This window comes from Choloepus didactylus, chromosome 21 (genome assembly GCF_015220235.1).
Source record: "Choloepus didactylus isolate mChoDid1 chromosome 21, mChoDid1.pri, whole genome shotgun sequence".
Taxonomy (NCBI): Eukaryota; Metazoa; Chordata; class Mammalia; order Pilosa; family Megalonychidae; genus Choloepus; species Choloepus didactylus.
Window position 1 is genome coordinate 51,287,691 of NC_051327.1, and position 72,089 is coordinate 51,359,779.

The following is a 72,089-nucleotide window of genomic DNA, read 5'->3' on the forward strand; positions in this document are numbered from 1 at the left end:
TAAACTTACAACAGTCACATCTGTTCCTGAGTTTTAATGGTTAGCTCTAAATTCTGAGATGCTGAGCTCTTTGGGTATAACCTGATATGTCCCTAGAACTTTGAGTATATGTGTGACAACTGCCACTCAGACCTAGAGTTTGGCAGCTATGAATGTCAGTATTATCCCATAGAGTTAAGAAAGTTGAAAAAGAGTTCAGAATTCAATTAGAGATACAAATGAAGTAGATCTGGTTAGGACTAAAATAAGTCAGACTAAAAGGTAAAGGACTATATTGACTGTGTTTTGAAACTTCAAATTTTGTGAGGCCAAAGGAACATATGTTTATTTGGTGCAAAATCTGTATTTTCTATATCACACCAGATAATTTAACTAGTACAGTCAATTTATTCAAACACCGTAAGTACAGGGAATTTTGAATAGGTTGGTTTCTACAGGCTGTGTGTAACCCCCATACATTCCAAAGTAATTTGGGAAGAAAATTAAACAATGTGCTTTCAAAGACTCTCTGAGTGACTAGTGGAAAATATGGAAATATTAAACTTCCCCACCCGGGGAATTACTGATATTCTCACAAGCATTGGGGACTATAAATTTAGAAGGTTGAGCCCTTGATCTTGGGGCTTGCCTTATGAAGCTTGTTACTGCAAATGAGAGTCTAAGCCTACTTATAATTGTGCCTAAGAGTCAACCCCAGAGAACTTATTTTGTTGCTCAGATGTGGCCTCTCTCTTTAAACCAACTCAGCAGGTAAACTCAGTTCCTGCCCTCCTACATGGGAGGACTATGAACATGGACCTGGCATCATGGGATTGAGAAAGAATTCTTGACCAAAAGTGGGGAAAAGAAATGAAACAAAATAAAGTTTCAGTGGATGAGAGATTTCAAATAGAGTTGTGAGGTCATTCTGGAGGTTATTCTTATGCTATATATATATATATATCCCTTTTTAGTTTTTAGTGTATCATTATAGCCAGAACGAAATACCTGAAACTGTTGAACTGCGACACAGTAGCCTTGATTTGCAAAGCCAATTGTATAACTATGTAGCTTACATGGTGCAAATGTGTGATTGTGAAAACCTTGCAGCTCACTCTCCCTTTATCCAGTGTATGGACACATGATTAGAAAAATGGGAACAAAAAATAAATGAATAATAGTGGGGATGTGGGATGGGATGTTTTGAGTGTTCTTTACTTGTATTTTTATTCATTTTTATTTTTATTTTTTATTTTTTGGAGTATATAAGATGTTCAAAATTGATTTTGTGATGAATGCCCAATTATAGGATGCTACTGTGAACAACTTATTATACATTGTGGATGACTGTAGCATATGTGAATATATCTCAATAAAAATGAATTTTTTTAAAAGGACATTAGTGGAACATGTGAAAATTGGAATATAGACTGTAAGCTTTTATTAATGTTTAATTTCTTGAACTTGATAACTGCAGTTAATGTGGTTGCCTAATTGAATATCCTAGTTCTCAAAAAATATACATGTAAGTAGTAAGAATTAAAGGAGACTGATATATGCAAACTACTCTTAAATTTTAGAATATGATAGATAGATAGATAGATAGATAGATAGATAGATAGATAGATAGATGATAGAAAGAATGATATAATAAATGTGGCACAATGTTAAAAGTTAGTAAGCCTTTGTATTTGGGTTGTGGGTATACTGAAGTTCTCCATATTGTTTATGTATTATTTTGCACCTTTCCTGTAAGTTTGAAAATAGATCAAAATAAAGTTTAAAAAATGAGGGGGAGAAAATATTTTTGGACAGTCAGAAACACTGAGAGAGTTTATGAATAAGAGACATGCTCTAAAAGATATACTAAAGGGAATGCTACAACCTGATAGGAAAAGATTGGAAAGAGAGGTTTGGATAAGAGTGTAGAAATGAAGACTATCAGGAAGGGTAAAAGGAGAGAGAACAACATAAGTTATGACATAAAATCCTGAAGACAGAGGTGATGTCATCAACATAGAAATGTAAACAGCTGTTGAAAACTCCTCCCCAGATATTCAGCAAAAAAGGGGCATAACCCTCACTTGTTTGGAACAATGGAGGTGGGTATGGATGAGAGAAATACCTTACAGATGCCACATTGAAGAAGATGAGGGATATAAGTTAGAGCTGGTGGATTCTCTGCCCTCATCCTCACATGGAAGGAACACAGAAATAGCAGTTAGGATTCCTCTCACCTCCCACCAGGGACACAGATTAAAATTTCCCTCATAGCAGTAAGAGAGATCCCCATAATTTGGAGATCAGGGAGACAGGAGACCAGATTTCAAGGCCCAGATCAGTGAGGGATGAAGTGTCTGAGAAAACATGGGCAGAGATTGTTCTAGCTCTGGGTCTGAAAACCCTTCCCCAACCCTTGAGGAACATAGTAGTCAGTGGCCCAATACTTGCCTGGGAGACAGGTGAAAACTGTGGCAGCTGGGGGAGTCCTCAACTATAGAGAGAGCAGGGGACACAGACCTACGTTGAGTCAGACTTCACCCAGCAAAGTGAGGGTGCAGGAAACCCACAGCATCAGCCCTACCCAGTCAGATGGGGGCACTGGGAGGAAATTAAGCCCCACCCAATCAGACTCAGCCAGACTTCAAGGGATAATTGAGCCCCACCCTGTCAGACTCAACTGGGCTGTAAGAAATATTTCAGCCCCACCCAACCAGAGTCAGCTGGGCTACAACAGATAATTCAACCCTGCCCAGCCAGACTGAGCTGAGCTCCAAGAGGTAATTCACCCCACCAAGCCAGTCTCAGCTGTGCTCCAAAGGGGAATTATTTAGCCTTGCCTGGTCAGACACAGCCTCAGATTCAGAAGGTAAACACTTTCTGAGGACAATTAAGTGCCATCTGGGCAGACTGGAAGGTGTAACGGAATTTTAGAACTTCTCAGAACTTCTCCAGAACTTATCCCAGGCCCAGTGGAGCTGGTATACACCCCATGTATGGGAAACTGGCCCTGTTTAACTTGAGAAATATGGATGACATAATAATTAAAGCAGTGCTCTAAAGTAAACCCAGGGCTTGCTGTTCAGAGAAAAATAAAACACCACTGGTGTCAGCAGACTTATTGCACCCACACATGGAGAATTTGCTGTGGTACCCCAGTGCCTACCCCCCAGAGACATGCTGCAGTGAGTGCCTGGTTATATAGGAATATGAGCTAATTTGACAACTGAGTTGAGAGAGATGCATAGGCAGTGCAAGGACCAGAATAACATGAGCTGAAGAATTCTGATCAGTTAAACAGAAGTTGTTAGAGGTCTAGAAAAAGTTGAACTGAATGCCAAAGTACAGATAGAGAACAATGAAAACTATTTGGAAAACCCAAAGTAAAAGAGTGAAAACAACCTCTAGCATAAACTAATCAAGGAAACCAGATGCCTATACACCAACAAAAAATTATGAGTCACAGCAGGAAAACTGACAATTTGGCCCAGTCAAATTTACAAACTAATGTGTCAATGAGATACAGGAGTTTAAACAACTAATTAAAGATATTCAAATAAACATGGTAAACCAATTCAAAAATCATATCAACAAGTTCAGGGAAGATATGGCAAAAAAGATGAAGGATATATAGAAGGCATTGGGTGAACATAAGGAAGAATTCAAAAGTTTGAAAAAACAAATGGCAGAAATAATGGGAATGAAAGGCACAATAGAAGAGACGAAAAACAGAACGGAGACTTACAACAACAGATTTGAAGGTGCAGAAGGAAGGATTAGTGAACTACAGGACTGACCATCTGAAATGCTACACACAAAGGAACACATAGGTGAATGAATGGAAAAAAAATATGAGCAGGGACTCAGGGAATTGAATGATGATATGAAGCACATGAATATATATGTCATGTGTGTCCCAGAAGGAGAAGAGAAGGGAAAAGGGGCAGAAAAAATGATGGATGAAATAATCAGTGAAAATTTCCCATCTCCTATGAAAGACTTAAAATTACAGATCCAAGAAGCACAGAAAACCACAAACAGAATGGACTTGAATAGACCTTCTCCAAGATACTAATCAGATTGTCAAGCATCAAAGATAAAGAGAGAATTCTGAAAGCAGCAAGGGAAAAGCAATCCATCATATATGAGGCAAGCTCAATAAGACTATGTGCACATTTCTCAGCAGAAACCAAGGAGGCAAGACAGCAATGGTATGATATATTTAAGATACTGAAAGAGAAAATCTGCCAACCAAAAATTCTATACCCAGCAAAACTGTCCTTCAAAAATTAGTGAAAGTTTAAAATATTTTCAGACAACATACACTGAAAAAGTTTGTGAAAAAGAGATGCTCTAGGAGAAATAATAAAGTGAGTGCTACAGGTTGATAGGAAAAGTCAAGAGAAATGTTTGAAGAAGAGTGTAGATTGTCAAGATTGTCAAGAATGGCTAAAGGAAAGAGAGAAAAAAATTGTATATGACATGTTCTAGTTTGCTAAATATGCCATTATGCAAAATACCAGAAATGGATTGGCTTTTATAAAGATGATCTATTAGTTTACAAATTTACAGTTCAGTGGCCATAAAAGTGTTTAAACTAAGGCATCAACAAGAGGATACCTTCACTGAAGGAAGACCAATGGTGTCCAGAACACCTGTGTCAACTGGGAAGTCCCATGGCTGGCAGCTGCTCATCCTTTGACCCCAGGTTGCATTTCAAAATGGCTTTCTCCAAAATGTCTCTGTCTCTCTGTCTCTCTTAGAGTCTCTAAGCTCTCTGCGTGGTTCTCCTGGGGCATTTCTTTCTAAGCATCTGGGAGTCCTCTCTTAGCTTCTCTGGGGCAAATTCTGGGCTTCCTTTCTTAGCTTAGCATTTCCAAACATCCTTCTCTCTGTCTCTCCCAGTATCTCCAAGCAACTTGGTATGTGTTGACTTTTAATTTCTCTCCAAAATGTCACTCTCAGCACTCTCTGAACTCCTTCTGTCCATGATCTTTCTTAAAGGACTCTGGTGATCTACTTAACATCCACCCTGAATGGGTGGGGTAATACCTCCATGGAAATGTCCTAATCAAAGGTCTTGCCCATGGTTGGTTGAGCCACATCTCCATGGAAACACTCAAACAAAACATTTTACCCAAAAGATTGGATTAAAAGATCATGGCTTTTCTTGAGTCTATAACAGCTTCAATCCGGCACATTCTGCCCACCGGACCCCAAAAAGACATGTTCCTTACAAATATAAAAATACTTTAATTCTACAATATATATAAGTACAAAATCTTATCAAAATCAGTTACAAGCATGGTTTGAACCAAGGCAAAATTCCCCTCTGTGAACCTGTGATGCTCAGAACAAGTTATCTGCTTCCAATATACAAAGGAGGGACAGTCATAGGATAAATATTCCCATTGCTATAGGGAGAAATTGAAAGTTAAACAGGGGTCATGGGACTGAAACAGTTCTGAAAACCCACAGGGAAAGCTTCATTAGATTTCAGTGTTTGAGAGTCATTTATAGAATGGAGCTTGAGAGAGCAGCAGTCCCTCCATTTCCAAAGGCTTATTCAGAAGCATTTTTCTCTCCAAATGCCGGGGTGATTGTTGGAACATATCAGTGTACTGGGGAGACCACCTTTCTCTCAGCCCACCCTACTCAAACTTCAGGTCAGCACCTGGACTCTTCCATCTCTGGGGCACTCACTCAACCATTTATGAGCAATGGAGTGGTGACCAGGCTCTGTCTAATATCCAGGGAATGTTCTCCATCCTATCTTAATTCTGGGGTGGCAGCACTCTCACTGAGCTTCAAGGCAGAAGGTCTGCCCTCTGACTGAAGGCTAAACTCACCCTTTCCATGTGAATGGGTAGGTCTGCTCTCCTAGCTCAAGATTTCTTGGCTCCAGACATTAGTTTCCATGGTTCTGCCTTTGAAGTCATCTTTCTTTCAATATGTCCCTTTTCTGTCCCTTTTAGTACAGACTGGCAGTGGTTCTTTTATACAGATCTCACAAAAAAATTGTTGGCTGGGTATGAAGCACACAGGGATGAAAATGGTCAGACAATAGGACTTTCCACAAATCCTTCCTGAGTAATTCCATTTCCATTCCTGGCTTGTACTGAAATGGCCGGCTTTTTCCAGGTTTGGTTGAATCCTCATGTGGCACACTGTTCCAACTTGCTAATGCTGCCATCATGCAAAATACCAGAAATGGATTGGCTGTTATAAAGAGGATCTATTTGGTTAAAAATTACAGTCTGAAGGCCATAAAAATATCCAAATTTAGGTATCACCAAAGAAAAGCCAATAGTATCTTTAAAACCTCTGTTAGCTTGGAATTCACATGGCTGGCATCTGCTGATCCTGGGTTGTATTCTAGCTCCTTTATCAGCTCCTGTTCTTTCTTCAAAATGTTGCCCTTGGGGAATTTTGTCCTTTCTTAGCTTCTCTGGACCAAAGACTGTGCTAGCATCCCCAAAGTGTCAGCAAACGGCCGCTTTCAAAGTCATCTTCAAAATGTCTTTCTAAGCTGCAGCACCTCCTTCTTTTATAGGATGCCAGCAATTCAATTAAAACCTACCCTGAATGGGTGGGGTACCACCTCCGTGGAAATTCTCTAATCAAAGTTCTCACCCACAGCTGACTGAGTCACATCTCCATGGAAACACTCAAACAAATGATTCCAACCTAATCAACACTAATACCTCTGACCCCACAAGACTGCATCAAAGAACATGGTATTTTGGGGGGCAAAATACATCCAAACTCGCACACACACTATCCTCTGGGGTCTCACATTCCTGAATTCCAGCATTTTCCAGATCATTAATTTCTGGTTTCTTTTTACCCAAGAGTTCAGTTCTCAGCTGATCTCTTTCCTCTTGCATTTCACTAGAAACTGCAAGGAGAAGCCAGGATGCATTTTCCACATTTATTTTCAAAATATCTTAAGCTAAGTATCCTAGCATGTTGCTTTCAAGTTCTGCCTTCCATCTGACACTAGAACTCAATTTGCCAAATTCTCCACCACTTTAAAGCAAGAATCACTTTTCTTCCAGTTGGCAATGATACATGCAACATTTCTGTCTGAGGCCTCTTCAGAATATCTTTAGAGTCTATATTTCTACCAACATTCTCTTCAAAGCAGTCCATGCCTTTTCTATAAATCTCACAGTTCTTCCAGAATCTTCTCCTTATCCATTTAAAAAGCTATTCCAACATGTTTGGTATTTGCAAATGCAACAGCACCCTAATTCTCTGGTACCAAAATCTGTTCTGGTATGCTAATGCTGCCATTATGCAAAATACCAGAAATGGATTGGCTTTTATAAAGGGGATTTATTGGGTTACAAGTTTACAGATCTAAAAGTGTCTAAACTAAGGCATCAACAAGAGGATATGTTCACTGAAGGAAGGCCAGTTGCTTTCAGAGCACCTCTGTCAGCTGGGAAGTCATGTGGCTGGTGTCTGCTGATCCTTTGCTCCTGGGTTGCATTTCAAAATGACTTTCTCCTAAATGTCTCTGTCTTTTTGCCTCTCTTAGCTTCTCCCAAGTGTCTGTTTTGTTCTCCTGGGGTTTTCAATAAGCATCTTGGAGTCCTTTCTTAATTTCTCTGGAGCAAACTCTGGGTTTCCTGTCTTAGCTTAGCATCTCCACACATCCTTCTGTCTGCATCTCCAACCATCTGGGTCTTAGCTTCTCTCTAAAATGTCTCTCTCAGCACTCCCTTAGCTCCTTATGTCCATGAGCTCTCTTAAAGAACTCCAGTGATCTAATTAAGAGCCACTCTGAGTGGGCAGGGTAACACCTCCATGGAAATGATCTAATCAAAATGTTTCACCCACAGTTGGTTGAGTCATATCACCATGGAAAAACTGAATTAAAAGTTTCCACCCCAAAAGATCATAAAGATCATGGCTTTTCTGGGGTCTAAAACTGTTTCAAACTGGCACATAACATATAAAATCCAAAAGACAAAATGTAGGGAAAGTACTGCCCTTACAGCAATAATACTAATTGTTAATCAATTGACAATAAACGGACATAGACTGGCAGAATGGATTAAAAAACAGGACTTATCTATCTTCTGCATACAAGAGCCTCACTTGAGACACAAGGACAAAATTAGGTTTAAAGTGAAATTTGAAAAAAAGATTTCATGCAAATAACAACCAGAAAAGAGCATGGGTAGCTATACTAATATAATACAAGTTAGACTTCATGGTAAAATAATTAAAAGGTACAAACAAAGACATTATATTAATAAAAGGGACAATTCATCAAGAAGATATGACAATCATAAATATTTATACACTGAGCCAGAATGCCCCAAAATATATGAGGCAAACACTGACAACATTGAAGGGAAATGTAGACAACTTTAAAATAATTGTTGGAGACTTCAATAAACCACTCTCATCAGTAGATAGAACACCTGGACAGAGGATGAATAAAGAAACAAACACTGAATACTATGATAAATGCACTACCTAACATACATTTATAGAACACTACACCCCACAACAGCAGGATGCACATTTTTCTCAAGTGCACATGGATCATTCTCCATGATATTCCATGTCTTGGGTCACAAAGCAAGTCTCAATAAATTGAAATTATTGATATTATACAAAACACTTTCTCAGATCATAACAGAATGAAGCTGGAAATCAATAACAAGCAGAATGCCATAAAATTCACAAATATATAGAGGCAAAACAGCACTCTTAAACAACCAGTGGGTCAAGGAAGAAATTACAAGATAAATTATCTTGAGGCAAATGACAATGAAAACACTACATATTAAAACATGGAATGCACTGGAGGCAGGCCTGAGAGGTGGAATTCATTGCTCTAAATGCCTATATTTAACAAGAAGAAAGAGCTAAAATAGAAGTCATAATGGCACACCTAGAAGAACTAGAAAAAGAACCACAAAATAACCCCCAAGCAAATAGAAGGAAAGAAATAACAAAAATTAGAGCAGAAATATATGAAACTGAAGACATGAAAACAATTGAAAGAATCAAGAAAACCAGAAAATGGTTGTTTGAGAAAATCAATAAAATCAATGGACCCTTAGCTAGGCTAACAAAAAAGAGAGTGAAAGAGAGAGAGAGAGAGGATTCAAATAAATAAAATCAGAAATGGGAAAGAGGACATAATCACTGGTCCCACAGAAATAAGAGTTAATGAGGATACTATGAGCAACATATGTTAGTAAAATAGACAACTTAACAGAAATGGACAACTTCATAGAAAAGTATGAACAATCAACATTGAACAGAGAAGAAATAGATGACCTCAACAAACCAATCACAAGTAAAGGGATTTAATCAGTCATTAAAAACTCCCAATAAAGAAAAGCCCAGGAACAGATGGCTTCACATGTGAATTCTACCAAGCATTCAAGAAAGAATTAATACCAATCCAGATAGAACTCTTCAAAGAAATTGAAGAGAAGGGAAAACTACCTAACTCATTCTATGGAGCCAACCTCACCCTAATACCAAAGCCATAGAAAGATACTACAAGAAAAGTAAATTATAGACCAATCACTTTAATGAATATAGATGCAAAAATCCTCAACAAAATACTGCAAGTTGAATCCAGCAACACATTAAAAGAATGACACACCATGACCAAATGGGATTTATTCCAAGTATGCAAGTCTGGTTCAAAACAAGTAAATCAATTAACGTAATATACAACATCAACAAATCAAAACAGGAAGAACCTATGATCATCTCAATCAATGTAGTAAAGGCATTTGACAAAATTCAATATCATTTCTTGATAAAATCACTAAAAAAATAGGAATAGATGGGAACTTCCTCAATATGATAAAGCAATATATGAAAACTCACAGCTAACATCCTACTCAATGAGGAAAGACTTAAAGCTCTCCCTCTAAGATCAGGAACAAGACAAGGATGCCCAATGTCACCATTGTTATTCAACATTGTGCTAGAAGTTACAGGTAGAGAAAATATGCAAGAAAAAGAAATAAAAATCATCCAATTTGAAGAGGAAGTAATAAATTTTTCACTGTTTGCATACAACACGGTACTATATGTAGAAAATCCTGAAAAATCTACAGCAAAGCTGCTAGAATAAAAATTAATACAGCAAAGTGGCAGGGTACAAGATCAACAGGCAGAAATCAGTAGAGTTTCTATATAATAAAAAGGAGCAATTTGTGGAGGAAATCAAGAACAAAATTCCATTTACATTAGCAACCAAAAGAATCAACTTTTTAAGGAATAAATTTAACAGAGGCAAAAAAAAGACCTATACATAGAAAAAGACATGAAATTGCTAAAAGAAATCACAGACAACCTAAATAAATGGAAGACCATACCATTTCATGGCTTGGAAGACTAAACATAGTTAAGTTGTCAATTCTACATAAATTGATTTATAGATGCAACACAACACCAATTGAACCCCAACAACTCAATATGCAGAAATAGAAAAATCAATAACCAAATTCATTTGGAAGGTCAGTGTGCCCCAAATAGCCAAATATGTATTGAGAAAGAGGAATGAAGTGGGAGATCTCACAGTACCTGACTTTTAAGTATGATAGAAATCTACAGTGGTCAAAACAGCATGCTACTTTCATAAAGATATATATACTGACCAATAGAATCAAATTGAGCATTGATAAATAGACTCATATCTACATACAATTGATCTTTGATAAGGCAGTCAAGCCAATGCAAAAAGAAAAGAGCAGTCTCTTCAATAAATGGTGTTTGGAGAACTGGATAGCCATATCCAAAGAATGAAAGAGGGCTCCTATCTCACACCTTTTACAAAAATTAATCCAAAATGGATCAAAGACCTAAACACTAGAGCTAAGACCATAAAACTTTTAGAAGAAAATGTAGGGAAATATCTTAAAGACCTTGTGAGAGGAGATGGTTTCTTAAACTATACACCAAAAGCATGAGCAGTGAAAGAAGAAATAGATAAATGGGATCTCTTCAAAATTAAACACTTTTGTGTATCAAAGGACTTTGTGAGAAAATTAAAAACTCAGCCTATGCAATGGGAGAAAATATTTGGAAACCAAATATCAGACAAGGGCTTAATATCCAGAATATAGAAGGACATCCTACAAGTCAACAACAAAAAGACAGACAATGCAATTTTAAAATGGGCATAAGGCATGGAAAGAACTTTGCTGAAGAGGAAATACAAATGGCTCAAAAACATATGAAAAGATGCTTAACTTCACTGGCTATTAGGGAAATGCAAATCAAAACCACAATGAAATATCATCTCACTGCTAGTAGAATGACCATTATAAAAAAAAAAAAAAAACAATTACAAGTGCTGTAGAGGATTTGGAAAAAGAGGTACATTAATTCACTGTTGGTGGGAATGTAGGATAGTGCAACCATTCTGGAAGGGCATGTGGTTGTTCCTGTGGAAGTTAATTACAGAATTACCTTATGATCCAGCAATTCCATTGCTAGGTACATATTTGTAGGAACTGAAGAAGGGATATGAATGGACATTTGCACACCTGTATTTATAGCAGCATTCTTCATGAATGCCAAGAGATGGAAACAGCCCAAATGTCCATCAATGGAAGAGTGGATAAAAAAATCTGTGGTATATACATACGATGGAATACTATGCAGCTATAAGACAGAATAAAGTCACAAAGCATATAACAACATGGTGAACCTTGAGGATATTATGTTGAGTGAAATTAGAGAAAAAGGGACAAATACTCTATGGCCTCACTAATATGAAGTAACATTAATGAGCAAACTTTGAGAGTTACAGTTGAGAATACAGGTTTTCAGGTGGTAGAGGGTAGATATCAGGGACTTCATGCTGAAGGATTTAGAATATTCAACAGCATAGATTGTGTAGATCCAGAAATATATAGCATGATATTGTGTGATGGTAGGAGCAAATGATAAATACACTGAACAAAGATGAGTTTGAGTGTGGTTGAAAGTGGAAGACTAGGGTCAAGTAGGACAACTGAAGGAAAGATAGAAGATAAAGACTTGGACTGTATAACTCAGTCAAATCTAGGGTGGTAAATCATGGTGATTGTGCATGTATAAGAATATTTTCACATGAGGGAGAACAAATGAAGGTCAAATTGGTAAGGTGCTGAAAACGAGATAGTATTGGGGAAAAATATAATCAATGAAAACAAGAGTCTATAGTTAACAGTAACATTGTAATATGCTTCATTAATTGCAATAGACAATATATGAAATCTAAATTTCTGTAAGTGGGAGATATAAAGGAGGAGGATGGGATTGTTGGTGGTGCTGTCTGAAATTTTTAATGTATTTTATTTTTATTTTTTTATTTGACATTTTTTTCTTTGTCTTTTTTCTCCTCTTCCTCAATTTTTGTGGAAGAAATGGAAATGTCCACATATAGATGGTAGTTGTGAATGCATACTATGTGCTTATACTGGAAAACACTGATTATTTACTTTGGATTGAATATTTAGAAAATAAACAGAGGGATACAAGTTCTGGAGAAAATGTAGAGAGAGGGATGTATCTAATCACTTCTGGTGGGGAGAATGGTGCATCCCATCTGGAAGGCAGTGTGGTGGTTCTTCAAGAAGCTAAGTTTGGAGTTGTCATATGGTCCTGCAAACCCCTTATTGGGTATATATTTGGAAAACCTGAGAGTAGGGACAGGAATGAAAATTTGCACACTGGTGATTATGGTGGAAGTATTCATGATTCACAATGAATGGAGGTGGCTTAAGGGTACATTGACTGATGAACAGAATGATGAACTGTGGTGTGTAAATACAATGAAATATTTATCAGCTGCAAGAATAAATGAAGTTGTGAGGTATGCAACAATATAAATGGACCTTGAGGACAGTATGTTGCATGAAATAAGCCAGAAATACAAAAACAGACATCATAAGGCCTCACTAATATGGACCAACTATAATATGCATCTGAGAGCAGATGTTATCAGGAGAAGGCTTATTTTAAGGGTTCCTAGATTGTTAGTTCTTACAGAAGTTACCTCTCTTCCTGAGTTGTAATGGTTACTTCTAGATTCTGAGATGCTGAGCTCTTGTGTATAACCTGGTTGGTCCCTGGAACTTCAGGTATCTGTGTGACACCTGAGACTCAGGTGTTTGATAGCTATGACTGTCAATATTACACCATACAGAAATGTTTAAAGAGCTGAAAAAGAGATCAGTCTTCAATTATACATATAAATGAAATAGCCTTGTTTGGGACTAAGGTAAATCAGACTAAAGGGTAGAGGATGATATTTACTGCATTTTAAAACACGAACTTCTGCATGAGACCAAATACTAAGATGTCTGTTTGGTGGAAAACCTTTATTTTCTGTAGCACACAATATAATTTAACTTGTATGGTTTTTTTTATTCAAACACCATAACTACATGAAACCTTGAATAAGGAGTGCAATCTGGTGTTTATACATGTTACTGTGAAGCCTGATATATCCCAGTGCAATTTGGGCACATTATAAAAAAGTATTTGAAAAGCTCCCTTGAGGAACTGGGGAAATATGTGGAAATATTAAATTTACCCACATGGGGAGTTCCTTATATCATCACAAACATTGGGGACTACAATTTAGTAAGCTGAGCCCTCTATTTTGTGGCTTGCTCTTATGAAGCCTGTTACTACAAAGGACAGGCTAAGCCCATTGGCCACCCCCAGAGAACAAATCCTATTGCTCAGATGTGGTCTCTCTCCCTACGCCAACCAGGCAGATGGACTCCTGCCCTCCCCCTATGTGGGACATGACTCACAGGGGTGTAAATCTCCCTGGCAATGTGGGACATGACTCCCAGGGATGAATCTGGCCCTGACAATGTGAGATTGAGAAAGCCTTCTTGGCTGAAAGGGGGAAGAGAAATGAAGCAAAGTAAAGTTTCAGGGGCTGAGAGATTTAAAGTGGAGTCAAGAGGTCATTCTGGATGTTATTCTTATGCATTATATAGATATCCTTTTTTAGTTTTTAGTGTATTGAAATAGTAGAAGGAAATACCTAAAACTGTTGAAATGCAAAACAGTAGCCTTGATTGTTGAAGATGAGTGTATAACTTACAGTTTTTATGGTTGTGACCATGTGATTGTAGAAAATACCTTGTAGAAATACCACTCCTTTGATCAAGTCAATTGACAGATGAGTAGAAAAATGGGGACCAAAAGTAAATGAATAACAGAAGGGTATGGGGGGATGTGTTGATTTGGGTGTTCTTTTTTAACTTTTATTTTTATTCTTATTTTTATTTTTATTATTTTTTGCATGTGGGGAGTAATGAAAATTTCCAAAATTGACTCTGGTGATGAATGCACAACTATAGGATAATAGCGGGAACAATTGATTGTATACATTGGGTGATTGTATAGTATATGATTATATCTCAATAAAATCTCAAGAAAAAATCCAAAAGAAAAAATGTTAGAAGAAAGTACTTTCCATACAGTAATAACACTAAATGTTAATGGATTAAACTTCTCCAAAAAAAAAAAAATGACATAAACTGGAAGAAAGGAATTAAGAAAGGGGTCTTATCTATACGCTGTCTACAAGAAACTCACTTTAGATAAAGGACAAAAAAAAGTTGAAAGTGAAAGGTTGCAAAAAGATATTTCATACAAACAGCAACCAGAAAAGAGCAGGGGCAGGTATATGAATATCAGACAAATTAGATTTCCAATGCAAAGCAATTAAAGAGACTTATGACACTACATATTAATTAAAGAGAAAATTCATCAAGAAGACATAACAATCATAAATATTTATGCACCAAGTCAGACTGCCCCAATACACATGAGGCCAATACTGAGAACACAGAAAGAAGTAGATACCTCTACAAAAAGAGTTGGAGACTTCAATACACTGCTGTCATCAATGGATAGAACATCTAGACAGAGGATCAATAAGGAAAAAGAGATGTGGAATTGTACAATAAATGAACTAGACTTAACAGACATTTATAGAACCCTATACCCCACAACAGAATGATAAATATTTTTCTCAAGTTCTCATGGATCATTCTCTAGGATAGATCACATGTTGGATCACAAAGCAAGTCTCAACACATTTAAATATATTGACATTATACAAAACACTTTCTCAGATCATAATGGAATCAAGCTGGAAATAAATAACAGCTCAGAAAATTCATAAATATATGGAGGCTAAACAACACACTCTTTTTTCATTTTATTTATTTATTTTTTAAAATTCATTTTATTGAGATATATTCACATACCATGCAGTCATACAAAGCATACATTCAATTGTTCACAGTACCATCATATAGTTGTGCATTCATTACAAAATTAATTTTTGAACATTTTCATTACCACACACACAAAAATAATAAGAATAAAAATTAAAGTGAAAAAGAACAATTAAAGTAAAAAGGAACACTGGGTCCCTTTTTTTTGCCCCCATTTTTCTACTCTTCCAGCTATACACTGGACAAAGGGGAGTTTGGTCCATATGGCTTTCCCAAACACATTTTCACCCTCATAAGCTACATTTTTCACAATTCTCTTCAAGATTCATGGGTTCTGGGTTGTAATTTGATAGTTCAGGTATTTACTGTTAGATATTCCAATTCATTAGAACATAAAAAGTGTTAAACAACACACTCTTAAACAACCAGTCAGTAAAGGAAGGAATTACATGAGAGAATAATAAATATCTTGAGGAAAATGAAAATGAAAACATGACATATCAAAACTTATGGGATGGAGCAAAGGTGGTGCTGAGAGGGATATTTATTACCCTAAACACCTATATTAGAAGAAAGAGCAAAAATTGAGGAATTACCTATTTACCTGGAGAAACTAAAGAAAGAAAAGCAAACTGAACCCAAAGCAAACAGAGGGAAAGAAATAACACAGATTACAGCACAAATAAATGAAATTGAGAATATGAAACAACAGAATGAATCAACAAAACTGAAGATGGTTCTTTGAGAAAATCAATATTGGCTAACATATGAAAAGAGAACAGATGCAAACAAATAAAATAAAAAATGGGAAAGGGGCTATAACTACTGAACCTGCAGAAATAAAGGAGATAATGAGAGGATACAATTAGCATCCATATGTTAATAAATGAGACAACTTAGATGAAATGGACAATTTCTTAGAAAATTATGAACAACCAACATTGAGTCAAGAACAAATAGATGATCTCAACAAACCGATCACAAATAAAGAAATTGAATCAGTCATTAAAAAGCTCCCAAAAAAGAAAAGTCCAGGACCAGATGGCTGTATACATGAATTCTACCAAGCATTCAAGAAAGAATTAGTAGCAATCCTGTTCAAACTCTTCAAAAAATTGAAAAGGAGGGAAAGTCACCTAACTCAATCTATGAAGCCAACATCATCCTAATACCAAAGTCAGACAAAGATACTACAAATCAGAAAATTATAGACCATCACTTTAAAGAACATAGATGCAAAAATCCTCAACACAGTGCTCTCAAATTGAATTCTACAGAACATTAAAATAATTATACACTGTGACCAAGTGGGATTTATTCCAGTTATGTAAGGTTGGTTCAATGCAAGAGAATCAATTAATGTAACATACCACTTCAATCAATCAAAGTGGGAAAAACTCATGATCATCTTGATCAGTGCAGAAAAGGCATTCGACAAAATTCAATATCCTTTCTTGATAAAAAACACTCAAAAGGATAGGAATAAAAGGGAACTTTTTTTTTTTTTTACAGTTTCATTGTTTTTATTAAAAGCAGATTTTGCTGTTTGGTTTGTGATTCAAAGGTAAAGCTGTATGCATAATTCTGAAGTCTAACAATGGTCAATTTTAATTTTTAAAAATTATATGCAAACCTTTAAAGTAAATTTTTAGTAAATTTAAAGTAAATTTTAATTTTTTAAAGTAAGATTTTAGTAAAATAAAATTTGTAATTTTTTAAAATTTATAACAATTACAAATTTGATTCACAACAAAAATTCTTCTTCCTTCATATCAACTTTCTCAGACATTTAAAAAAAATCTGAGTGCTGTTCATATGAACTAACATTATAAATGAATAAGAGTTATGATAAGGTATTGGTTTTAACTTGACTTTGAGCTCAGTATAGAAATGCAATGCAGTGGCCCAGGTGGAGATTAAGATGTGGCTGTATTCTGTCAAATTAACTCTCTCCACTGAAATGTCATTACAGTATGTGTGAATGACCTTTTTAAGCTTGAAGGGAAAATACAAGAGTGAACAGATGTAGAAAGGAAATAAAAACTTGTAATATAACAAGAAATCTGAGTAAGCTAAACACCTCCAGTTATGGAATATTTATAGGAGTTTGCCATTTTGTGTTTATACCTCAATATCTAACATTTTCCACTCATAATATCAAAGCTGTGTACTAAGCAACAGAGATAAATTTGAATAGCCTTTATTTTTTAAATTATCAAATATTGAAAATAAGAGTTTGTGAAAGGCAAGTTACTTAGAATTTGCAGTGGTAATTTATAATGGGCCTGTATGCTTATACTATATACTGCTTTTTTAATATAATATTTCTGCTTTTATTGGTAACATAAGATTGAAATGTAAGTAGGTGAGGTTGGTTTTTCCCCCATCCATGCCCCTCTTACCATTCTTGGTAATTTCTTTTTCCCCCTGTACCTTCTTTTCATTCGGCCAATACCTAGTCTTTGGCCTCCTATCTGAACGGGTCTTTCTGAGTTAGTTAAAAGGGAACTTTCTTAATATGATGAAGGCAATATGTGAAAAACCCACAGCTAAAAATCACAGTCAATGGAGAAAGACTGAAAGCTTTCCCTTTAAGATCATGAACAGGGCAAGTACGCCCATCCTCACCATTGTTATTCATCATTGTACTGGAAGTTCTTGCAAGAGCAATTAGTCAAGAAAAAGACATAAAAGGCATCCAAATTGGAGAGGAAGGAGTAAAACTTTCACTGTTTGCAGATGATGTGATCCTATATGTAGAAAATCCTGAGAAATCTACAGCAAAGCTACTAGAGCTAATAAATGCTAATAAATAATACAGAAATGTGGCAGGGTGCCAGATCAACACACAAAGATGATTAGTATTCATATAGACCAGTAATGAGCCACATGAGGAGGAAATCAATAAAAAATTCGTTTACAATGGCAATCAAAAGAATCAAGTATTTAGGAATAAACTTAACCAAGGGCACTTTGAACTATAAACAGAGAACCAGGAGAAATTGCTAAAATAAATCAAAGAGGACCTAAAAAATGGAAGAATGTATCATGTTCATGGATTGGAAGACTAAATGTAATTTAGAGGTCAATTCTACCTAAATTTGTTTACACATTCAATGCAATATCAATTAAAATCCCAATAACAACAACAAGAATAAAAGAGGACTCCTATCTCATGACTTATACAAAAATTAATTTGAAATGGATCAAAGGCCTAAACATTAGAGCGAAGACCATAAAACTTTTAGAAGAAAATGTTGGGAAATACCATAAAATTCTTTTGATGGAGGTAGTTTCCTAGGCCTTAACTGAAATGTGAGCAATGAAAGAATAGATAAATGGTATCTCCCCAAATTAAACTCTTATACATCAAAGAGTTTTGCCAGAAAAGTAAAAAGGCAGTCTATGCAATAGGAGACAATATTTGGAAACCACATATCAGATAAGTGTTCCATATCCAGAAAATATAGAGATCCTACAACACAACAACAACAACGAAAAAAAGAGAAACAATTCAATTTTAAAAATGGACAAAAGCAGGGATGAATCTGGACCTGGCATCTTTGTATTGAGAACATTTTCTTTTCCAAAAGGGGGATGCAAAATGAAATAAAATAAAGTTTCAGTGGCTGAGAGATTTCAAATGGAGTTGAGAGGTCACTCTGGTGGACATACCTATGTGCTATATAGCTATCCCTTTTTAGGTTTTAGTGCATTGGAATAGCTAGAAGCAAACACCTGAAACTATCAAACACTAACTCAGTAGCCTTGACTCTTGAAGATGATTGCATAACTATGTAGCTTACAAGGGTGACAGTATGATAGTGAAAACCTTGTGGATCACACTCCCTTTATCCAGTGTATGAATGGATGAGTAGAAAAACAGGGAAAAAAATGAAATGAAAAATAGGGTGGGATAGGGGATGATTTGGGTGTTCTTTTTTACTTTTATTTTTTATTCTTATTTTTATTCTTTCTGGTGTAAGGAAAATGCTAAAAAATGGATTGGGGTGATGAATGCAATATGATGGTACTCTGAACAGTTGATTGTACCATGATGATTGTATGATATGTCAGTATATCTCAATAAAATTGAATTTTTAAAAGTGGGCAAAAGGCATGGATGCTTTTCTGAAGTGGAAGTACAAATGGCTCAGAAACACATGAAAAGATGCTGAACATCACTGGCTTTTAGGGGAATGCAAATCAAAACTACAAGATATCACATCACACCTACTAGAATGGACATTATCAAGAAAAGAAATGACCATTATCAAGAAAACAAAAAACCACAAGTGCTGTAAAGGATATTATGAGAAAGGGGCACACTTATTCACTGCTGGCAGGAATGTAGAATGGTGCCACCACTCTGGAAGGCAGTGTGGTGGTTCGTAGGGAGCTAAGTACAGAATGTCCATATGATATAGCAATTCCATTATTAGGTATATACTCAGAACAGAAAGCTAAGACATGAATGGACATTTGTATGTCAATGTTTATAGCAGCATTATTAATGATTGCCAAGAGATGGAAATAACCCAAATGTCCATCCATGGAAGAGTGAATAAACAAACTGTGGCATATACATACAATGAAATATTATGAAGCTGTAAAACAGAATAAAGTCACAGAGCATATAACAATGTGGATGAAATTTGAGGACATTATGTTGAGTGAAATTAGCATGAAACAAAAGGACAATTACTGTATGGCCTCACTAATATAAAGTAACATTAATGAGCAAACTTTGAGAGTTAAATCTGAGAACACTGGTTAACAGGAGATAGAAAGAGAGTAGAGCTCAGGCATTTGATGCTGAGGGATTCTACAATGTTCAACAGGATTGATTGTATAGATCCAGAAATGGAAAGCTCAAGACTTTGGTGGTAACACTACTGTAAGTACACTGAACAAAGATGACTGTGAGTAAAATAGTATAAGGAAGGTTAGGGACATGTATGACACCAGTAGGAAAGATAGAAGATAAATACTGGAACTGTATAACTTAGTGAAGCCTAGAGTTGTCAATGATGGTGTTTAAATGTACAAATATAAAATTGTTTTTACATAAACAAATGAAAGTCAACTTTGTGAGGTGTTGAAAATGGGATTGTTTGGGGGAAAATATAATTAATGAAATCAGAGTCTATAGATAACAGTAACATTGTAATAGGCTTCCATTAATTGTAACAAAGGCAATATAACAGATAATGTCTATAAGAGCAGGATGTAAGGGAGGAGTATCAGATTCTTGGTGGTAGTATTGTCTGACCTTTTTATTTTATTTTTTCTTTTATCTGTTTTATTATTCTTTAAAAAATTTGTTTGAAGTAATAAATGTGTTCAAGGGCTGATTGTCATGATGAATGCAGAACTATATTATGATACTGTGAAAAATTGATTGTTCACTGTGGATGATTATATGGTATGTGAATATATCTATAAAATTGCAGGGGCAAAAATAAACAGAGTGTTACATGTGCTGAAGAAAACCTGGAGAGAGTGATATACCTATTCACTGCCTGTGGGAAAATAAGATTGTGCAGCCCATCTGGTGGACAGTTTGGTGGTTCCACAAGAAGATAAGAATGGAATTGCCATAATATCCTGCAACCTTACTATTGCACATGTACTTGGAAAACTGAAAGCAGGGATATGGGTGGACAATTGCACACCAGTGTTTATGGAAACAGTGTTAATATTTTGCAATGGATGAAGGTGGCCTAAGGATACATCAACTGATGAACAGAATGGTGAACTATGGTGTATGCATACAATAGAATATTGAGTGACTGCAGGCAGTAATGAATTGCAAGGCATGCAACTAGGTGAATGGATCCTGTGGACAGCATTTTTAATGAAATAAGCCAGAAATGAAAAGACAAACATTATAATGCCTCACTAATATGGACTAACTATAATGTGCAAACTCTGAGAATTGAACCTTAGAGCACATGTTATCAGGGGAAGGCTTATTGTAAAGTTCCCTAGATTGTAAGTTCTTACAGCAGTCACATCTATTCCCAAGTTGTAATGGTTATCTCTTAACTCTGAGATGCTGAGCCCTTTGTGTATTACCTGGTCAGTACTTGGAACTTTGAGTTTCGGTGTGACAATGGAGACTTAGAAATAGAGCTTGGCAGCTATGAATGTCAGTATTACCCCATACAGCAACTGTTAAATATCTGAAAAAGAGTTCAGACTTCAATTAGAGGTGTGAATGAAGCTGATCTGGTTAAGACTAAGGCAAATCAGATAAAGGGTAAAGGATGATATTGACAGTGTTTTAAAATTTCAACTTCTGTGTGAGACCAAGGGAAGAGCTGTTTATTTGGTGGAAATTCTATATTTTCTATAGCACATTAAACAATTTAACTTGTATGATCAGTTTATTCAAATCCCACAATTACATGGAACTTTGAAAACGGAGTGAGATCTGGTTGTTTTGTATAGGTTTAGCGTGAAACTCTGATACATCCCAAAATAATTTGGGCAGAGAATAAAAATTTATTTGCAATGCCTTCCTGATTGACTGGAGAAAATATGGAAACATTAAACTTCCCCACCTCAGGAATTTCTGATATTCTCAAAAGCTTTGGGTACTACCAATTTAGAAGGCTGGGCCCTTGATCTTGGGGCTTGCCATTATGAAGCTCGTTAAAAAGTAGGCTTAGGTGAGGCTAAGCCAAATTTTTAAACACTTTTTTATTGTGAAATATAACATATATACAGGAAAGTGATAAATTTCAAAATACATTTTAGCAGGTAGTTTAGAGCAAATTTCAAAGTATAGTATGGGTTACAGTTCCACAATTTCAGGTATTTCCTTTTTGGTTGGTCTAATACACTAGAAACTAAAAAGAAATAGCTATATAATGATTCAGTAGTCATAATCATTTCTTAAATCCTAACTTCTCTGTTACAACTCCTCCCTCTCATTTGATCATTATCTGTCTTCAGGGATATTTGGACAATGACCATTCTAACTTCTTCATCTTGAAAAGGGGTATTGATATTATGGGGATGGTGAATGCAACTGGTTAATGTTCTGGGAGAGACTGGTTCCTCTAAGTTGCAGGGCTTATCTGGCATAGGAACGATCTGGAGGTTTTAAGTTTATGGAAAATAAACAAGTAAACCTGTTATAGAGCCTTAGATAGAGCCCTGGGTTTCATTTAGGGTTTTCAGGAATACTGTTGGTTGGGGCTTGAAATACCATCTCCACCTAATGTTTTTCTTTTTTGTTTGCCTTTTTTCTATTTTTCAACTTTATTTATCAAAAAATTAAAAAATTCAAAGAAAACAAAACAAAGGAATAAAAAAAAGAACCTAAATATTTACATTGCTTCCAACATGTTCCTACCATATGCCAAGAAAATTAACAAGCCACAACAAAACAAAGCAATAAGAAAAACAAATAAACTAAAATAACTGCATTGCTTCCAACATGTTCCTCCCATACCCAAGAAAATTTATAAACCATAATCATTCCTGAGTATTCCCATAACATTAAGATTACCCTCAATAGCTTATCTGTTCTTATTAGATTATCATTCCCCCTTCACTAGTTGCTGTCTATCTCAAGGTCCCCTACATTTTACAATATAAAACATTTAATTTACATTTTCATTGAGTTCACATTAGTGGTAACATACAATATCTCTCTTTCGTGTCTGGCTTATTTCACTCAGCATTATGTCTTCAAGTTTCATCCATGTTGTCGTAAGTTTCATGACCTTGTTCCTTCATGTAGCATTCCATCATGTGTATATACCCCATTTTGTTTATCCACTCATCTGTTGAAGGACATTTTGGTTGTTTCCATCTCTTGGCAATTGTGAATAATGCTGCTATGAATGTCAGTGTGCAAATAATGTCATGGATTTCAAATCTTCTGGTTATATACAGAGAAGTGGAATTGCTGGATTGTGGGGTAACTCAGTATCTTAGTTTTATAAGGAACCACCAGATGGTCCTCCAGAGTGGCTGACCATTATGCAGTCCCACCAGCAATCAATAAGAGTTCCAATTTCTTCACATCCTCTCCAGCATTTGTAGTTTCCTGTTTGTTTAATGGCAGTCATTCAAATTGGTGTGGGATGATATCTCATTGAGGTCTTGATTTGCATCTCCCTAATAGTTAGTGAAGATGAACATTTTCATGTGTTTTTTAGCCACTTGTATTTCCCCTTCAGAGAAATGTCTTTTCCTTTATTTTCCCCTTTTATAATTGGGTTGTTTGTACTACTGCCTTTGAGTTGCAGGATTTCTTTATATATGCAACATATCAGTCTTTTGTCAGATACATAGTTTCCAAGTATTTTTCCATTTGAGTTTGCTGCCTCTTCACCTTTTTGACAAATTCCTTTGAGGTACAGAAGCTTTTAATGTTGATGAGTTCCCATTTATCTATTTTTTCTTTCATTGCTTATGCTTTGGGTGTAAGTTCTAAGAAGTGACCTCGTAATACAAGGTCTTGAAGATGTTTTCCTACGTTATCTTCTAGCAGTTTTATGGTACTGTCTTTTATATTGAGGTCTTTGATGCACTTTGAGTTAATTTTTGTACAGGGTGTGAAGTAGGGGCCCTCCTTCATTCTTTTGGATATGGATATCCAACTCTCCAAGCCCCATTTGTTGAAAAGACTTTTATATCCCAGTTCAGTGGGTTTGGGCATCTTATCAAAAATCAGTCAACCAAAGACCTGGGGATCTATTTCCAAATTTTCAATTTGATTCCATTGATCAACATGGCTATCTTCGTGCTAATACCATGCTGTTTTGAATACTGTGGCTTTAAAGTAAGCTTCAAAGTCAGGAATTATAAGTCCTCTCACTTCATTTTTCTCTTTTAGAATATTTTTAGCAATTTGAAGCATCTTCCTCTAACAAATAAATTTGATCGGTAACTTTTCCAAGTCTGAAGAGTAGGTTGTTGGAATTTTGATTGGAATTGCATTGAATCTGTAGACGAGTTTGGTTAGAGTTGACATCTTAACGATATTTACCCTTCCAATCCATGAACACAGAATATTTTTTCTATCATTTTGGATCCCTTTCTATTTCTTTTAGTAAAGCTATGTAACTTTCTATCTATAGATCTTTTACATCTTGGTTAAATTTATTTGTAGGTATAGTTGATTATTTTATTTGCTAGTGAGAATGGAATCTTTCTCTTGAGTGTCTCTTCAGTCTGGTGTATTGGAACATTATTGACTTATTTTTATTAATCTTGTATTCCAATACTTTGCTAAATTTGTTTATTACCTCAAGTAGCTGTCTAGTTGATTTCTCAGGGTTTTCCAAATATAAGATCATATCATCTGCCAATAATGATAGTTTTACTTCTTCTTTTCCAATTTGGATGCTTTTTATGTCTTTGTCTTGCCAGATTGCTCTGGCTAGCACTTCTAGCACAATGTTGAATAAGAGTCATGACAGTGGGCATCCCTGTCTCATGCCTGATCTTAGAGGGAAAGTTTTCAGTCTCTCACCAATGAGCACTATGCTGGCTGTGGGTTTTTCATATATTCCCTTTATCATATTGAGGAAGTTTCTTTCAATTCCTACCTTTTGAACTGTTTTCATCAAAAAAGGATACTGCATCTTGTTGAATGATTTTTCAGCATCTATTGAGATGATTATTTGATTTTTCCCTTTTGATTTGTTAATCTGTTGTATTACATTGATAGATTTTCTTCCATTGAACCATCCTTGCATGCCTGGAATGAACCCCACTTGGTCATGGTGCATGATTTTTTAATGTGTTTTTGGATTTGATTTGCAAGTATTTTCTTGAGAATTTTTGTGTCTATATTCATGAGGGAGATTGGCTTGTAGTTTTCCTTTCTTGTAGCATCTTTACCTAGTTTTTGTATTAGAGAGAGGTTAGCTTCATAAAATGAGTTAGGTTGTGTTCCATTTTCTTTAATATTTTGAAAGAGTTTAAGTAAGATTGGAGTCACTTCTTTTGGGAAAGTTTTGTAGAATCCCCCTGTGAAGCCATCTGGCCCTGGACTTTTATTTGTGGGAAGGTTTTTGATGACTGATTGGATCTCTTTTTTGTAACTGGTTTGCTGAGGTAATCTGTTTATTCTCTGGTCAGTCTAGGTTGTTCATATGTTTCCAGAAAATTGTGCATTTCCTCTAAATTATCTAGTTTGTTGGCATACAGTTGTTCATAGTATCCTCTTCTGGTGTTTTAAATTTCTTCAGGATCCACAGCAATGCCCCCTCCCTTGTTTATTATTTTGTTTTTTTTGGGGGGTGGGGGCTTCTCTCTTTTCTCTTTTGTCAGTCTAGCTAAGGGCTTGTCAATCTTGTTGATCTTCTCAAAGAAACAACTTTTGGTTTTATTTATGCTGTCTTTTTTTTGTTCTCTATACCATTTATTTCTGCTTTAATCCTTGTTACTTCTTTTCTTCTACTTGTTTTAGCATTAGTTTGGTGTTCATTTTCTAGCTTCTTCAGTTGTTCTATAAATTTTCCCCTCAATACTGCCTTCACTGCATCCCATAAGTTTTGATATTTTGTAATCTTATTTTCACTTATCTATAGATATTTAGCAATTTCTCTTGCAATTTCTTCTTTAACCCACTGATTGTTTAAGAGTGTGCTGTTTAACTTCCAGATATTTGTGAATGTTCTAGATTGGTGATGGTTATTGATTCTGGTTGTATTCCACTGTGATCAGAGAATGTGCTTTGAATAATTTCCATCTTTTTAATTTTTTTGAGGCTTGTTTTATGCCCCAACATATGATCTATCCTGGAGAATGTTCACTGGGCACTAGAGAGGAATGTGTATCCTGGTGATGTGGGATATAATGCTCTATATATGTATGTTAAGTCAAACTCATTTATCACATTGTTTACTTTTTCAATTTCCTTATTGGTCCTCTGGTTGATAGATTTATAGGAGAGAGTGATGCATTGAAGTCTCCCACAATTATTGTGGAAACATCTATTGCTTCCTTCAGTTTTGCCAATGTTTGTCTCATGCACTTTGGGGCAACTTGATTGGGTGCATAGAAATTTATGATTGTAATTTCTTCTTTTTGAATTGTCCCTTTTTTAGTATATAGGGTCCTTCTTTGTCTCTTATGACATCTTTGCATTTCAAGTCTATTTTAACCGAGATTAATATTGCTACCTCTGCTTTCTCTTGGCTGTAACTTGCATAGAATATTTTTTCCAGACTTTCATTTTCAATTTCTTTGTGTCTCTAGGTGTAAGATGAGTCTCTGGTAAGCAATGTATTGATGGTTCATATTTTTTAATCCACTCTGCCAACCTATATCTTTTGATTTTGGATTTTAATCCATTCACAATCAATGTTATTACTGTGAAGGCAGTTCTTGAATCAGCCATCATATCCTTTGGTTTTCAGTTGTCAGATGTATTTTTTCTTTCTCTATTTCCTTTAATATGCCCTTACTAAAACTCTTTAGTTCTGTGCCCTTTTCCTAACTCCCTCTCCTTTCTTTTTTTCACAGCTCCTAGGGCTCCCTTTAGTATTTCTTGTAGAGCTGGTCTCTTGTTAGCAAATTCTCTCAGCACATTTTCATCTGTGAAAATTTTAAGCTTTCACTCAAATTTGAAGGAGAGCTTTTCTGGATAAAGAACTCTTGGTTGGCAATTTTTCTCCTTCAGAATTTTAAATATGTCATACCACTGCCTTCTCACCTCCATGGTGATTGCTGAGTAGTTCCTACTTAGTCTTATGCTGTTTCCCTTGTGTGTGGTTAATCACTTCTCTCTTGCTGCCTTCAGAATTCTCTCTTTCTCTTCATTATTTGACAGTCTGATCAGAAAATGTCTCAGAGTGGGTTTAGTTGGATTTATTCTATTTAGAGTTTGCTGGGCATTTATGATTTGTGTATTTATGCCATTTAGAAGGGATGGGAAGATTTTGCCCACAATGTCTTTGAATACTCTTCTTAGTTCTTTTTTCTCTTCCCCTTCTGGAACACTAATGCTTCTTATGTTTTTGTGCTTCATGTTGTCCATCATTTCCCTGAGATTCATTTCAAATTTTTCAATTTGTTTCACCATTCTTTTATACTTTCACTTTCCAGCACATTATCTTTGAGTTCACTTATTCTTTCCTCTGTTTCTTCAAACCTGGTATTATGTGACTCGAGAATCTTTTTAATTTGATCAACAGATTCTTTTATTTCCATAAGATCTCTTATTTTTTAATTTACTGTTGCAAATTCTTTGTGTTCTTCTAGGGTCTTCTTGATATCCTTTATATCCTGAGCCACGATACTGGTGTTTGTTATTACTTCTTTGATTATTTGCTTCAAGTTCTGTGTCTCCTTTGGGTTTTTAATTTGGGTATTTGAGTTATCCATATTTTCTGGTTTCTTCATATTTTTTATAATTTTCTGTTGTTTTTGACCTCTTGGCATTTGCTTCTCTTGATAGGGTTCTTTCAGGATAGGATATGCAGGCTTATTTAAGCAATTATCTATAATTTGCCAGAGCTACAGCTTGGTGGAGTGCGCTTCCCCTGACCTACCAGCAGATGGTGCTCCTGAGCCACCTCTTACCGTCAAGCCAATTCTCCCCAACTTCGTCTATGCAGTGAGTGGGGGCCCAAACCATGTGCACCAATGTTCTCTGTGCAGTGGGGACTGCCAGCCCTGCTGTGGAGAATGTGCCTTGTGCAGTTTGGCAGGGAAGACAGCTCTAAAATCCACTACTCCTAACCATTCCCGGTGCTGTGGCTGGAATACCCTGGGGCTGCAATATGTGTCTAACACTTCAGTTCAAATTCCCCACAATCCCTCTATTGTGTTGGCCCACAAGTCCCTGGGATTGGTGTAGGGCTCCTGGCATTTCTGTGTGGCACTCCTGCATGGCACTCCTGCCTCTAGGCTCTGTACACCATGGGCGTCTGTGAAGGAGGAGTGTGTGGAGTCCACAGAATCCTTGCAGGAGAAGCTTCACAAGCCAGCCAAATCCCTGAATTCCCTTAAGGAACTTCTGGGCTGCAGCATTGCAAAGCAGCATCTCCCAGCCCACTGCAAAGATGGTGCATGGGGTATGGAAACTACCCACTTCCATGATCATCCACCTACTGCAGTGGCCTGTATCTGGCTTCAGGGCTCTTAGGTGTGGTTGTGCAAAAGACTATCACCTATTCCAAACCCCAGATTCTGAGATGGGTGCCCAGGGCCTGGAAGGCACTCCCCACCATGTTCAGCTGTTGCTGCCACTGCCAACTCCCCAGGTAGATACCAACCCACCTCTGAACATAGTCTCACAGTTTCTCCCTTCTGCTCAACCACAACTCTGGCTGCATTTCCTGGCATCTCTCTGGACAGAGCACTCACATGATTCCAAACAGTCTCTTGATTTCTCCAAGTCTCTACGGATGTAGAAGTCCCTGTCAAGCTGGTGGAACCCTGGAACCACTATTCTGGAGCACTTTCTGTCTTTTGTCTGGTGTTTTTCATGGAAGAGAATTTTGTTCTGCCTCTCCTAATCCACCATCTTTAATCCTAAGCCTACTTTTAATTGTGCCTAAGAGTCACCCCCAGAGAACCTCTTTTGTTGCTCAGATGTGGCATCTCTCTCTAAACCAACTCCACAGGCAAACACACTGCCCTCCCCCCAAAATGGGATATGACTCCCATGGGTGTAAATCTCCCTTGGCAGAGTTGTACATGAATCCCAGGGATGAGACTGGACTTGCTATTGTGGGATTGACAGAGTCTTCTTTCTTAAAAGGGAAGAGAAATGAAACAAAATAAAGTTTAAATGGTTGAAAGATTTCAAATGGAGTTAAGAGGTCATTCTGGAGGTTATTCTTATGCATCATATAGATATCCCTTTTTAGCTTTCAGTGTATTAGAATAGCTAGAGGGAAATACCTGAAACTGTTGAGCTGCAACCCAGCAGCTTTGATTCTTGAAAATGATTGTATTACTATATAGCTTGCATGGTGTGATTGTGTGATTGTGGAAAACTTGTGGCTTCCACCCCCTCTATCCAGTGTATGGGCAGACAAGCAGAAAAATAAGAAAAATTAGATGAATTATGGGGGGATGGGATGTTTGGGTGTTTTTACTTCTATTTTTATTCTAATTTTTGTTTTTATTTTGTGGGTAATGAAAATTCTGAAAGCAGCAAGAGAAAAGAAATTTGTCACACACAAGGGAACTGCATTAAGACTAAATACTGATTTCTCATCAGAAACCATGGAGGTGAGAAGGCAGTGGTATGATATATTTAGGATACTGAAAAAGAAAATCTGCCAGACAAGAATTCTTTGGAGAAACTGACCTTCAAAATGAGGATGTGTTTAAAATATTCACAGATAAACTGAACCTCAGAGAGTTCATTAACAAGAGAGCTAGCCAGAGTTCCCCAAAAATATTTGAGGCAAACACTGACAACACTAAAAGGAGAAGTAGACACCTCTACAAACAAAATTGGACACTTCAATACACAAGTCTCATCAATGCATAGAACATATAAACAGAGGATCAATAAGGAAACAGAGATGCTGAATGAATTAGATTCAACAGGCATTTACAAAACATTGCACCCCACAGCAGCAGGGAATACTTTCTTATCTAGTGATCATGGATCATTCTCCAGGACAGACCACATGTTGGATCACAAAGCATGTCTCAATAAATTTAAAAAGATTGAAATTATACAAAGCACTTTCTCAGATAGTAATGGAAACTGGAAATCAGTAAGAGACAGAGGACTGGAAAATTAACAAATTTATGGAGTATAAACAGCACACTCTTTTTTTAAAATACAGTTTTTTGAGATATATTCACATACCCTTATATCATCCACAGTGTGCAATCAATTATTCACAGTAGCATAATATAGTTGTGAATTCATCACCAGAATCAATTTTTGAACATTTTTCGTACCCCCAAAACTAAATAAAAGTAAAAAAGAACACCTAAAACATTCCATTCCTGCATCCTACCCTAATTTTTCATTTAATTTTTGTCCCTATTTTTCTACTCATCTGTCTATATACTGGATAAAGGGAGTGTGAGCCACAAGGTTTTCACAATCACAGTCATGCCATGTAAGCTACATAGTTATGCAACTGTCTTCAAGAATCAAGGCTACTGGGCTGCTGTTTGGCAGTTTCAGGTATTTCCTTCTATCTATTCCAATACACTAAAAAATAAAAAGGGATACCATTGTAGTGCATAAGAATGTCCTCCAGAGTGACCTCTTGACTTCATTTGAAATCTCTCAGCCACTGAAAGTTTAATTTGTTTCATTTCACTTCCCCTTTTTGGTCAGGAAGGTTTTCTCAGTCCTATGATGTCAGGTCCATACTCATCCCTGGGAGTCATATCCCACATTGCCAGGGAGATTACACCCCTGGAAGTTATGTCTCACTTGGGGAAGGGGAGTGAATTCACATGCCACATGGACTTAGAAAGAGGGTGGCATAACTGAGCATCAGAGAGGTTCTTTGGGGGAGATTTTAAGGCACAATTAAAAGCAGGTTTAGCCTCTTCTTTGCAGTAATAAGCTTCATAATGGCAAGCCCCAAGATTGAGGGCTCATCCTGCTAAATTTTTAGTCTCCAAAGTTTGTGAGAATATCAGTAATAGCCCCGATGGAGAAGTCCAACAATCCTTCTTTTTCCCCCAGTTCTTCAGGGGGCCCTGAAAGTATATTTTTATTCTCTGCCCAAATTACTCTGTGATATATTGGGATTTCTCATTAACATATACAAACCTACTAGATCTCACTTCCTATTCAAAGTTCCATATAATTATGGTGTTTGAATAAACTGACTATACAAGTTAAATTTTTTAGTGCTGTAGAAAATATAGATCCTGCCCCAAATAAACATCCCTTCCCTTGGTCTCACACAGAAGTTGAAGTTTTAAGACACAGTTAATATTGTCCTTCACCCTTTGGCCTGATTTGCTTTGGTCCTAACCAGATCTGCTTCATTCATATCTCTAATTGAAGTCTGAACTCTTTTTCAGCTTTTCTAACAGTTGCTGTATGAGGTAATGCTGCCATTCATAGCTGTCAAGTTCTAGCTCTGAGTTTCAGGTGTCACACATATACTCAAAGTTCCAGAGACTGACCAGGTTATACACAAAGAGATCAGCATCTCAGAATTTAGAGATAACCATTACAACTCAGGAATAGATCTTACAGTCTAGGGACCATTACAGTAAGTGTTCCCCTGATAAGCTGTGCTAAACACCACAAACTTAAACAACTATTGATTCAAAGAAGAAATTATAAGAGAAATCAGAAAATATCTCAAGACAAATGAAAATGAGAACACAACATATCAAAACTTATGGGATGCACTGAAAGCAGCTCTGAGAGGGAAACTTATTGCCCTAAATAACTATATTTAAAGAGAAGAAAGAGCTAAAATTGAAGACCTAATGGCACACCTGGGGGAACCAGATAAAGAACAGCAAACTAACCCCAAATCAAGCAAAAGGAAATAAATAACTAAGATTAGAGCAGAATAAATAAAGTTGAGAACAAAAAACAATAAAGAGAATCAACAAAACCAGCAGATGGTTCTTTGAGAAAATCAGTATAACTGACAGTACCTTAGCTAGACTGACAGAGAATAAAAGAGAGAGGATGCAAATAAATAAAGTCATAAATTGGATGGGGGCATTACACCTGACCCCACACAAATAAAAGAGATCATAAGAGGATACTATGATCAACTTCATGCCAATGAACTTGATAACTTACATGAAATTAAAACTTCCTTAGAAATACATGCAAAACATATAATGACTCTGGAAGAAACAGAAGTCTTCAACAAACAAATCACAAGTGAAGAGATTGAATCAGTCGTCAAAGACCTCCCAATAAAGTTCAGGAACAGATGGCTTCAAGGGTGAATTCTACCAAGCATCCCAAGAAGACTTAATACCAGTCCTATTCAGTGTCTTCCAAAGAATTGAAGAGGAGGGAATGCAACCAAACATTCCATGATTCCAAAATCAACTAATATGAAAGCCAAAGATAGTTCAAGAAAATATTACAGACCAATCTCTCTAACAAATATAGATGCAAAAATCCTCAAAAATAGTTTCAAATTGTATCCAGCAACACATTAAAAGAATTATACACCACATCCAAGTGGGTTTATCCCAGGCCTGCAAGCATAGTTCAACACATTATAATCAATTAATGTGATATGCCACTTTAACAAATCAAAGGGGAAAAAATGACATGATATCTCCATTGATGCAGAAAAGGTATTTGATGAAATCCAAAATCCTTTCTTGATTAAAAACACTTCAAAAATTGAGATAGAAGAAAACTTCCTTAATGTGATAAAGGGCATGTTCTAGTTTGCTAATGCTGCCAGAATGCAGAACACCAGAAATGGATTGGCTTTTATAAAGGGGGTTAATTTGGTTAAACAGTTACAGTCTTAAGGCCATAAAGCGTCCAAGATAATGCATCAACAATTGAGTATCTTCACTGGAGGATGGCCAGTGGCATCCAGAAAACCTCTGTTAGCTATCAAGGCACATGGCTGGCATCTGCTCCAAAGTTCTGGTTTCAAAATGGATTTCTCCCAGGATGTTCCTCTCTAGGCTTCAGTTCCTCAAAAAATGGTACTGTTACTTGCACTTGGGGTATTTGTCCTCTCTTATCTCCTCCAGAGCAAAAGTCTACTTTCAATGGCTGACTTCAAACTATCTCTCATCTGCAGCTACTCTCTCAGCTTCTGTGCATTCTTCAAAGTGTCCCTCCTGGCTGTAGCTCTTCTTCAAAATGTCAATCTCATTTGCTTTTCAAAGTGTCACTCACAGCTTTGCTGAGTTCCTTCTGTTTGTCAGCTCATTTATATGGCTCCAGTGATTTAATTTAGTTCACCATGAATGGGTAGGTTAACACCCCCATGGAAATTATCCAATCAGAGTCATCACCCACAGTTGTGTGGGGTGCATCTCCACAGAAACATTCAAAGAGTTACTATCTAATCAACACTGATATGTCTGCCCACACAAGATTACATAAAAAATAATGGTGTTTTGGGGACATAATACATTCAAACCAGCACATTCCACACCCGGGACCCCAAAATGACATGATCTTTCCATATACAAAATACATTCTCCCATCACAATAGCACAAAAACTTAAATTGTTTCAGTAACAATAGTTAAGTACAAGATCCCATTAAATCAGTTACAGGTGTGGTCTGTCCAAAAGCAAAATTCCCCTCTGGCTGTGGACCTTGAAACTTAGAACAAGTTATATGCTTCCAATATGCAAAGGAGGGACATTCATAGGATAAACATTCCCATTGCCATAAGGAGAAACTGAAAGGAAAACAAGGTTAACAGGACCAAAACAATTCCTAAAACCTGCGGGACAAACTCCATTAGATTTCAAAGTCTGAGAGTCATGTACAGAACAACGTTGCATCCTTGGGGCTTGAGAAAGCAGGAGTCTAACACTGCCTAAGGGCATTTTCAGCAGCCCTTTCCTCTCCAAATTCTGGGGTGAGTTCTCCAACATATCCACACATTGGGGAGACCAACTTCTCATCCCCACCCTCCTCAGGCATTGGGGCAGCACCTGGATTCCCTTCCATCTCCAGGGCACACACTCAACCCCTTTAGAACAGTGTGGTGGCAGCCAGGCTCTCCCCAATTTCCTCGGAATGTGCTCCACCCTGTTTGGGGTCTGGCGTGGCAAAACTCTTCTGGAGCATCAAGACAGAAGTCCCATCCTTTACCTCCAGGGCAAACTCACCCTTTCCAAGCTTGTGAGCCACTCTGCTTTCCCAGCCCAAGGCCTCTTGACTCCAGACTTCAACCTCTATGGCTCTATCTTTGAAAAAAATTTTCCTTCAATTTGTTCCTTGTCTGTCCCCGCCAGTCCAGACCAGCATCAGCTCTGTCTATAAAGATCTCACAAAAATTCTGTTGGCTTTGCATGGAGCACACATGCGTCAAAGCCATCAGACAATAGGACTTTCCACAAATCCTTTCTGCTTGACTCCTTCTCCAATCTTGGCTTGTACTGAAATGGTGGCTGGGTTCCATACTTGGTTGCATCCTCACATTGGGCTGTAGCGTCTGGGATTTCAACCCCTGGTAGCCCAGAGTTTTTCAGGCTATCAATTTCTGGTTTCTTTGAAACCAAGGGTTCATTTCTCAGCTTCTTTCTGTCCTCTCACATTTCACTATAAGCTGCAAGTAAAAGCCCAGCTACTTCTTCTATATTTTGCTTGGAGATCTCATCAGCTAAATATTCCAGGTCATTGCCTTCAAATTCTGCCTTCCATCCAACAGCAGAACTCAATTTTGCCAAATTCCCTGCCACTTTGAAAGAAGGATCACCTTCCTTCCAGTTTGCAACAACACAGTCATCATTTCTGCTCAAGTCCTCATCAGAAGTATCTTTAAAGTACATATTTCCACAGATTCTCTTCAAAGCAGATTAGGCCTTTTCTGTCAAGCTCCTCACAATTCTTCCAGAATCTTCCACTTATCCATTTAAAAAGCTGTTCCAACATATTTGGTATTTGCAAATGCAGCAGCACCAGCACACAACTCTCAGTACCAAAATCTGTTCTAGTTTGCTAATGCTTCCATGATGCAAAACACCAGAAATGAATTGTCTTTCATTAAGGGGGTTATTTGGTTATACAGTTACAGTCTTAAAGCCGTAAAGCGTCCAGGGTAATGCATTGACAATCGAGTACCTTCACTGGAGGATGACTGATGGCATCTGGAAAACCTCTTTTAGCTGGGAAGGCACATGGCTGGCATCTGCTCCAAAATTCTGGTTTCAAAATGGCTTTCTCCCAGGATGTTCCTCTCTAGGCTTCAGTTCCTCAAAAAATGGTACTGTTACTTGCACTTGGGGTATTTGTCTTCTCTTAGTTTCTCTGGAGCAAGAGTCTGCTTTCAATGTCCAACTTCAAACTGTCTCTCATCTGCAGCTACTCTCTCAGCTTCTGTGCATTCTTTAAAGTGTCCCTTTTGGCTGTAGCTCCTCTTCAAAGTGTCACTCTCATTTGCTTTTCAAAATATCACTCACAGCTGCACTGAGTTCCTTCTGTTTGTCAGCTCATTTATATGGCTCCAGTGATTTAATTAAGACCCACCATGAATGGGTGGGTTAACACCCCCATGGAAATTATCCAAACAGAGTCATCACCCACAGTTGTGTGGGGTGCATCTCCACAGAAACACTGAAAGCATTACTACCTAATCAACACTGATATGTCTGCTCACACAAGATTACATCAAAAATAATGGTGTTTGGGGGGACATAATATATTCAAACCAGCACAGGGCATATATGAAAAGCCCACAGCTAATATATTCAATGGGAAATAACTAAAATCCTTTCCTCTAAGATCTGGAACAAGAGAAATATGCCCTCTATCACCATTGTTATTCAACATTGTGCTGGAAGTTCTAGCTAGAGCAATTAGGCAAGAAAAAATAAAAGGCATCTAAATTGGAAAGGAATAATTAAAACTTTCACTATTTGCAGATGACATGATCCTATATATAGAAGTCCTAAAAAATCTACAACAAAACTATTGTAATTAATAAACAATTTCAGTGAATCTCTGCGATACAAGATCAACCTACAAAAATCAGTAGGTTTTCTACATAGCAGTAAAGAGCAACCTTAGGAAGAAATCAAGGAAATAAAATTCATTTACAATGGCAACTAAGAGTCAATATCTAGGTATAAACTTAACCAAGGATATAAAAGATCTATGCACAGAAAACTACAAAACATTGACAAAAGAAATCAAGGAGAACCTAATTAGATGAAAAGACATACCATGTTTATGGATTAAAGGCTAAATATAGTTCAGTTGTCAGTTATATCCAAATTATTTACAGATACAATGGACTACCAATCAAAATAGCAACAGCTTACTTTACAGAAATAGAAATACCACAATAAAATTTATTTAGTAGGACACCACTGTTTGAATAGCTAAAAACATCTTGAGAATGGAAAACAAAGTTGGAAGTCTCTACTTCCTGATTTTAAAGCATATTACAAAGCTACAGAGCTCAAATCATCATAGTATTGGTATAAAGATACACATACCCACTAATGGAATAAAATTGTTCAGAAATAGACCATCACATCTACAAAAATTTGCTTTTTGACAAGAAGGTGAAGACCACTCAATTGGCACGGAACAGCATCTTCAATAAACGGTGATGGGAGAACTGAATAGCCATATCCAAAAGAATGAAAGAGAAACCCTATCTCATACCTTATACAAAAAATCATATCAAAATTGGTCAAAGACCTCATTCTGGTTTGCTAAAGCTGCCAAAATGAAATATAACAGAAATGGATTGGCTTTTATAATTGGGGTTTATTAGTTCATAAATTTACAGTTCTAAGGCCATGAAAATGTCCCAATTAGGGCATTGAGAGGTAGATACTTTCTCTGAAGGAAGGCTGATGGCATCTGAGGTTCTTCTTCACATGAGAAGCACATGACTGGAGTCTGATGATCCTGTCCCAGGTTTAGCTTCTGGTTTCCATGACTTTCTCCAAAACATCTCTAGACTTCTGTCTTAGCTTTTCTCTTAGCTTCTCCCAGAGGAAAACTCTGGATTACATATTTTAGCTTCTCTTACAGCTTCTCTACTTGTTTCTCCTGAGGAAGTTCTGTCTAAGCATCTCTGAGCTCTCTTAAAAATGTCTCTGTATTTTTCCTCTCATAGAGGATGCCAGTAAAGATGATTAAGGACCATCTTGAATGGGTGGGGTCACATCTCCATGGAAATAATCTAACCAAAGTTCCCAACCACACTAGGTCTGCCGTCACAAGATTTGATTTAAAGAACATGACTTTTCTAGGGTACATAATAAATTCAAACTAGCACAGTTAAGAAAGGAAAAAGGCAGCCTACTTAATAGGAGAAAATATTTGGAAACCACATGTGCTGGTTTGAATCTGTTATTTACCCCATAAATGATTATGTTATTTTTCTCCACTCTTGTAGGGGCAGATCTATTATGGGTTTGATCTTTTGATTAGGATGTGATGCACCCAATTGTTGGTGGGACTTTTTGTTTAGATTATTTCTATGGAGATGTGATTCCCCCCATTCAAGGTTTACTAGAGTCCTTAAGAGATATCAGGGAGAGAGCTCAGAGCTGACACAGAATCAGATAATTGGAGATGCAGACAGAAGTTTGGAAATGCTAAGCTAAGAGATAAAGCCAATAGTTTGCCCTGGATGATGAATAATGGTTCATTATACAAATATAAGAAAGTTTTTAAATGAACTAGAGAAAATGTACATCACTGTTACAAGGTGTTCATAATAGGCTGGAATATTGGAAAAAATCAAATTAATGCAAACTATAGCTAATAGTAATATTGTAATATTCTTTCATTAATTGTAACAAAGATGGTATACCAAAGCTAATTGTCAATGATAGCAGGATATATGGGATTTGGGGGAGAAGAAATGACAATGTTCTCATATTGACTGTGGTGGTGGATCCATAATGGTGATTTTACCAAGAGCCTTTGATTTTACACTTAGGATGCATTGTGTGGTGTATGAAGTAAACTGTTTAAAAAAGAAGAAGAAAGGCTCCAAATCAGAGACCTAACCTCAAAACTAAAAGAACTAGAGAATGAATGTAATGTAAGCAGAACAGTAGAAATAATAAAGATTAGAGCAGAGATAAATGAAATAGGAAAAAAGACAGAATCAACAAAGTTAAGTTGCTTTTTTGAAAAGACCAATAAAATCAACAAACCTTTTGACAAGGAAAACAAAAGAGAAATGATATGAATACTGAAAATCAGCAGTGAAAGAGGGGACAATACTACAGACTCTGCTGAAATGAAGACTATAAAAGGACACTATGAAGAAATGTTTGTCAATAAACTAGATAACTTAGATAAAATGGACAAATTCTTAGAAACACACAATTTATGTACATTAACTCAAGAAGAAATAGAAGGTCTCAGCAAACCAATTACAGATTGAATTAGCAATCAAAAACTTCCCCAAATAGAAATGCTCAGGATCTGATGGCTTCCCAGGGGAATCCTACCAAACATTGCATGAAGACATAACTCCAATTCTGCTAAAACTCTTCCTAAAAATTGAAGCAGAGGGATTGCTCACTAACTTATTCTATGAGGCCATCACCCTAATACCAAAGTTGGATAAAGATACCACAAGAAAAGACAACTACAGACCAATACATCTTATAAATATAGATGTAAATCTAGATGGAAAAATCCTCAGCAATATTCTAGCAAACCACATCCAGTATACAACATGATCAAGTGGGATTTATCCCTTATATACAAAGTTGGTTTAACATGAAAAAATAAATTAGTGTAATACAACACATTAACAGAATGAAGGAAAAGAAAACTGTGATCATCTCAGTTGATGCAGAACAGGCATTTGGCAAAATACAATACACTTTCTTGATAAAAATACTTAGACTAGGAATAGAAGGAAAATTCCTCAATACAAAAAAATGAGTACATATGAAAAACCCACCATTAACATCATACTGAATGTTGAAAGTCTGAAAGCTTTCCTTCTGAGATCAGGAAAAAGACAACACCCACTGTCATCACTGTTATTCAACATTGTGTTTGAAGCTCTTGCCAAAGCAATTAGGCAAGAAAAAGAAATAAAATGCAGTAAAACTTTCCCTATTTGCAGAGAATATAACCTATATCCAGAAAATCCTGAACTATCCACAAGAAAGGTCATGGAGCTAATAAATGATTTCAGCAATGTGATGGGGTAAAAGAACAGCACCTAAATATCAGTAGTGCCTCTCTGAGACCTGGGCTGGCAGCACTCTTCCTGAATATTGAGGCAGAAGGTCCACCCTCTGGCTCTGGAGCAAACTCAGCCTTTCCATGTGCATGACCTGTTCCACTCCCCCCACCTGAGACTTCTTGACTCCAGACCTCAACCACCATGATTCTGTCCTTGAAGAAAATTTTCCTTCAATTTGTTCCTTCTCTGTCCCTTCCAGTCCAGACTGGAAGTGGTTCTGCCTATACAGATCTCACAAAAATTTTGTAGGCAGTTTACAGGAGTCAAAAATATCAGACAATAGGACTTTCCACAAATCTTTCTGGATAACTTGATCCCCAATCCTGGCTTATACTGAAATGGCAGTCAGGTTCCATGTTTTGTTAAATCCTCACATGGGGCTATAGCCACTGGGGTCTTACTTTCTGGAAGCCTGGAATTTTCCAAACTATCAATTTCTGGTTTCTTTGTATCCAAGAGTTCATTTCTCTACTTATCTCTGTCCAATCACATTTTACTACAAGCTGCAAGGAGAAGTCAGTCATATCCTCCACACATAGTCTGGAGATCTACTCACCTAAGTATCCCAGGTTGTTGCTTTCAAGTTATGCCTTCCGTCTGACACCAGGACACAATTTTGCCAAATTATCTGCCACTTTAAAACAAGGATCACCTTTTTTCCAGTTGGCAATGCAAAATTCATCATTTCTTTTCAAGGCCTCATCAGAAGTATCTTTAGAGTCCTTACGTCCACAAACAGTCTCTTCAAAGCAATTTAGGCCTTTTCTTTCAAACTTCTCACAATTCTTCCAGAATCTTCCCCTTATCCATTTAAAAAGCCATTTCAACATGTTTGGTATTTGGAAACTCAGCAGCACCCTACTTCTCTGGTACCAAAATTTGTTGCCATTTGCTAATGCTGTTGTTATGAAAAATACCAGAAATAGATTGGATCTTATAAACGGGGTTTATTTGGTTACAAAGTTACAGTCTTATGACTTTGCAAATGTCAAAACAAAGGCATCAAAAGTAAGGTACTTTCACTGAAGAACACTAATGGTGTCTGGAAAATCTCTGTTAGTTGGGAAGACACATGACTAGTGTCTACTTGATCCTGGGTTGTGTTTCAATGTGCTGTTCTCCAAAATGTCTCTCTAAGCTGCAGCACTTTGGTCCTTCTGTTTGTGAGCTCTTTTATAGCACTCTAGTGATTAAATCAAGACCCACTCTGAATGGGTGGGGTCCATATCTCCACAGAAATTATCCAATCAATCAAACATTTCACTCACAGTTGATTGAATCACATCTCCATGGAAACACTCAAAGGACTCCAATCTAATCAACACTAATACATCTTCTCCCACAAGACTGCTTCAAAGAACATGGAATTTTGGGGAACATAATACATCCAAACTAGCACAAGTTCTGACTTAGCTTCTTGGGGGCAAATTCTGGGCTTCATCTCTTAGTTTAGCATCTCCAGACTTCTTTCTGTCTGCCCCTTCAAGTTTCTGGGTCTGTGCCAGGTCTGAACTCTCTCTCTCTCCCTGAGTTCTTTTAAGGACTCCAGCAAAGTAATCAAGACCCACCTTGAAAGGGGGGTCACATCTCCATGGAAATAATCTAATCAAAAGATCCCACCCACAAGAGGTCTGCCCCCACAAGATTGGATTAAAAGACATAGTATTTTATAGGGTACAAAACAGATTCAAACCAGCACATTCCACCCTCTGGACCCACAAAAGACGTGTTCTTCCCATATGCAAAATATGTTCATTCCATCACAGTATCACAAAAGTTTAAATCATTTCAGTAAAATAGATAAATTTAAAGTCTTATAAAAATCATTTGTAGGTGTGGTTTGTCATAATGCAAAATTCTCCTTCATCTGTGGACCTGTGAAACTTAAAACAAGTTATCTGCTTCCAAAATAAAAAGAGGGACAGTCATAGGATAAAATTTACCATTGCCATTGGGAGAAACTGGAAGGAAAATAGGGGTCACGGGACCCAAATTGTTCCAAAAGCTTCCAGAGCAAACTCAATTAGGTTTAAAATGCTGATATTCATCAACAGAAAGTCGTTTTGTCCTTTGGGATTGAGACAGCAGCACTCCCACCTTTTTGAAATGCTTATGCAGTGGCCTTGCACTCTCCAAACAATGGGGTGAATGCTCCAACATAAAAGTATTGGGGAGACCACCCTGTTCTTGGCTACACCCTCAAACTTCTGGGTGGCACCCAGACTCTCTGCCATCTTGGGGGAACACACTCAACACCTGCAGAAGAGTGGGGTGGTGACCAGGTTCTCCCCAATCCCTGGGGAATGTTCTCCATCCTCTTTGAACTCCAGGGCAAACCCACTCTCTCCATATGCATGGGTGGGTCCACTCCTAGCCTGAGGTTTCTTGACTCCAGACCTCAGCTTATGTGGTTCTGCCTTTGAAAAAATTTTCTCCTCATCTGCCCCTTTTAGACCAGAATGGCAGTGGTTCTCTTTATACAGATCTCACAAAAAATTTGTTGGCTTGGCATGCAGTATACGGGAGTCAAAAACAACAGACAATAGGACTTTCCACAAATCCTTCCTGGATATCTCCATTTCCAGTCTTTGCTTGCACTGAAATAGCTGGCCTGTTCCAGGTTTCATTAAAACTTCTCCTGGGCCACTCCCCTGGGGTCTCACTTTCTGGAAGCCCAGAACTTTCCAGAACATTAATTTCTGGTTTCTTTGTACCCAAGAGTTCAGTTCTCAGCTTGTCTCTTTACTCTCTCATTTTGCTATAAGCTGCAAGAAGCCAGACTACATTTTTCACATTTTGTTTGGATATTTCTTCAGCTAAGTGTTCCATCTCATCATTTTCAAATTCTGCTCCCCCCCATCTGACACCAGGATTCAGTTTTGCCAAATTCTCTGCCACTTTAAAGCAGGGATCACCTTTCTTCCAGTTTGCAACAGCACATTCATCATTTCTGTCTCAGGCCTCATCTGAAGAATCTTTAGTCCATATTTCTACCAATAGTTTTTTCAAAGCAATCTAGACTTTTTCTGTCAAGCTACTCACAATTCTTCCAGATTCTTCCCCTTACCCATTTAAAAGGCCATTCCAACATTTTTGGTATTTGCAAACTCAGTAGCACCCCACATCTCTTGTACCAAAATCTGTTCCAGTTTGCTAAAATTGACAGAATGCAATATACCAGAAATAGATTGGCTTTATAAAAGGGATTTATTAGGTTACAAATTTACAATTCTGAGGCCATTAAAGTGTCCATACTAAGGCACCATCAAGAAGATATCTTCACTGAAGAATGGCCTATGGCATTCTGGAAAACCTCTGTCAGCTGCAAAGGCACGTGGCTGGCATCTGCTTGTTCTTTGCTTGAGGGTTGCATTGCTTTCAACTGCTGATTCTAGTGGCTTTCTCTTTAAGAGTTCTCTAGTGCATTCTCATTTAGCTTCTCTGGGGCAAACTCTGGGCTTCATCTCTTAGCTTAGCATCTCCAAATGTCTTTCTGTCTGCATCTCCAAGTGTCTGGATCTTTGTTGACTCTGAGTTCTCTCTCTTCTTGAGCTCTTTAAGGACTCCAGTAAATTAATTAAGATCCACCTTGAATGGGCAAGTTCACATCTCCATGTAAGTAATCTAATCAAAAGACCTCCCAAAAATCAGTCAGCCCCCACAAGATTGGATTAAAAGAAAATAGTCTTTTATGGGGGTACATAACAGATTCAAACCATTACCCCTTGTTAACCTATATTCTAGATTCTAACTCTATGAGTTTGTTATAATTAGTTCATATCAATGATGTCATATGATATTTGTCCTTTTATGCCTGGCTTATTTCATTCAGCACAATGTCCTCAAGGTTTATCAATGTTGTCTCATGCATAAGGACTTCATTCCCTTTTACAGATAAATAATATTCCACCTTATGTATAAATCACATTTTATTTATCCATTCATCATTTGGTGGACACTTGGGTTGCTTCAATCTTTTGGAAATTTTGAATAATGCTACTATGAACATTGGGGTGCCAATGTCTATTTGAATCCCTGATTTCATTGCTTCTGGGCATATCACTAGTAGCAAGATTGCTGGGTCATCTGGTAATTCTAACTTTAGCTTCCTGAGGAACTGCAAAACTAAATTCCAAAGTGGCTGCCCATTTTACATTCCAACTGGCAATGAATGAGTGTTCCTATTTCTCCACATCCTCTCCAACACTTGTATTTTTCTGTTTTTTTAAATAATAGCCATTCTAGTGTTTGTGAAATATCTCATTTTATTCCTAGTTTTCTATGTGTTTTTATAAAAAAATGGTGCTGTCTTTTGTCGAATTCATTTTCTGTATTTTGATTGAGATAATCAGCCTTGTTTTACCTATAATTTTACATTTTGTATTATGTCAAGTGTCATGAAACTGCCCAAATACCAAAGCCACAAGTTTGGTTTATGTGGCATAGAATTCCAACCAAACTCTGGATTTGAGAGTCATTTGAATGGACTAATGAACACCTTGTGATGTTTTAGTCTAATAAAATTTATGAGAGAAAAGGGGAAAAATCTACCATAAAGCAGGCAAAATGACAAACATTTTGTATCCCAGTTGTGGCTTCTTCAATGGATCAAGATGCAATGTAGTATTGATTTGACAGAGTTCTATTTCAATGATGTCTCTCTCAAAATGGCTTCAAATGATTTCTGTACTGCAAAATAAAGTCAAACTCTGGAAACCAGTAAAAAAAAAAATTCCTTTATTCTTCATTCTGTTAATGTGGCATATCATATTAATTGATTTTCTTATGTTCAACCAACCTTGCCTACCAGGGATAAATCCCACTTGGTATTAAAAAAAATAATTCCTTTATTTCTTTTAATATGTTGTTGGATTCAGTTTGCTAGTTTATTTGAGGATTTTTGCATCTATTTCATATGAGATATTGGTATGCAGTTTTCTTTCCTTGTGGTATCTTTATCCAACTTCAGTTTTAGGGTGATATTGGTCTCATAGAATGAATTAGGGGGTGTTCCCTCCTCTCCAACTTTGGGAAGAGTTTGAGTAGAATCACAGTTAATGCTTCTTGGAATGTTTGGTAGAATTCCCGTGTGAAACCATTTGATGACAGGTTTTCATTACTGATTCTCTCTCTATTATTAATTGGTTTGGTGACATCTATTTCTTCTTGAGCCCATGTAGGTAGTTTGTGTGTTTCTAAGAATATATCCATTTTATCCAGGTTTTTTTAATTTATTGGCATGCATTTGTTTCTAGTATCCTCTTATAGTCTCTTAATTTCATCAGGGTTGGTGGCAATATCCTACTTTCATTTCTGATTTTCCATATTTGTATCCTTTCTCTTTTCTTTTTCAGTCTACCTAAAGGTTTGCCAATTTTGTTGATCTTTTCAAAGAACCAACTTTTGTTTTTTTGACCTTTTCTATTGCTTTTGTTGTTGATTTCCTTTATCTCTACCCTAAATTTTATTATTTGCTTCCTTTTGCTAGCTTTGGATTTAGTTTGTTTTTCTTTCCTAGTTCTTCTAGTTTGAGTAGGTCTCTGATTTTGAAGACTTTCTTCTTTTTTAATATAAGCATTTAGATATATACATTTTCCTTTCAAGACTGCCTTCACTGCAACCCATGTATTTTGATACATTCTTTTTTATTTTCATTTCCTCAAGATATTTCCTAATTTCACTTTTTATTTCCTCTATAACCTATTTTTTGTTTTTTTTTTATTTTTTTCCATCAAAAGTAGTTTTATTGTTTGACCATGTGCAGATAGGGTGAAGCCTAAGAAAATGGTGTAGCCCCAAGCCAAAGGACAGTAGGGCTTATAAAGAATGGTTAATGGGAAGTTCTTTGTCCAGGGAAGGGGAGCCTGGCAGGTCTAGGTTTGGCAGTTTCTCAGTTGCTGCCTTTGGGAAAGGGGGTAGCTGACAAGTTTCCATTGGCCAGTTTGAAAGTGGGGGCTTGGAAGTAGGAAAATTTAAAATTGTAAATGTTCAGGATTTCTAAGGGTGGGGGAAGTGGCTTATTGCAGACCTGCGGGGTTGGGAGGAGGGGGAGGAGGAGGATTTGATGAGTGGAACAAATTTGGCAGAGAGACAGGGAGAGAGGAGGGGCATCTGCATGAGTTGTAAAAGGTCTCAACATGGGGGACTTCACTCCACTTGCTGAGATTCTGACAGTAATTGTTAAGGTTAAAAGAATTTGGGGGGCAAGTGTTCCATTTTCTGGCCAGGTGAATATTGTGGCCAGGTGGAATTGCAATAGAAAATGAACTTCTTAGGTTTTAGATCTATCATGAATCTAAGTTCTTTGAGGTTTATAGGGTAAGGAGAAATCCCAGATCTCAAGCTTAGGAACAATCAAGAGGGCATCCCCTCTTGAGAGTTTAGAATAGTGTATTAGAATAGCTCAGTTTAGAAAGGGAAGACACATTTGAGTAACAAAAGTTCTCTGAGGATGACTCTAAGGCATAATTACAGGTATGTTAACTTCTCCTTTGCAGGAAAAAGTTTCATAAGGGAAATCCCAAATCAAGGACTTGGCCTATTAAATTGGTAGTACCGAACATTTGCAAGAATATCAGGAATTCCCTAGGTAGAGAAGTTTAATATTTCCATGTGCCTCCCCAGTCCCTCAAGGGCACTATTCAAATACTCTTTAATCCTCTGCCAAAATTATTCTGTGATGTTTTGAGGTGTCACACTAACCTGTACAATCCAACAAGATCTCACTCCTTATTCAAGATTCCATGTAATTATGGTATTTGAATGAACTGACCATACAAGATAAATTAAATAGTGTGCTACAGGAAATATAAATACTGCACCAAATAAACATCTCTTTCTTAGGTCTTCCACAGAAGTTGAGGTTTTAAAACACAGTCGATATCATCCTTTAACCTTTACTCTTTTTTTCTTTAGTCCTTCCCAGATCAGCTTCTCAAAATCTCTAATTGAAGTCTAGCTCTGTTTCAGCTTTTCAAACAGTTGTTGTATGGGGTATTGCTGACTTTTGTAGCTTTAGAATTCCAACTATGGATCTCAGGTGTCATACACAAACCCAAAGTTCCAGGGAGCAACCAGGTTATACATAAAGAGCTCAGCATCTCAGAATTTATAAATAACCACAACACAGGAATAGATGTGACTGCTGTAAGAGCTTTCAATCTAGGAAACTACAATAAGCCTCCCCCTGATAACTTGTGCTCTTGAATTCAAGTCTCAGAATTTGCACACTATATTTAGTCCCGGTTAATGAAGCATTATAATATTTGTCTTTCCACTTCTGACTTATTTTCACTCAACATACTGTCTTCAAAGTTCATTTACCTAGCTGCATATCTCACCACTTCATTCCTTCTTGCAGCCAATCAGTATCCCATTGTATGTATACATCACTGTTCAGCATTCCATTCATCAATTGATGTACACTTAGGCCACCTCCATACATTGGAAATAGTGAATACTGCCACCATAAACACCAGTGTGCACATGCCTATTCACATCTCTGCTCTTTTTTTTGGTACATAATTTTCCAAGTATATACCAAATAAGGGGGCTGCATTATCATATGGCAACCCTACACTTGGCCTCCTGTGGAACAACCACATTGCACTCCAGAGGGGCTGCAACATTCTACTTTCCTACAAACAGTGAATAGGTGTATCTTTCTCTCTCTCCATATCTTCTCCAGCACTTGTATCCTTCTATTTATTTTTTAAACAGTTTTATTCATACACCATACACCCCATCCTAAGTGAATAATCAATAGCTCCTGTTATAATCACATAGTTATGCATTCACCACCACAATCTGTATGAGAACATTTCCTTTTCCTCCACAATGAAAGGATAACAGGAAAAATAAAAGAATAAAGAATTTTAAAAAAGAGAAACAACAATAATAACAAGAATCCCATTCCCTGCCCTTATATCCCCCACTTATTGACATTTAGGTTTTGTATATTGCCTCTGTTATATTTCATGGAAGTATGTTGCAATGTTACTGTCAAAAATAGACTCTAATTTGTATTGATTTTATTTTTCCATATACCATCACATTTTCAACACCTTGCAATAATATATTAATTTGTTCTCCTTCATGTAAAAATATTCATATATTTCTACGTTTAATCACCATCTTTGTCCATCTAGGTTTTGTTAAGTTAAACAGTTTCAGTCCTTATTTCTATCTTTCCTTCTGCTCTCATAGCTCCCCTGGCCTTCCTTTTTCAACCATACTCATATTCAGCTTTGTTCAGTGTACTTAAAATATTGTACCACCATCAGGTAGTAATGTGCTCTCCATTTCTGGATATTTACAATCAATGAAGTTGAATATTCTTTACTCCTTCAGCATTAAGTACACATTCTCTACCCTCTTTCTATCTCCTGATAACCTGTGCTCTTAAATTTAACTCTCAAAGTTTGCTTATTAATGTTAGTTCATTTAAGTGAATCCTATTGTAGACAATGGACTATAGTTTATGCTACACATATAAGACTGTTTTATCATAAATTATAATAAACTATTTGTCCTTTAGTTTCTGGTTAAATTTCTCTCAACATAATGTTGAACAAAATCCACATGGTCATCTTGATTGATGCAGTAAACACATCAACATCATTTCTTGATGTTGAAAAAATTTCTTGAAAAAATTCAACATCCTTTCTTGATGAAAATTCTTCAAAGGATAGGAGTAGAAGGGAATTTCAATTTCAATTTCCTCAGTATGATAAAGCCAATATATGAAAAAACCACATCTAACATCATACTCAGTGGGAAAAGACTGAAATCTTTCCCTATAAGATCAGGAAGAGACAAGGATGCCCACTGGCACCACTGTTATTCAATATTGGGCTGGAAGTTCTAGCTGAGCAATCATACAAGAAAAATAAATAAAAGGCATCCAAATTGGAAAGGCAGAAACAAAACTTTCAGCTGTTTGCAGATGACATGACACTATGTCATGGGTTCATCTCTTTATACCTCAAACCTATGATCTCCACTAGAAAAGGCCTGAACCTAATCAGGTCATGACTCAATGGGTGTGGACTTCATCAAGTAACCTCCCACTCAATTAAGAATACAGGGACAGACAATAGTTTAAAAGTAAAGAGAACTCAAGACAAGTATTCACCACTAACACATTTTTACTAAAAGGAGTACTTAAGGTTAAAGGAACAAGTTTACAATGCCAAATTAATTGATACATTACCAAGGCCTGGGAGCCCCCACTCTTCCAGACACAGCTGGACATGAGACCATAGCATTCCCCTTTGTTTGAGTTACAGAGAATTTATAGCATCATGATTTAGAGTAACATTAAGTCATATTCTATTTTTACATTAGGTGATGCTTCATGAACATGAATGTCCCATGAAGTGAAGCATCCCAATCCATGAGTAGTTCAAGATCAAAGGAGGGTATCCATGTTATCAGAGGCTTAGCCTTGAATGCCTGTAAAACTCAACTGATGATATTTTTGCTGATAAAGCTATGATTTCTGTAACAGAAACATAACATTCTTTTACTTGTATAAAGACAAAAAATTAGAAAATACATTACTATTACTTGTCTCTAACTCGTTAGTGGTTTTTCATTTTATTCTATGATTAGTTTAGCCATTACATCATATTGATAAACACACATTTGATTAGAACTGTATTCAATCTTGCTACATTACTTATGACTTATTTATGATTAAAGTAACAGCTGCAACTCCATCCTGTCTTCACGTGGAAAAGGCAATTACATGTTATCTATATCTAAGAAGGGTGGAGGGCCTTTCAGCTTTCTTGAAAATATTCACAGTTTTCTAAAACTGTTTAGCTTTTCCTTTAGTATAATCTTCTAACATAGGACTTGAAGGATATGAATCATCTGCCTCAGTTATTATAGAAAGGCCTTTCCACTTTTCATCATTTGGAAATTGTACTTGAGTGTTTTTAGGTAAAAGTTCTGTTAAACATGGTTCTTCACTATTAGAACAGAAAATATAAGAGCAGCATAGAGAGAAGATGTCAGCATACTCATTACTAGATTCCTTAGTAGAGATGTGATCCCATGACAACTATTTGTGTAAAATCCCAAAAAATCTGCAGCAAAGCTACTAGGGCTAATAAATGAGTACAGCAAAGTGTCAAGGTACAAGATCTAAATAGAAAAATCAGTAGGTTTCTATACCCTTTGGTGTTTAAGTGTATGTTTTTCAATTTCCACATAATTGTGAATTTTCCTTTTCTCCTCCTGTCATTTATTTCTAGCTTCATTCCATTGTGGTTGCAGAAAATGCATTGTGTGATTTCTATTTTTAAAAATTTTATTGAGCATTGTTTTGTAACTTATATGGTCTATCCTGAGCATTTGGGAAGAATTTGTATTCTATTTCTGTTGGGTGCAATGTTTTATATATGTCTTTTAGATCTTGTTTGTTCAGAGTATCATTCGAGTCTTGTATTCCTTACTGGTCTTCTGACCAGTTGTTCTGTCTATTGTTGAATGTGTTGTAGTTAATCTCCTACTACAATTCATGTTGACCATCAATTTCTGCCTTCAAATCTGTCAATATTTCCTTCATATATTTGGGACTCTGCTTTCATGTGCATATATATTTCTAATTGTTATGTCTTGTTAAATTTTCCCCTTTATCAGTATTTAATGATTCTCTTTGCCCCTAGTAATTGTTTTTTTTTTTTTTTAACTTAAAGTCAATATTATCTGATATTTATATAGCTGCCCTGGCTCTGCATGTTGTTTTAATAAAATTTTCTATATAAGTTTGCATTTACAGACCAACCATGCATAAAACACAGTTCCTTTACACCATCCCTCCACCAACTTGCATTGGTGTGGAACCTTTGTTACAATTAATGATAGCTTTTTTTGATAATTGTAATATTTTTAATAGTAGTTACTTTTGTTATAATTGATGAAAAATTAATAAAATAAGACTATCTATTGACCATAGTTTACTTAGATGTATTTTTCCATATATCACCCTATTATTAACACCTTGTATTAATGTCATATATTTATTATAATTCATGATAGAACAGTCTTATATGTGTAGTAAAATTATAATCCATTGTCTACAATAGGATTCTCTGTGTTATACAGTCCTATGCTTTATCTTTTATGTTTTTTGTAGTAACATATTTGACCTAATGTCTCCACCTGTTAACCACATTCACCTGTATAATTCAGTGATGTTAATTACACTCACAGTAATGAGTTAACATCACCATCATCAATTTTCAAACCTTTACAATCAACATAGCTTGAAATTTTATACAACTTAAACATCAGCTACTACCCATTCTTTAAACCCAATCTTTCTCCTGGTAATATATATTCTAGTTTCTAACTATATGAGTTTGCTTATGGTAATTACTTCATATCAGTGAGCTCAGACAATATTTTCCTTTTGTATCTAGCTCATTTCACTCAGCACAATATTCTCAAGGTTCCTCCATGTTGTCACATGCCTTAAGACTTCATTCCTTTTTGTGGCTGAGTAATATTTCATTACATGTACAGACCACAGTGTGTTCATCCATTCATTGATTGATGAACACTTGGGTTGCTTCTGCCTTTTGGAAATTTTGAATAATGTCACTATGAACATCAGTGGGCAAATATCTATTCAATCCCAGATTTAATTATTCTGGGTATATGTCTACTAGCAGGATTTCTGGGACATATGGTAATTCTATACTTAGTTTCCTGAGGAACTGCCATAATGTCTTTAACAGTGGCTACACCATTCTACATTTCCTCCAGCAGTGAATAAGTGTTCCTATTTCTCCACATCCTCTCCAACACTTGTAGTGTTGTGGTTTTATTTTAATAATGGCTATTCTAATGGGTGAAAAATGATATATCATTTGCATTTCCCAAATGGCTAGTGATGTTGACCATTTTTTGTGTGTGTAATTTTTAGGCATTTGTATATCATCATTGGAAAAGTCTATTCACATCTTTTTCCCACTTTTTAATTGGGTGATTTGTCCATTTATTTTTAAGTTGAAGGATTTCTTTACATAATTTGGATATTTGACCTTTATCAGGTATGTGATTTCCAAATATTTTATCCCATTGTTTGAATCAGGGTTCTCTAGGAAACAGAATCAACAAGAGATATCTGTAAATGTGAGATTTTATAAAAGTGTTTCACACAGCTGTGAGGATACATAAGTCAAAATTCTATAGGGCAGGCTGTGAGTTGGCAACTCTGATGAAGGTCTTTGAAAAATTCCCCATTGAAGAGAGGCTGGCTGGCTGAATAAGTGAAAGTTCTCTCTTCTCCCTTAAAAGTATTCAGCTGATTGGATTAAATACAACTGATTGGATTCTCTCATTGTGCAAGACAATCCCTTAGTTGATCATAGATGTAGTCAGCCACAGGTGTATCAATTGATGATTTAATAAACCGGACTTCTTGTTTATTAACTAGTCATGAAATGTTTTGAGTAATCATTAGTCCAGTGCTTGCTTGACCAAACAACTGGGCACCATCACCTAGCCAAGTTAACACATGAACCAATGCACTGCACCTATTGAGTAGATTGTCTTTCCATTTTCATGATAAAGTCTATTGATACTCAAAAGTTTTCAAATTTTGACAAGCTTCCATTCATCTATTTCTTCTTTTGTTGCTTGTGCTTTGGGTGTAAAGTTTAGGAAACCATTGCCTAAACACAAAATCCTGAAGGTGCTTCCCTACATTTTTTTCTAGGAGTTTGATAGTTGCAGCCCTTTTATTTAGGCCTTTAATCCATTTTGCATTAATTTTTGCATGTATCGTGAGATAGGGGTCCTCTCATTCTTTTGCATATGGAGATCCAATTCTCCCAGCACCATTTGTTGACAGACTATTTCCCAATTTTGTGGTCTTGGCATCCTTGTCAAAAATCAGTTGGCCATAGATGTGAGGGTCTATTTCTGATTATTCAGTTCATTTCCGTTCATCCATATGTCTATTCTTGCACTAATATCATGCTGTTTTGACTGCTGCAACTTTGTAATATACTTTAAATCTTGTGGCATAAGTCCTGTATCTTTGTTCTTCTTTTTCAAGATGGCTTTGTCTGTTCAGGGCCTCTTCTTGTTCCAAATAAATTTGATAATTGACTTTTCCATTTCTGCAAAGAAGGCTTTTGGTATTTTGATTTGGATTGTGTTCCATCTGTAAACAACTTTGGGTAGATTTGTCATCTTGATATTTAGTTTTCCAATCCATGAACATGGTATATTCATCCATTTGATTAGGTCTTCTTTATTCCTTTTAGCAGTGTTTTGTAGATTTCTGCATACAGTTCCTTTACTTCCATTGTTAAGTTTATACCTAGATATTTGATTCTTATAAGTGCTATTGAAAATGGAATTTATTTCTTGATTTCCATCTCAGATTGGTCACTATTAGTGTATAGAACACAACTGATTTTTTGTTTATTGATTGTGTACCGCATCACTTTGCTGAATTCATTTATTTGCTTTAGTAGATTTGTTGAATATTTCTTGGAACTTTCTCTATATGGGATCATGTCATATGTAAATAGTGAAACTTTTACTCTTCATTTCCAATTTGGATGCTTTTTTTTCTTTTTGTTGCCTAATTGCTCTGGCTAGAACTTCCAGTACATTGTTGAAAAGCAGTGGTAACATTGGGCATCCTTGTCTTGTAAATCTTAGAGGGAAAGCTTTTAGTCTTGTCATCACAGAGTGCAATGCTAGCTTTGAGTTTTTCATATATGCCTCTTATCAGATGAGGAAGTGTCTTTCTATTTTGAATTTTTGATATGTATTTATCAGGAAAAGACATTGTGTCTTGTCAAATGCCTTTTCTGTGCCAATGACGGTGATCATGTGGGTTTTTCCCTTTGTTTTGTTGATGAGGTGTATTACATTAACTGAATTTCTTGTGTTGAACCACACTGGCATACCTGGAATAAGCCCCACTTGATCATTGTGTGTAGTTCTTTTGATGTGCCATTGGAATCAATTTTCCAGTATTTTGTTCAGGATTTTTGCATCTACCTTCATAAGAGAAATTTTTTTGTAATTTTATTTTCTTGCAGTATCTTTAACTGGCTTTGGTATTAAGGTGATGTTGACCTCAGAGAATGGTTTATGCAGTGTTTCCCTTTTCTTCAAATTTTTGGAAGAGTTTGAACTATATTGGTATTAAATAGTTTTTGAGTGATTGGTAGAATTCTCCTGTGAAGCCATCTCATCCTGGGATTTTCTTTATTGGGAGGTTTTTGATGACTGATTCTATCTCTCTACTTGTAATTGTTCTGTTGACATCATCTGTTTCTTCTAGAGTCAGTGTAGGTGGTCTGTGTGTTTCTAGAAATTTCCACATTTCATCTAAGTTGTCTAATTTTTTGGCATACTTTTTTGTATTATCCTTTTTTGATTCTTTTTATATCTGTAGGGTCAACAGTAATGGTCCCCCTCTCATTTCTGATTTTATTTATTTGCATCTTCTCTCTGGTTTCTTTTGTCAGTCTACCTAAATGTTTGTCAGTTTTGCTGGTCTTTCCATGAACCAGCTTTTCATTTTGTTTATTCTCCTTATTGTTTTTTTGTATTCCCAATTTCATTTTATTGTGCTCTAATCTTCATTATTTCTTACCTTCTGCTGGCTTTGAGTTTGCTTTGCTTTTCTTTCCTATTTCCTCCAGTTGTTCAGTTAGAGATTTGGTTTTAGCTCTTTTTTTTTAAAAATGTGATTCAGGATATAACTTTATCTCTCAACACTATTTTCACTGCATCCCACCAGTTTTGATATGTTTTCCAGTTTCATTCATTTCAAGCTATTTGCTTATTTCCCTTGCAATTTTTACTTTGATGTATATTGTTTAAGAGTATGTTATTTAGTTTCCATGTTTTTTTGTGGATTTTCCAATCCTCTGTCTGTTATTCTGGTTGTTTTATTGTTTTTCCATCAAGTCTGCCATGTAGATTGGTTTTATGTCAAGGCTCTCCTTCAATGCTTACTCTTATTTATACTGACCCAATAGACCACCTGCTCTAAACTTTTAGGTTCTTTTCAGGTGTTCTGAGCATGCATCTTGCCCTGAGCATGCTTGTTAGCTTAGAAAAATTACCCACTATGCACAAATATTTCTGGCTTTCCTAATTTATTCCAAAATAAGAAATTTTAACCCAATCTTTTCTTGGGTATAAGAGGCTGCAAAGTATGTTATGTCTGTGATCCTTCTTCCTGGGTAGCTGTGATTCTCTTGGTTCTGTGCACTTTTCTGCATTACTTCTTCAGCTAAAGAGAACTCCTGGTAGGGAACCAAGAGGAATGCCCTGATCCAGTCTTTTATTAAGAAGATTTGAGTTGACATATAGACACATCAAATCTGCACATCAGGTGTACTAATAACCAGAAAACAGTGATCCACACTAGGAACATGATCCATCATATTGTTAACATAGACGTCAGTGCCACTGACTGCATACTGAGGCAAGGGGGAGGAGAGACCAAAGCAAGTGAAAGTGTCCCACATCTTTATGACTATTTTTAGGCTTTCTTCTCCTAATTAAATGTTTTCTTTGTTGTTGTTTACCTTTGGATGTTTTCTGGAGTTCTTGGAAAGTGGCTTCTGAAACATTATAGTTCATTTTCAATCATTTCATGGGGGCCCTACACCAGGAGCATTTTACTCCAATATCTTTCTGACATCACTCCTGCCATAATTTTGAATTATATTTCTCTCCCTCCCCCATACCAACAAACACAATTGAAACAAAAGTTTCACAAAACAATCTTAGCTTAACACTTAAGTGTGATGCATGCTTTTATTTTCTATTTTATTCCATTCCACATTTCCAAAGAATGCAGATTCACAAATTATTAAACTGATTTCATGAAATTAATGGATCAGAACTCAGTGTTTAAAAATATTATTTTAAATAAATGAGAAAATTTGCTATTGTAAAGCATTGAGAGTCTTCTCTTTTCCTTGGACAATCTGGGCTTATAACATTGTAGGCAAATGCAAAGGATCCAACACAGGTGAAGCATTCTGAATTTTGGCAGCTGTACAGCTGTTAGCAACTTGGATCTTCTTTGAGTTGTAGTGATGTATATATATTCAGAGGTGTCTCCCATGACACTTAGTGATATGTGAGCTATTTATGCAAGTTATTGTCATTTGGGGGTGGACTATCAAAAGGAATTTAAGAATCACAGAGTACAAAGGTTAAACCTCAATTGCCAAAGCTGTTTTGCTCCTTTCTAAAAGCTGTGAAAGAGGATATCTAATTCTTAAAATCTCCAGACATACTTTATAGAAGATTCCTTCCACTAGATCGCTAATTCAGAACTCTTGAGAATCAAGCAACCTTATGCATGGGGAAGAACTTTAACATTTAAGATGTTCTTTATGAGATGTAGGACAATATTCTACCCTCCAATATTTGCTTTATGTTGCTGCAATTTTATTGAGATATAGTCACATACAAGATAATCATCCAAAGTGTACAATCAATGGTTCATGGTGTCATCATATAGTTGTGCTTTCATCACCACAATTTTTGAACATTTCATTACTTCAAAAAATAATAAAAATAAAAATAAGAATAAAAAATAAAAGTAAAAGAGAACATCCAAAACATTTCTCCAATCATTCGTTTACTTTTCTGTCCCCATTTTTCTACTCATCTGTCCATACACTGGATAAAGGGAAGGTAAGCAACAAGGTTTTCACAAGCACATGGTCACAGGGCATAAGCTATATAGTTATACAATCATCTTCAAGAATCATGGCAACTGGATTGCATTTCAACAGTTTCAGGTATTTCCTTCTAGCAATTCTAATACACTAAAAACTAAAAAGGGATATCTATATAATGCATAAGAATAACTTCCAGAATGACCTGCTGATTCCGTTTGAAATCTCTCAGCCACTGAAAATTTATTTTGTTTCATTTCTCTTCCTCACTTTGGTCAAGAAGTTTTTCTCAATCTCATGATGCCAGGGCTAGACTCATCCCTGGGAGTCATGTTGCACATTTCCAGGCAGAATTACATCCCTGGGAGTCATGTCCCACATAGCAGGGAGGGCAGGAAGTCCACCTGCCAAGTTGGCTTAGGGAGAGAGGCCACATCTGAGCAACAAAAGAGGTTCTCTAGGGGTGACATTTAGGCAAAATTATAAGTAGGCTTAGTCTCTCCTTTGCAGTAATAAGTTTCATGAGGGGAAAACCCAATATCTAGGGCTCAACCTATTAAATTGGTAGTCCCCAATGCTTGCAAAAATATAAGGAATTCCTCAGGAGGGTAACTTTAATATTTCCACATATTTCCCCAGTCCCTCAAGGGGGGCTTTTCAAATACCTTTCTTTTATTCTCTGCCCAAATTACTCTGTGATGTATCAGGGCTACACACTAATCTGTACAAATAAACCAGATTTCACTCCCTATTCAAGGTTCCATGTAATTATGCTGTTTGAATAAACTGCAAATACAAGTCAAATTTTGTAGAATGAAACAGAAAATATAGATTTTCCACCGAATACACATCTCTTCCTTTGGCCTCACACGGATGTTGAAGTCTTAAAACACAGTCAATATCATCCTTTATAGTTTAGTCTGCTTTAACTCAGTCCTAACCAAGTCCTTTTCATTCATTTCTCTAAATGAAGTTGGATCTCTTTTTCAGCTTCTTTAGCATTTGGTGTATGGGGTGATGCTGACATTCATAACTGCCTAACTATGGCTCTGAGTCTCAGGTGTCACACAGATACCCAATGTTCTAGGGACTGACCAGGTTATACACAAAGAGCTCAGCATCTCAGAATTTAGAAATAACTGTTACAAAACAGGAATAGATGTCACTGGTGACAGAGCTTACAATCTAGGAACCTTTACAATAAGCCTTCCCCTGATAATCTGTGCTCTAAGGTTCAATTCTCAGGGTATGCACATTACAGTTAGTCCATATTATGGAGGTGTTATAATGTCCATCTTTTCATTTCTGCCTTATATCACTCAGCATACTGTCCTCAAGGTCCATTTACAAAGCTGCATACCTTGAAACTTCATTCCTTCTTGCAGCTGCTCAATATTCCATTGTAGGTATACACCAGTGTTCATCATTCCATTCATCAGTTGATGTACTCTTAGACCACTTCCATCCATTGTGCATTGTGAATACTGCTGCTATAAACACCAGTGTGCAAGTGTCAAGTCATGTCCCTGCTCTCAGTTCTTCCAAGTTTATACCCAATAACAGGGTTGCAGGACCATATGGCAACCCCATACTTAGTTTACTGTGGTTCCACAACACTGCTCCCAGATGGGCTGTGTCATTCTACTTCCCCACCAACAGTGATTAGGTACATACCTCTCTCCATATTTTCTCCAACACATGTATCCCTCTACTTTTTAAACATTCCATCCTAAGTAAACAATCAGTGGTTCCTGGTATAATCACATAGTTATGCATTCACCACCACAATCTATATGAGGACATTGCCAATTCTCCCATAAATAAGGAGGAAGAGGAGAAAAGAGATAAAAGATAAAAAAGAAAAATATGACAAATATAAATAAAAGAAAAATGAAAGCAAAATAAAATACAATGTAATAGAAAGTTCAAACAACACAACCATCACCAAAAATCCCATACCCCCACCTTATATCCCCCCACTTGTAGACATTTAGCTTTGGTGTTTTTTCCTTGTTACAATTAGTGGAGTCATAGTGTTATGGTTAACTATATATCCTAGTTTGCATTGATTGTATTTTTCCCCAATACCATTCCATTTTCAACACCTTGCAAAGTTGACATTCATATGTTCTCCCTCATGTAAAAACATTCTTATATTCATACATTTAATCACCATCAATGAACAGTCTGGGTTTCACTAAGTCATACATTTCCAGTCATTATCTTCTGTCTTTCCATCTGGTGTCACCATGCCCCTAGCCTTCCTTTATTAACTGTACTCACACTCATCTTTGTTCAGTTTACTTACAATATTGTGCTACCATCACACAGTATTGTGCTATCCATTTCTGGATCTAAACAATCAGTCCTGTTGAACATTTTATACTGCTTCAGTATCAAATCCCCAATCTCTACCCTCTTTCTATCTCCTGATAAACTGTGTTCTCAACTTTAAGTCTGAAAGTTTGCTCATTAATGTTACTTCATACTAGAGAAACAATAGAGTATTTGTCTTTTTGTTTCTGGCTAATTTCACTCAACATATTGCCCTCAAGATTCATCCATGATTTTATATACTTCATGACTTTACTCTGTCTTACAGCTGCATAATATTCCATTGTAAGTTTATACCACAGTTTGTTTATCCACTTATCCATTGATGGACATTTGACATCTCTTAGCAATTATGGATAATGCAGCTATAAACATTGGTGTGCAAATATCTGTTCATTCCCTGCCTTCAGTTTCTTCTTAATATATGCCTAATAATCAGATTACTGAATCATAAGGCAATTCTATACTTAGCTTCCTGAGGAATTGCCACACTGTCTTCCAGACTGGTTGCATCATTCTACATTCCCAATAGTGCACAAATGTGCTTCCTTCCTTGACATCATCTCCAATACTTGTAATTTTCTGTTTTTTTTTTTTTTAATAGTGGTCATTCTGGTATGTGTGAGGTGATATCTCATTGTGGTTTTGATTTGCATTTCCCTACTTACCAGTGAAATTGAGTATTTTTTCATATACTTTTGAGTAATTTGGAAGTTTTCTGCAGAAAAGTGTCTGTCAATGTCTTTTGTCCATATTTTAATTGGGTTGATTTTCTTTTTGCTATTGAGTTGTACGATCTCTATGTATTATGGATATTAAACCCTTATCTGATATGTGGTTTCCAAATATTTTCTTCCATTTTGTAGGCTGGCTTTAACTTTTCTGACAAAGTCCTTTGATGCACAGAAGTGTTCAATTTTAAGGAGATCCATTCATCTATTTCTTCTTTCACTGCTTGCACTTTGGGTGTAAGGTCTAGGAAAACACCTCCTATCACAAGATCTTTGGGATATTTCCATACACTTTCTTCTAAAATTTTTATGGTCTTAGCTCTAATGTTTAGATATTTGATTCATTTCCAGTTAATTTTTGTATAAGTTGTGAGACAGGAGTCCTCTTTCATTCTTTTCAATATGGATATCCTGTTCTCCAAATACGATTTATTGAAGAGGCTGGTCTCTCCCAGTTGTGTTGGATTTATGGCCTTATCAAAGACCACTTGTCTGTATGCATCTATTTGTGAGTACTCAATTCTATGCCACTGGTCAGTAGATCAATCTTTATGCCAGTACTATGCTGTTTTGACCACTGTAGCTTTGTAATATATTTTTTTCTCAAGTTAATGGAAATAGGTCTTTATTAAGAAATTTTTAATACCAGAAAAATAAAACTCTTACAATTCTCTTTACAGCAAATATATAATATCAGTGCTTTGGCCATCTTCAGTTAAATGTCCATTACTATATAATGTATGGTTTTTAAATTTTACTCAAACTGAATTTATAATCCCTATGACTTTCCCTACACATACATAAAAAGACTGTAATAAAATTAGCAAATACTAAACTATACTGATAATTTGTAATTCTTAGTTTGCGGTTTTGGGAAACAGTACATGAACCTAATATATGTCAAATCCTTGGCTTATTAGTTGCAGTTGTGCAATGCAATAAAATACAAAATGCATTCTTGGTGAATATTAGTTCATATCTACAAGATGGCAGATAAAGATTAAGTTTCAATACTGACATTCAACAATTTCTACAAGCAATTAACATTGCATCATATTATGCCATAAGGCAACATTTTATGCAAAAAAATAAAAATAACCATTATATGTTAACTTTAATATGAAATGTATCTCTTCAAGTGGAAATAAAATATAAAATTTGTCTATTTACTATTCAATACACATAAGATTTCAATGTTTTTATACTGAAGAAAGAAAAGCTCTTTCGTGTTGGGAAAATAATGCTTCAAAAATAATTAGTAGAAAAATCCACTAATATAATGTTTGATCCTTTCAATGAACATGCTGAAGATGAAGTTATAGACATCCACAGGTGAAATGAAAGTTTTTTTTTAAAAGAAAGCTTTCCTTATCATTGGAAATAGTATTGAAATGAAGTAAACTGGTTGGAGGCTGTCACAGCTATTTTTGTGAATTATGCTGAGGGCAATGTTATCTCTCCCTCCCCCTCCCCTAAATTACTAAAACTAAAAATATACTTATAATGTACAAGACAAATATGATTGAACATAAATGTTTCATGTTTTGATACATAGTCTAAAAAGTAATTAATTTGCCCACTGGTTTTCTAAGAGTGTATTGTTTAGTCTCCATATATTTGTGAATTTTTCGACTTTCCACCAGTTATTGATTTCCAACTTCATCCCAATATGATCAAAGATAGTGTTTTGTATAATGCAAATATTGTAAAATTTGTTGAGACTTGCCTTGTGATCCAACATGTAGCCTATCCTGGAGAATGATCCATGAGCACTTGAGAAAAATGTGTATACTTTTGTTGTGGGGTGTAATGTTCTGTAAATATCTGTTAAGTCTAGTACATTTATCATTATATTCAAAATCTGTTTCCTTATTGATCCTGTCTAGATGTTCTAACAATTGATGAGAGTGCTGTATCAAAGTTTCCAACTATTATTATGAAGTTGTCTACTTCTCCTTTCAGTGTTGTCATTGTTTGCCTCATGTATTTTTGGACACTTTGGCTTACTGCATATATATTTATTATTTTTATATCTTTTTGATCAATTATTCCTTTTATTAATACACAGTGTCCTTCTTTATCTCTTTTAATTGTTATACATTTGAAGTCTTATTCATCTGATATTTAGTATAGCTATCCCCACTCTTTTGTGATTGTTGTTTGCATGAAATATCTTTTTCCAGTCTTTAACTTTCAACCTTTTCTTGCCCTTTTGTTTAAAGTGGGTCTCTTGTAGACAGCAAATAGTTGGATCCTGTTTTTTTTTTTTTTTTTTTTTTTTAATCCATTCTGCCAGTCTATGTCTTTTGATTGGGAGTTTAATCCATTAACATTTAGTGTTATTATTATAAATGCAGTACTTTCATCTATCATTATGTCTTTTGGATTTTATGTCATATCTTATTTTATTTTCTCTCTCTCTTTTTAGTATTTCTTATAGTCTTCATTTCTACACTCTTCTCCAAACCTCTTTCTTCTGGTTTTCCTATCATCCTATAGTGCTCTGTTTTGTATTCCTGTGGTGCAGATCTCTTGCTTACAAACTCTCTGTCTGATTGTCTAAAAATATTTTAAACTTTCCTTCATTTTTGAAGGACAGTTTTATCTGATATAGAATTTTTGGTTGACAATTTTTCTCTTTCATGTCTTAAATATATTATACCACTGCCTTCTCACTTGTGGAGGCACAGAAGGTTCCCTGGCTTGGTGAGTTAGTCAGAGAGGCCACCTCCTAAAGGGTTGGGAGAAGGCCAAGGCATTGTGTGCCTGAAGACAGGCACTAAAGTCCAAAGCATTATGTGCCTGAAGGCAGGCTCCAAGGCATTGTGTGCCTGATGGCAGGCAATGAAGTTAGAGAATGAAGCTGGGCTCCCTCCATGTTTCTGTTTTCCCACCTAGTCCAGGAGAAATTGTTCCCTAAGATTGTTATTGTCCTCAAGCTTGCACCCAAAAATTGTAAACCTGCTAGTCTTGTGATTTTAGAACAAATGCAGTTCCCTGGGAAATGGGAAAACAATCGTGTAATCCAAAGAATGCTTATGCTATATAATCTTGTACTAAAAAGCCAATAAAGAACTTCTTGCAGGAACAGAGAGATGGAGTTGACTCCCTTTTTTCACAACTGGTGCCCCATGTGAGGAAATCCAGTCCTGACCATGACATTTGGAAGCTGTGCAGTAAGTACAAGAGATTTTATTTCATGGTGGTTCAGTAGTTTCAGCCACGCAATGATGCGGGTCAGTCTCTTACTGTTCCCCAGTGCCAGTATGTGTTAACCCTACAATGGCTGCTGCAGGCTAGTGGAGATTCTGTCTCCAAGGACACTTTGCATTCTTTGTTACATGATGTTGTTCACCATAACCCTTGGTTTCCTGATGAGGGCACACTAGATCAAGATGTCTGGGAATGAATTGGAAGGAATTTAAAACATGATTTTGAGTAAGGACAGAAAATTTCCTCTAAGACATTTACTACATGGACTCTTGCTTGCACTTCCCTGACTACTCTTCATATTGCTGGAATTGAGCTTTCTGAAACTGAGGTACCTAAAAGGGAGACCACGGCTGTGTCTGATGAGTGTCTTCCACCTCCCAAGCCCTCAGCTCCCCTTCCAACAGCTGATAAAGGTGGAGGACAAACAACCATAACCTGGCCCTCCTCCTCCTCCTTTACCACTGCCACTACCTCCTCTCCCTGGAAGTGCCACACCAGTTTTACAAACTGTTTGCATGAAGCAGCATTGGCTGGTGATTTTGTTTGCCCCATTATGCTTAACCAGCAGAACCAAAGAATGTTTGAGCCATTACCCTATGCAACTTATAAAGAGCTCAGAAAAAGTGTCCAAGAAAATGGTGCCTCAAGCCCATTTACTAAAGGGTTGCCACAATCCTTGTATGAAAGCTATGCCTTAACCCCCTGGGATTGGAATTCCTTAGCCCATACTATTCTCAAGTCTAGTGCTTATTTGCTGTGGCATACAGAATATGATGAATGTTGTGTGGAAGAGGCAGGTCACAATCATTTCACAGGAATAAACATTACCACAGAGCAGCTCCAAGGGTGTTGCCAATATGAAGATGTTAACCAACAGTTAAATTGGCCAGATACTACATATCAGCAGGTGGCTTTTTGTGCCATGTGAACATGGGAGTGATTGCTAGACTCAGGGACAGAGGCACAAGGCTCTTTTGTTAATATTCACCAAGGTCTACAGAGCCTTTTGTAGATTTTGTTGACTGGCTGACAAAGGCCATAGGACAACCGGTTAGCCATAGTGGCATGGCTAATATCATTGTTTTACAATTAGCCTTTGAAAATGCTAATGCAGATTGTCAACAAGCTATGTGCCCCATTCACACTAAAGCACAAGCTATCAGTGATCTTATCAAAGCATGTCAGCTAGTGGGTACTGAGAACCACAAGGTGTGGGTTTTTGCTGAAACCATGCATACCCCCACCAAAGGCATGTCCAATGTGTGTTTTTGTTGTGACCAGCCAGGTTGCTTCCAAAAGTAATGTCCTTAGACAACTATATCCTCAGCACAGCCATGAAATCAAGGGCCTCCCAACATCTCTAAACCCTCTAAGCCCTGTCCCTGCTGTAAAAAGGGTTCCCATTGGGCCAATCAGTGTAATTCCAAATGGAATCATGATGGAGCCTTCTTGAACTTGGGAAACTCCCAACAAGGCTGGCTCCATGACCCCTTCAACACTGGAGCTCCAATGAGGAACCCCCAAGGGCAGAGGCCTGAAATATATCAAGTTAGCAACCCAAACAACCTGGAGTTACACCCTTGCAGCTGCCACCTCCAGCAGTGCAGGATTGGACTTCCCCTGTCTCAATTAATTACTCATAAAAGAATCAAATGGAATTAAGAATGTTCATACTGGTGTCTATGGGCAACTCACCCATGGTTTAGTTGGATTGGTCTTAGGAAAATCAAGTCTTACTTCTAAAGGTCTTTTTGTTCATACGGTTGTTATTAATGCCAATTATTGTGGTGAAATTCAAGTTCTCCTTTCCTGCACAGCATTCATCTCTTACCTGCTCAATCTGCTATTGCACAACTGCTCTTATTGCCTTTCTGGGTCCCACAGGCTAAAATTGCCACACGTGGTGCTAAAGCATTCAGTAGTACCAGACCAAGAATGTGCTGGGTCGAGAAAATTCAGCGCAGCCATCCTACATTAACCATTTACATACAGGGATGAGCCTTCCATGGTTTAATCAATACTGGTGCTGATATTTCAGCCATTAGCTTACAATCTTGGCCACCTACCTGGCCAAAGGTCTTACAAGATACCCCTATTACAGGAATTGGGGAAGTGAGCTCCAGAGTTCAAAGCACAGTTCCCCTTGAATGTCATGATGCAGAAGGTCATTCTGCCATGATTCAGCCTTTGATTTTACCAATCCCTGTTAATTTATGGGGGCATGACTTATTATCTCAATGGAATATGACAATTCTGACAAATTTATCCTAAGGGCCACTGCTCCACAAATAAGCACTGAACCTTTACCCTTGACATGGCAATGTAATGAGCCCATGTGGGTGGAGCAGTGGCCCTTTACCTCAGAAAAATTATCCCAGACCCATCAACTCATACATGAACAATTAACCCTTCAACATATTGAGCCATCTACTAGCCCATGGAATTCTCCTATCTTTGTCATAAAAACAAAATCTGGAAAATGACATCTATTACATGACCTGTGAACAATTAATGCTTGCCTTGAACCTATGGGACCCTTACAACCTGGGGTACCCTCACCTGCATGTATGCTGAAAAATTGGCCAACCATTGTCATTGATTTAAAAGACTGTTTCTATTCTAGTCTCTTACACCCTAAAGACAGAAAGCGTTTTGCATTTACCTTACCAGCCATTAACAATGAGGCCTCTACTCAGCATTTTCATTGGAAAATTTTGCTGCAAGGCATGTTAAATAGCCTCACCATGTGTCAATCATTTGTTAGCCAAGCTTTATGTCCAGCTCATGATAAATTCCCTGATTGTAAACTCATCCACTATATGGATGACATTTTGCTTAGTGCACCAACCGATCATCTCTTAGCTCATTTACTGTCATTTACAAAAGACCTCCTCACAGCAGTGGGCTTGTTTATCACCCCTGAAAAAATTCAACAAACAGAACCTTGGAAATATCTTGGCTACTTAGTGTCCCACACTAACAGTACGCCAGCATATTTGTCTTAAAATCTCTGATCAACCTACTCTCAATGAATTGCCAAAACTCTTGGGTAATGTTAACTTGCTCTGTCCCTTGCTTGGCATCCCAGCTTATAAATTACAGCATCTCTTCTCCTTGTTACAGGGAGATTACAACCTCCACAGCATCCACACCCTTACCACCGACTGCCGAAGAGAATTGCTTCTCATTGAACAGGCCATCTAATGTTGCTCTCTTAATTGCATTGATCCACAACTTCCTGCAACATATTTTATTTTTGACCGATCACTCTCCCACTGGATTAACTGGGCAACTTCCTCCTGCATTTCATATTCTTGAATGGCTTTTCTTTGGGCACTCCCCAACAAAATCTCTTTCCCTGTATATTGACTTACTTATTCAGCTTATCATCAAAGGTCACAAACATGTCATTCATCTCACCGTTAAGGAACCTCATTGTATTTACTTGCCTATTATCAAAGATCAGTTTACTCATGTGCTTTCTTTTTCCATCTCCTTACAAGCAGCCATTTATGATTATCCTGGACAGTTCAATTTTCAATTTCCCACAGAGCCTTCATTAACCTTTTTTTGCCTTATGCCTTTTGACTTTCCTCTCATTACTTCTACTTGTCCCATTCCTCATGCTATCACAGTTTTCACCAAAGGATCAGGAAAACTGGTAAGGTGGCCATCTGGACCTCTACATTTTCTTGTGTTGAACGTGACTATCCTACCACCCAAGAAGCTGAACTTGGTGCTCTCATTTTAGCATTTCAAACTTTCCCAAACAACCCAATCAATATCATCTCTGATTCTGCCTATGCAGTTTACTCTGTACAACACCTAGAAACTGCTCTTGTTAGTGCTAGCTGCTCAGTGCCTAACCTTCTTTTATTTCTTCAATTGCAAACTTTAATCCATACTCATCAGCATCCATTTTTTATCATGCATATTTGCTCTCATACTTCTTTACCAGGCTTCTTAACACATGGCAATCAGCAAGCTGACCTCCTTGTGTCATGTCTCTTACACCCCGCTATTGAATCCCATCAATTTTTCCATCAAAACTGGCACAGTTTACAAAAACAGTTTAGTTTAACAGCTCAACAAGTCAAGGATATCATCCACAGCTGCCCTTCCTGCCAGTTACATAATTTAGCACCACCTATGTATGGCACTAATCCTTGTGGCCTTCAGCCCAATGCCGTTTGGCAGATGGATGTCACCCACTTCACCCCATTTGGTCACCTCCATTTTCTTCATGTTGTCACTGATACATACTCTCAGTTTCTCTTTGCACTTCCCCTCTCAGGCAAAACCACAGCTCATGTTTGTCGCTTTCTGTTACAGGTTTTTGCCATCCTCGGATGCCTGCATCAACTCAAAACTGACAATGGCCCTTCCTATACTTCTTGCTTTCATACTTTTTGTTCTCAATGGTCTATACAACATATAACTGGTATTCCCTTTAATCCTACAGGACAGGCTATCATTGAACATGCTCATGGCACACTGAAAACATGTCTTTTAAAACAAAAAGGGGGGAATATGGATCCCTCTGCAAGAACAGCCAAAGCCATATTTGTCCTTAATTTTTTAAATCTCACAGATGATGGACTGACAGCAGCACAGTGCCATTTCCATGTGCTGTGTGAAACAAAAGATACAGAGATGGTGAAGCCTCCTGTGCTTTGGAAAAATAGACAAACTGGACACTGGGAAGGAACAGTGACCTTACTAACCTGGGGATGGGGATATGCTTGTGTTTCCACCTCAGCAGGTCCCCAGTGGATCCCCATGAGGCACATCAAACCATGGAATGGCATGGATGATGCCAAATCTGATTCCCAAACTCCACAACTTGCAGATAGAAGAGACCACACCACAGATGATGAGGCTGCTGAAAATACAGCAAGCTCCATTGATGACGTGGGGAGTCCTGAATAAAACTACACTAAAGGCTGAGGTGGTGCTGCAAAAGAACAGCACCCCTGTAACTCCAGAAACTCTGTTTCTGGCAATGGTTTCTACTATCCATTGCCAGAGTGCAGTAACCTTAATCTTCCTTTCCTTGTTCTCCTTTCTATCCCCATGTGTCTCTGCCTACCTGTATTGGGCTCAAATTTTGGACCCCTCCTCTGTTCCACCCAGCAACTTGGGTGTGGACTCCTCTTTCCCTGTCTCCCACAATGTTACCACTTGGCTAGGTGGAGTACAAGTGCCACCTAGTGGTCCTCGAATTAATGGCAGTCGATGGATCTTAGCTAACAATAGTTTATCTTTTGCCTCCTCTCATCTTCCCCTTTGTGTATCTTTAACAAGTGAATATTGCATAAAACCCCATAACTGTGTCTGGCTGCATAATGCCTCCCAGACACTCACTTTCACATCCACAGGGAACCTCACTTTTGGAAATGAAACTACCCAGAATAATGTTTCCATGCTGGCTCCAGATCCCCTTGCACATCTAGACACAACAAATATAAACCCATGGGCACATCCCTTGATTGGAAAGCATGCAGTGGCAAAAATCCCCATGTCCTTTTCATTCATAACCACTCTATTATTGATTGGAGCCCCATCAGAAGTCTGTCTGGCATCCACAAAAAATTAGTTCATTGGGTCGGAAATCACTCTGTCCTTGTGGCAAACTCCTCTGAACCTATCATTTGGACCAATGGCTCATTAAGCCCTCCCACCCCTGAACTCGACTCCTGGCCACCACAGTGTACTGTGTGGAAGTTAGGACATGTCTTCCACAAAGTATCCATCTGGCATGTAATTATAACTCTTCCAAGCATACAAATATTACTTTCACTTGTAACCGTACTCTTGATGTCCTAGTCTGCACTACGCATACTTATGTATTCCTAACCAATGATTCCCTTAATATTACCTATTCTGATCATTACAACATTACCTTCTCAAACAACTCATATTTTACTTCTTGTATTTCAAACACTAACATAACTGAGAGGAATACAACAAGTATATTAGTCTTAAAGAAACAAGTGGAAATATTTCTATCAGTGAATCTAACTCAAGAATGGCAATCTTCCTCCTCTCTTGCTGTTCTTGAACAGGCTTCACAAAAAATTCATGTCCCCCATTTCATATTTACTGTAATTGCAGTTCTTATATCCACTGTTGTAATTTTAGCCTCTGCTACTGCATCTATAGTAGCTATCACACAAACTGTGCAAACAGCTCACTTTGTAAATTCTGCTATTGAGAATGTTAGTCAACAATTTATTACTCAACAAAGCATTGATCAGAAAATCCTAACCTGAATTCAAGCCCTAGAGGCTGCAGTTGAATTTGTAGGCAAATGGCAAGATGCCCTTGCCTGGCACCTTACTTTAAGATGTCATTGGCAGATGACATCCATCTGTGTAACCCCTTTGCAATGGAATCATACATGCCACACTTGGAATGATGTCTAAAAACAATTGTGGGAGTGTTTCATGATAATTTAACTAGTGATGTGAATAATCTAAAAACACAAATTTTAGAAATGCTCCATGCCACCTGAATCAATGAGTGAACCAATGCTATCCATACTCTACAAAATCATTTGCAGTGGCTAGCCCCAAGCTCCTGGGGTCACATATTTTCTTTACCCTCTATAGCTAAATGGCTCTTACTTAGTGCTATATCTTGTGTTTTGCTTTTAGGACTATGGTGTGGGTGGACCAGCGTAAGAAGACATTGCACCCATTCCCAGAACCTCCATGATATCCCTATGAATGAGCTTCAAGTCATTACAAATTGTAATCATAATAAAAAGGGGGGAGATGTGGAGGCATGGAAGCTTCCCTAGCTTGGCAAGTTAGTCAGAGAGGCCACCTCCTAAAAGGTTGGGAGAAGGTCAAGGCATTGTGTGCCTGAAGGGAGGCACTGAGGCATTGTGCATCTGATGGCAGGCAATTAATTTAGAGCATGAAGCCAGGCTCCCTCTGTGTTTCTGTTTTCCCACCTAGTCCAGGAGAGATTGTTCCCTAAGATTGTTATTGTCCTCAAGCTTGCACCCAAAAATTGCTAGTCTTGTGATTTTAGAACAAACGCAGTTCCCTGGGAAATGGGAAAACTATCACGTAATCCAAAGAATGCTTATGTTATATAATCTTGTACTAAAAAGCCAATAAAGAACTTCCTGCAGGAACAGAGAGATGGAGTCAGCTCCCTTCTTTCATACTCACTTCCATGGTTTCTGCTGAGAAACCCACCCATAGTCTTATCGGGCTTGTCTTGTATGTGATGGATTGTTTTTCTGTTGCTGATTTCAGAATTTTCTTTGGCTTTGACATTTGGCAATCTGATTATAAGTGTCTTGGAGTAGGTCTATTTGGGTACTCCAAATGGAGTAGTGTTCCATTTTCTTCAATGGTTTTAAAGAGTTTAAGATTGGTGTCAGTACTTTTTGGAAAGTTTGGTAAAATACCCCTGTGAGGCCATCTGGCCCTGGGCATTTATTTGTGGGAAGCTTTTTGATGACTTATTGGATCTTTTTGCTTGTGATTGGTTGGTTGTGGTCTTCTATTTCATCACTGCTCAGTCTAGGTTGTTCATGTGTTTCAAGGAAATTATCCAGTTTGTTGGTATACAGTTGTTCATATTATCCTCATAATTTTTTAATTTCTTCAGGATCTGCAATAATGTCACCTCTCTCCTTTATTATTTTGTTTATTTGGGTCTTCTCTCTTTTTAATTTTGTCAATCTAGCTAGGAGCTTGTCAATCTTGTTGATCTTCTCAAAGAACCAACTTTTGGTCTTATTTATTCTCTCTGTTGTGTTGTTGTTCTCTATGTCATTTATTTCTGCTTGCATCCTTGTTATTTCTTTTCTTTTACTTGGTTTAGGATTAGTTTGCTGTTCATTTTCTTTCTTCTTCTGTTGCACCATTAGCTCTTCAATTTTAGCTCTTTCTTCCTTTTTAATACATGTGTTTAGAGCTATAAATTTCCCCCTCGGTACCACTTTTGCTGCATCTCATAAGATTTCTTAATTTTTAAACTTTTTATTGAAGTAACAAATATATAACTCAAAATTTCTCATTTTAATCACTTTCAAGTGCAAAATTCAGTAGTATTAATTATATTCCCAGTACTGTGCTGCCATCACCAATATCCATTACCCCACTTGTTCATCCCCACAAACAGAAACTCAACCCATTAGCAATAAATCCCTCATTTCCCCCTCCCCCAGCACCTGATAACCTCTAATCTACTTTCTATGTCTGTGATTTTGCTTATGCTAGGTATTTCATGTAAGTGGAATCTTAAATTTTTTGTCCCTTTGTTTTCAACATGTTCAATACTGAGCATATTATTTTTAATTCAGTTTCTTTGAGATATATTCAAATACCATATCATCATCCATGGTGTAAAATCAACTGTTCACAGTGCCATCATACTGGTGCATTCTATCACCCCAATCTATTTTTGTACATTTTCCTTATATTAGAAAATATCAGAATCAGAATAAAAAATAAAAATAAAAAATAACACCCAAATCATCCCCCCATCCCACACTATTTTTCATTTAGTTTTTGCCCCCATTTATCTACTCCATCCTTACACTGGATAAAGAGAGTGTGATCCACAAGGTTGTCATAATAACACTGTCACCCCTTGTAATCTACATTCTTATACAGTCATCTTTAAGAATCAAGGCTACTGGGTTGGAGTTTGGTAGTTTCGGGTATTTACTTCTCGCTATTCCAATACATTAAATCCTAAAAAATGTTATCTATATAAGTGCATAAGAATGTCCACCAGAGTGACCTCTTGACTCCATTTGAAATCTTTCAGCCACTGAAGCTTTATTTCATTTCATTTTGCATCCCCATTTTTGTCAAGAAGATGTTTTCAATCCCACAATGCTGGGTCAAGATTCATCCCTGGCAGTCGTATCCTGCATTGCCAGGGTGATTTACACCCTTGGGAGTCAGGTCTCATGTAGGGGGGAGGGCAGTGAGATCACCTGCCAGGGTGGCTTAGTTAGAGAGAGAGGGCCACATCTTAACAAAGAGGCACTCAGGGGGATACTCTTAGGCACAATTAGGGGGATACTCTTAGGCACAATTATAAGCAGATTTAGTCACTCATTTGCACTAAAAAGCTTAATGGGGCAAGCACCAAGACAGATGGCTTAGCATGTCAGGCTATCAGTCCCCAATGTTTGTGAGAACATCAGCAACAATCCAGATGAGGAAGTCCAACACTTCTGCATCCACCCCCATCTCCTCAGGGGGACCCAAAATATATATATTTTTATTCTCTGTCCAAATTCCTTTGTGAAGTGTTGCTATTTCAGTCTAACCTATACAGAACTGCCATTTCTCACTTCCTATTCAAAGTTCCATGTAATTGTGGTGCTTGAACAAACTCACTATAGAAGTTACATTGTTTAGAAAATATAGATCCTGCACCCTTGGTCTCACATGGAAGTTGAAGTTTTGACACAGTCAGTTTCAACCTTTACCCTTTGGCCCAATTTGCCCTAGTCTTAACCAGATCTACTTCATTCATATCTCTAATCAAAGTCTGGGTTCTTTTTCAGCTTTACCTTTTAACAGTTGCTGTGTGCATTAATACTGACATTCATATCTGCTGAGCTCTAGCTCTGAGTTTCAGGTGTCAACAGATACCCAATTTTCCAGGGACCAATCAGGTTATACACCAAGGGATCAACATCTCAGAGTTTGGAGATAGCCATTACAATTCAGGAATAGATTTGACTGCTGCAAGAGTTTACAATCTAGGGACCATTACAATAATCATTTCCCTAGTAGGCTGTGCTTTAAGATTCAATTCTGAGTTTTCACATTGTAGTTAGTCCATATCGGTGAAGCATTATAGTGTTTGCCTTTGTTTCTGGCATACTTCACCCAAAAGCTGTCTACAGGATCCATTCAACTCCATGTGTGTCTCACAACTTCACTCCTTCTCATAGTTGCTCAATATTCCATTGCATGTATACACCACAGTTCACCATTCTGTTCCTCAGTCAGTGTACTCTTAGGCCACCTCCACCCCACTGTAAACCATGAATACTGCCTCCATAAACACCAAGGTGCAAATGTCCATTCATGTCTCTGCTCTTGGATC